Genomic DNA, 72,089 nt, shown 5'->3' on the forward strand with positions numbered 1-72,089 from the left:
AGATTTGCCACATTCATGACCTGCTCGACCCTGGGTGAACCTCTGTACCAATCAGCCAGAAATGGGAAGCAACCAAAGGGGAATATTATAGTGTTTCATTCTTCTCTACTGAAATCCAACAGCTGTTGATGCAGAAACACTTTTTATATTATTGATTCCTTTCATTGATTTTTCTTGAGCACTAAAATAATTGTTCTTGTTGATGTTGCCCAAGTTTGTTTTTGTGGAAAGGCAATTTTCTGATCTCCTTGCTAGACCATAATCCAAGGCTATTGTTAAGCTTTATTAGGGTGAACCAGCGGTTCCTTTAGTCTACAGCTAATCTAGTCCAACTATCCATGCAGTATCTTTTCTTTTCACTGAGATAATTTATGTACTATAAAATTTATTCTCTAAGGTACACAATTCCGTGGTTTTTATTCACAAGCTTATACAACCACCACTACTGTCTCATTCAGTAAAATTTTCACCCTCCCAAAAAGAAATTGAATACCCCATATCATGAAGTATCCCACACGTCTCTTTATTCCTAGCCTCAGGCAACTATTTACCTATTTTCTGTCTAAGCAGATTTGACTGCTTTGGATACTGCATATAATAAGCACAGAATATGTGGGCTTTTATTTCTGGCTTCTTTCATATAGCATATATTAAAGGTTCATCTGTATTGCAGCATATATTGGAAAGTTATCCCTTTCTATGAATATTTCATCACATGTCTAAACCACATCTTGTTTATCCGTTTGTCAGGTGACGGACATATAGGCTGTTTCTACCTTTTGGTTGTTATGAATAATGCTGATACATTAATATACAAGTGTTTATGTGAACTTATGTTTTCAGTTTTGGGGAGGTATATACCTGGAATTGGAAAAGTTGAGTCATGAAAACTTTTCTGGGAGCTCCACCCAATGTCGCATATTTTATAAGGTCTTTCCATTCTGTCTGGTGCCAACACGAGCAATTGTTTACCCGTTCAAGCTTCAGAAATTCTTTGATTTCTTGCATTTCATGTTTTTTTCAGGACTTTGAGTAATTTCTTCCCATACATGTGCAAATATGTACTAAGTCAAAGATATATGGGGACCTGGAAGGGGTACTTATGATTTTATTTTTCTTATAAGAGGTACTTGTGATTTTTTCTTTGTAAACATTTGTTCCTTAAATTAACACACCGCTACTATAAACACTGTCACTCACTGATGCACTAAAAATTGAGTAACAATTTTATTACCTGACTTAATGATATTTCATGACTGTTTGTGTGGCTTACATTTGCTTCAATATTTAACACTACAAATGCTTTGGGTCTTTATTTAGAAGCTTGTTGGTGTGCTTTTGACCAGAAATATGCCATGGGAACTTAACTCTTGTTTATGTCAATTAACATATGGTAAAATTACTTTCATTACACATTGTTCCATTAGTATGACAATTTGAGAACTTTTCAACAATGTAAAGTGATTTACTCTATTTACAATTGTTATGTTCTCTTGCTGAATTGACACTTCATCTATAATGTTCTTGTCTTTTTTTTAAACAGTTTTTGACTTAAAGTCATTTTGTTGAAAATAAGCATAGCTAACCCTGATCTCTTTTAGTTTTTATTTGCATAAAATATGTTTTTCCATTTCTTCACTTTTAGTTTGTGTCTTACTAAAAGTGAGGTGAGTTTCCTATAGGCAGCATTTAATTGAGTCTTATTTTTGTTTATCAATTCAGTACTTCTGTGTTTTATACTGGATAATTTAATCCATTCAAGGTAGTTATTTATAGGTAAAGACTACTACCATATTGTTAGTTGTTTTTTGGTTGTTTTGTAGATATTTTGCTCCTTGTTTTCTCTTGTGTTTCTTCCTTTGTGGTTTGATGGAGTTTAGTAGTAATATGCTTTGAATCTTTTCTATTATTGTTTGTTCTTTTACTAAAGATTTTTGCTTTATAGTTGTGGCTTTTATAGAATATCTTATAATAGTCTATTTCCAGCTGATAACATCTTGACTTTCATAGAATACAAAAACTTGACATTTTACACTGCCCTTCTCCATATTTTGTGTTTTGTTTTCAGAATTTATATCATGTTGTACTGTGTATCCCTTGACGATTTATTTTAGCTATAGTTGTTATTAACAATTTTGTCTTTAAACCTTTTACAAGGGATAAAATTGTCTTAGTCACCATCATTACAGTCCTAGAGTATTCTGGGTGTGTATCTGTTTAACTTATACCATTGATTTTTTCACTTTCATATGTTTCATATTATTAATTCACAACTTTTTGTTTCAGTTTGAATAACTCCCTTTAGCAATTCCTGAAAGACAGGTTTAGTGTTAATGAATTCCCTTAGCTTTTATTTGTCTAAGGAAGTTTCTATTTTTTTCTAATTTCCAAAAGGCTGATTTACTGAACAAAGTATTCTTAATTGTCAAGATTTTTCTTCTTTTTTGCTAAGAACTCCACTGATAGTTGTATTGATGTTTCTTTATAATGTGTTTCTTATCTGCTCTTCTCAGAATTTTTTGTTTTCCATTTTTGATATTTTTATTACTATGTGCCTTGGTGAACTCTTTAGGTTGAATTTGATTGGAAACCTGCTTCCTGTGCACAGATGTTGGCATCTTTTCCCAAATTAGAGAAGTTTTCAGTCATTATTTCTTTAAATACGCTTTCTAGACCTTTTCTATTTCTTCTGAAACTATTATTAGGTGAAGGTTCAGTTTCTTGATATTGTCTTATAATTCCTATAGGGTTTCTTTATTCTTTTTCATTCTTTTGTCTTTTTGTTCCCCTGAATGGATAATTTCAAATATTCTGCCTTCCACCTTCTGCTTGATTAAGTCTGCTATTGAAGCTTTCTGTTGAATTTTTCAGTTCAATTACTATATTCTTCCTCTCTAGGATTTCCATCTGGTTCTTTTTTATAGTTTCTACTTATTTGTCAAACTTTTTGCTTTGTTCATGTATTGTTTTCCAAATTTTATTAACATATGATACTTATATCTTTGTAGTTCACTCAACTTCTTTTTGAGTATTATTCTTATTCCTCAGTCATTTCATAGATTTCCACTTCTTTGGGTTCTATTATTGAAGCTTTATTTCTTTTGGGGGTGTCATGTTCCCTTATTCTTTGTAATCTCTGTGTCCTTGCATTGTTTGTGCATTTTAGAAAACCTCCCTTTCTTGTGGCCTTTACAGGTGTTTTTTTTTTTTTTTTTTTTTTTTTTTTTTTTTTTTTTTGGACAGGGATAGATCTTCACTATTTAATTTAGCTTGTGATTTGGGAAGAGACAGCTGATGACAACTCCAAGCAGGCACAGCTTGTTGTGAGCCCTCTAGTTGCCTGGGATGCTGCCTTTGCTATGATGTTGGGCAGAACTGCTAACTGGGCTTCAGTGTCTGGCGAGACCACTGGCTGTGTTCTGCTGTAAGGCAGAGTGGCTGACTCAATACTGTGATGGCTTCTGGTCAGGCCAAAGGATGTATTCCCTGGCCAGGCAATTCCACTATTTGGGATCTACAGTTGGGCAGGTATGTCAACTGGACTCTAAAGTTGGGCAGAGTTACTGCTTGGGACAGGAAGAACCAGATATTATCATCCCAGGGAATGCATAATTGAAAATTGACTCCCTATCAGGGTAGAGCTGTGGGGTGAGCTTTTGGTTGAGTTGATTGGCTGTTTGAATTCTTAGGTAAAGCAGGCTTAGACTCTACATTTTTTTCAAAGTGCACAGAGGTGAGAATGTCCCTGCCTGGGAGTGGTTGTTGGGAGGGCTTTTTGACTGAATGGAGCCTCTGCTTGGCTTCCTTTGTCAAGCCTGGCCTCCAAGTGACTGAAAGTACGTGTCTCCCTGCCTGCAGGGTCACTGCATAGGCTTTTTGGCTCAGTGAATCTCCTGCTTGACTTGGAAAGTAAAGTAGGTCTAGCCCCTATGCTTTTCTGAAATGGGTAGAGGCAGGCATCCTCCTAAATGGGAGGTGTCATTGGGGTGGGGTCTTAGACTGTATATGGACACTAGCAGTTTTGGGACTCAAGCTTGGTTGAACTCCCCACCATGTTTCTGAAGGCAACCAGCTCAGCTTTGCAAGCAGGCCATGAGGTTGGCTGGTAAACATGATCAGATGCCACCACTGGCAGAAACAGAGAGGTACCACCAAGATCTATGCACTGGTTACTATTACCTCTGTGTCCTTTCTTTTTTCTCCTTGTCCCCAGGCAGTCGAGTCATGCCATTTTCCCTACAATTCCGCATGTGGTGAGATCAGAATGAGATTTCAAAGAAGTATCTTTTAGTGCCAAGAAAGCTGGATGACTACCTCTGGTTTTCTTTTTCCCCTGTAGGGAAAACCATGGGCCCAAGAAAATCCTCTCTGTCTGGTATTGTGCCAACTTGGGGGAGGAAGAGGGGTGGCATTATATGAGTGAGACCATTCTTTCTACCCTATTAATTTAAATTTCCTTCAGTTCTGTAGACCACATAAGTTCTCAGGCCTGTTTCCAAGCATTGAAGTTTTCAGAAGGATGTTCTGGTCTGTTTATAGTTGGTGGTTTAACTTTCTGTTGCTGGGGAAAGTGAAGCCTGAGACTTCATATTCTGCCATCTTTCTGATGTCATCCTATTACTCTCTCAGAAGCATAAGTTTGTAAAGAGATAATGCTTTAATGCATAATATAAATTAAAATACCCTCTGGTTGGTCAGGTTTTCCAGTCTGAAGTTACTCTTGTGGTCTTATCAATGTACTTCCAATTTAGAAACCTGCTTAACACATTATGAGCATTTCATAAGATATTCCTCATAAAAATATGAAAACAATGATAGAATAATATTTGTTGGTCAATTAGGCGAATTAGAAGAAATTTTGGGCTGGCAACTAAAATAGGCAAATTTGATTGTTCCTTTTCAAGATATAAAATGTTAGTTCTTTCTGAATCACACTATCCTCATCCATAAAATGAAAAATAAACATTATATAAGATTATGAAGGCTCAATGTTCTAAAAATTGTTCTGAAAGCATAAATTTATATTTTTACTATTTTAATTTGGTAATATACCCAAATATTATTTTATCAAGCAATTACCATAGTACCAAATGTAGAAATACACTTAGCCACTCTCCCCTACAAAAAGCCTAGAACTTTAAATCCAAACTGATCAATTATTAAAGGGCACAACTTATACAGGATTGAACTAATACTGTTACTTAGTTGATTTTCATGTGATCAATTTTTGGCAGCATTCAAAGTTTTGGAAGGTGCAGGTACAGATTTCTCATTTACATCCCTGGTGGGATCCTTTCACTCTGTGTTGCTTAGTCACCAAATCTTTAATTTTATGTACCTTATATTAGTGTTCTTTGTCTTACAAAAAAACTTATTATTTTACATATTGTGCTTCTACTCTCTTTAATTCAAATAAAAATTGCCGAAGTCTAGTCTTGAAGTTCACGAGTCTTTTTACCTGTCATGCAAAATTAATGAAATAGTTTTGTCTTCACCTCAGAATGTCAATATTTACATACCTTAAGCAGCAGAAATTTCCATGAATACTACAAATAAAAGACTGAAGGAGGGTTCAGACTCTGAGAATCTGAACCAGAAAAGTTAAAAAAAAATTTAATTATAATGTTTAGTTGGACATCCAAGACTACAAAACACTCGTCTAGATTTTTTGCTATTCTTGTTGTTGCCTGCTAATTCTACTACTTCTGCTTTTAGTAACTGTCATAACCTATCCCTGATGCTATAATAAAATATCTTAGGCCGAGTAACTTATAAAGAACAGACATTTTATTTCTTCCAGTTCTGGGGACTGGGAAGTGCAAGATCAAGGGACCAGCAGATTTCACATCAGGTGAGGCTTGCTCTCTGCTTCCAATATGGCACCTCCAGCTGCATCCCCATATGGCAGAAGTCTCAAACACTGTGTCCTCACATGGCAAAAGGGACAGAAGAGCAAAAAGGGCAAAAGGAACTAACAGATTCCCTCATGCCCTTTTACAATGATACTAATTCAATTCACAAGGGCAAAGTCCTCACATCTAATAACCACCTAAATGCCCCACCTCTTAATACTATTGCATTGAGTATTAAGTTTCAACATGAATTTTGGAGAGACACATTCAATCCATAGCTTCATTTAGTTTATTTAGTCTGTTAAATCACTAACATAAAGGTAAACTACTATACGCTAGTGATTTTTAAACTTGTTTCCCAAACTATAAAAATTATGTTGCCATTACTTAAGATTTTGAAGCTCCTAACTGATCGTGTGCTTCTAGAATAATCAGTTTACAGATATTTGGATTAATGAACACATATCCAACAATTTGATCTTTTTTGTTTCATTTTAATCATTTACTGCACTCTTTTTGTCTTTTTTTCAGGGTGTGGGTATGTGTATTTGGTAGTTTTCTTAGTCATAATACAAATACTTGCCACAATGGGTATGAACTGTAAAGTGAGATCTGTGACTACCTTATTAATAGCTTGTGTATTTCATCACATAATGTTGTAGAAATTGAATTGATCTGAAAGCCAGAGAATTGATTCAAGTCTTAGTTCTACCCCTTCCAAGCTGCATGATTTGAATAAGTGACTTATTTCTGAGCTTGCTTCTTTATGTAAAAATCAGGGACCAAAATATGTGTACTAAAAGTGTTATAGAGAGTGAAAAATTATGATAGGTACTATGATTATTATAGAAGCAGACAAGGATGAAGTGCTCAATAAGTAGTTATGAAAATTGTGAACATCTGGAAATGGTACAACACTCTTTCAATAGAACATGTGTTATGGTTTTTGGTTCACTGAATCTGGTCACGACACTGATAAGTCTTGCTTCAGCAGCCCTCTAGAGATCTGGAATAGCACACCATTAACAGAATAAGTGAAGAGTCATTATGTTGGCAGGGTCTTTACATACACACGATACCACTTCACAGGACTTTATATTCTACCTGCTTCTTTCACATCCACTGTAATATGCAGAGACATGGTGTGATTCATAGGGGAGCATCACAGTTCTGGTTAAGACAATCATTTAATAACAAACAACTTGGTAATCCCTTTCTCACCTCTAGAACCCCATATGAATTATTATGGAATTGAAAAAAATGGAGAAAATGTTGAAGACCCAAAAACGTAGTCCTCAAAAAAGCAGCTCCATGAAATATTGGCAGAACCCAACTGACAAGGCTTCATTTTACAGGGAAAGGACAGCAAAAAATAAAAAATAAAAAAGCTAGAAAGCATAATTCATCACTTAGAAGCACTCTGAGAGCTAGAGATTCGTACTATTTGAGAGTACATCTTCATCTATGAAGTCCCTAATTTTAAGGAGTTACTATTCCAAACGAAAAGCTATCATCTTTTGAGGTAATTGTGATTTCCTTGCCATGTGAGCACTGTTGCCAGGAAGATATCCAGACACAGTCATAGCACAACTCAGTTCAGGATCTACATCACACAGAAGGATGTCAGCCAACACCCAGCCCAGATACAGTGCTATCTTCCAATAGAAGAAAATTAAATCTTATAATCCCAAGAGATGGTATTATAAATAACTCAAAAGATTAGGTTCAGGCTATCGAACACCCTTAAGTTGTTATACTCTAAGCTGTGTATATAAATGTGCACTTGTCAAATACTTTAATATTTGGGAATAACTTATGATAAGAAGTGAAATAGTATTGACCTCAAGCATATCTCCCAGGGTCTTAGCTGAATGAATCCCATAAACCATTAATCTTGGAAAAGAGGCCAGGGGTCTTTCTCCTTATATTTCTGTACTGACTTTTCCTCTTGGCCTGGGACATTAATCTAAATACAGTAAGAAGTATTGAGAATTGCATGGAATTTATATTAGGCTACAAGAGGAAGTCTAGGGCAATTCTTATCAACTAAGCCCAACCAATGGGCTGCCCTCAGCGCCTCCTGGGGCCAAGGAAAGAACAAATCACTGTATTCTTTGGAGGGAATCGCTCCTTGGATTTACAAAAAAGTAAAACCTCAAGGGCACATGCGTTCCCCCTGGAAAGAAAATGTTGTTTATCATTCTCCCAAGTGGTTTTTACATCAGTTGAGAGATGTACAAGTTGACAGCATCTCCAATATGGTGTCACAACTGACTGGTAGGTCTCAGGGTTCCCAATTCAGTTCAAATAAGTGAGGCTAGGTTTTGTTTTTGGAGGGACTTCCTGACAGCAGCTGGTTTAGTCTGTGCTGTTTCATCACACCACCAGTTGGGTGACATTTATTTGCTCATACAATTACTGAGTTTAAAGATGCAAAAAAAAAAAAAAAAAAAAAAAAATCCAGAGGTGATCTGCATGACAGATAAAGAAACTGAAGTCATTTCTGCTGTTTCTGATAGCCTTCTCAGTGAACTTAAGGAAAACAGTAATCAAATCATGATCAGAGCGATCTGCTGGGGGACAGCAGACACAGCAATCAGTTATATTTAAGATACTTGCTACAATTTGAAAGAGTGTCACCAGGGCATTTTCCTTGGGGAGGAAAGCTTCGGGGTAGCTCTGAAAGATGAAAGATCATCAATGCCAGCAACAACTTGGCATCATGGGTGTGGGGGAGGGGAGGTTGAGCCTCTTAGATCATTGGAAATATAAAGGAGGGAAGGACTTTGAAGATCTTTTGTCTTTCAGAAGTACCCCTGAAGCTTTCTTCCTCCAACACCAAAAATAAATCAGTGTGCTGTATTCTAATAATTTGTATTAATTTTACAATCCCTTTCTACTTGCACCTTTTGTCCAGAGTGGTAACTAGGAATGAAAACAGGGATAAAAGGACAAATTGTTAGAAGATCCTAAATATAAATACGTCATCAATTAAAAATATGTGCCATAATTTAGTGACATTGGAAAATGTTAAGAATGTAAAATTAATGGAAAAGAAGATCAAAAACAACTTAATCCTAGTTTAGAAAAAAATTCAAAGTCATAAGCAAAAGACTTGAAAATGTAGAAAAATTTAATGTTAATAAGATAATGGGTTAATTTTATTTTGTAACTTTTAAGTCCTGCATTTTTATTCTTTTAACATCAGTGTATATATGCTTTATATATGTTTTCCCAGGGCGGGGGGAACAAAAATGCCATTTAAAAAATCAAATTAGCTCAATGGAAAGTCCTATAACATCCCACAAACAATATGAAAATAAATATATTTTAAGCCCCTTTCCAACTGCATCCATCTTTAATTTAAACCCAACTTTCTCTTCCTTTTATTAAAAACAATTACTCTAAAATTTTGTGACATCATATCCCTTAATAGGCACCTGCCAAGATAAGCTTAGATATACAGGAAATTAAGAGGAGGAAACACCTGTTGAAAGATGAAGAGGAAGGGCAGAAGTAGGCGGGGAAACTTTCAGACTAAGTGATATCGTTTTAACAACTGGAAGGAGAGGTCAGGAAATAGTGTCAGGTGGGAAAAGTCTCAGACCATAGCATAGTTCTCAGGGTCTTTCACCCCATGGGATATATCAAGTCAATGTTGTCTGTGAGAGGCAGCCCTCTTCTACAGGAATGGACACCGCTAGTTCCCTGCCTGCCATGTGCAGTTATTGGTTGGGAACAGTGAGGAAAAATTGTGGCTTTCTTGAAAGCTCAGAGATACCACTATGTTTTCATCAGCAAGATTCTGGGCCACATGTTTGCATGATCTCCACAGTCTAACTACAAGGCTAACCTTCATATCTCTTTTTAAGATGTTCTGAAAATTTTTCTCAAACTGAAATCTCTTCTGAAATTATTCTATTACCTGAATTTCTGTGAACTGCCTTTCCCTTAAAATTATCAAAGAAAAACAAACACGAGTACATGTCTTTAATCTGTGAACTGGGCAATGGAAAAGGGAATTGGGAAACAGACCGGAGGCTCATCCTAGTTTTACCATATTGACTGTATATTAAATAACTCACGTAAACTCTCATCCTGCTTCCTCAAGAAAAGTACTTACTGGGACAATATGGTAGAGACTTTCAAGCACAGTTTCTCAAGGAGCAGAGATTTTCAGGGAAACTCCCTATACGTACAGCTGTGTTTCTGCACAGTGGAAAGCACGTGGGATGTATGCCTGACTTACACTGTGCCAATGAGAATTTTTCTTCCAGAAATTTGAGATTAGGTCATACACATCAGTGTCTAATAACACGTGAACTTGGAAGAAAAGTAAACTTATAATCAAGGTTGTCTATAGTATGGTCAGTTTTCATCGCTTGCCCATCCAATTTTATGCACAAAATGACAGCCGACTGAAATTGAATACAAAAGGCAAAGGCAAGAGATAATTAGAAAGAGGTAGAGAGAGAGAGACTGACATTGAGAATATACGCCATGGTGCCTGACTTTCTTTCCCTTTTCCTGGTATCAGTCCTAGTGTGACTAACTCTACTTCTTCCCTTGGGTGTCAGGGCATATACTTCGCTGTTCTGATAATAAATTCCCTTTTATACATAAGTTAGTTTAAATGGATTTCTGCTGCTTTTTACCGAAAGAGCTTTTAATCAAATAGAGAGTCCTGATTAATAGATGCTTTTCAGAATAAATGCATTTACTTTAACCTTAGCTTTCCTGGAGTCAGCTATTTTCTGAAACCCATTTTTCCATTTTTCTGGAACTTTCATTTAGCTGGCTCTGGTCAGGTTATATTAACTGATTACAACACAGTTAGGAGGCATGAGCAGGACTCTTAGGCACATCTCTCTTGGTATAGTTAAGTTTAAGGCAAAATAAAAGAAAAAATGAAATGTAGACCTGAACATGCATCATTGGCCTATACATGTCAGAAATTTGGCAAAAAGTCATCAACCACAGCCTTCCTTGCTCAATGTTAATGTAATAGTTAGCTGAGGAATTCAACTGATCTAAACAGTACAAAGACATCCTCTATTCAGCAAGGACAATTTAGTTGGATACTGTTCTTAAAGTATAATATTGATTACCAAATACTGTCTTCTTTAATTTTTAGAAAACTCCAATGAAGTCATGATGACTTTTAAGCCATGATGATCATGTAATTATAAAGATCACAATTGGGTCAATGTAATATTATCAATAGAGCAAGACAAACGAAATAATCAACCCAGTGAGTAAACTTGTGTCCTTTATCTATGAAGTTGTGGCTGCTATTCCTGAATTATGAGAAGACAATCTTTCTGCTGTGTTCCCGTAATGGAAATAGCTTTTTGCTGTTTCAATGTGACTAGAAGCATCCTTTGCCAAAGGGATTGTTAGGAGTAGGCTGTGGGTTGCTGAACATGGCAAAACTAACTGGTATACACATGTGAATCCTCTAACGTAATCCAGTTCCTACTGTGTTGTGAATGTCTTCACCTGCACAAAGGTATGGGGAATCCTTCCCTTTTAATAAGCATCTTGGCCACTAAAGAAGTCTGAGCGCACTTATCCAGTTAGAAATAATCTCTCTCATCCCTATATTTGCCGAGCAACTTTTGGTTCCTTTATTATAGCTCTCATCACAGTTTGCTTCATATTTGTTAGTTGTATATTTCTCCTAGATTGCATACTTTAAAAAGTTACTTCTGGCCAGGCATGGTGGCTCACATCTAATCCCAGCACTTTGGGAGGCCGAGGAAGGTGGACTGCCTGAGGTCAGGAGTTTGAGACCAGCCTAACCAACATGGTGAAACCCGGTCTCTACTAAAAATACAAAAATTAGCCAGGCGTGGTGGTGGGTGCCTGTAATCCCAGCTACTTGGGAGGCTGAGACAGGAGAACAGCTTGAACTCGGGAGGCAGAGGTTGCGGTGAGCTGAGACCAGGCCATTGCACTCCAGCCTGGGCAACAAGAGCGAAACTCCATCTCAAAAAAAAAAAAAAAAAAAAAAGAAAAAGAAAAAAGCTACTTCTGAGTCTTATTCATGTTTTACCTCCCACAGGACTTACAAGTACTTATACATTGTAATCAATTTTTAAAGTTTAAAACAGTAAGTTACTAACAATATTGACAGTTTTAAGAGAAGGAATTAAAGCAGTTCGAAATTTGAGGGTCAAGGGTCAGAAGGTTCTAGGTACTTACAGAAATAAAGTTTGGTATAACTTACTGGATATATCTAGATTTTTTAAAATAACTCTTTAGAATCACAAAAACGTTGAAAATATTAGAGCAAAGACTTTACTCACACTGATAAGCAGGTTAAAAGATGCATAATTGGACATGAAATGACTCAAAGTCTCCTCATATTAAACGTAGCTTTAAGTATACTAATTAATGGAATCATTTGATGTGAGAATCTGCTTAGTTCTTCAGACAAGGTGAATTATACCTCAAAGATAATTCTCAAAAGGAGGAATCTGTTTAAATGTCACAGGAGAGGAAGTTATGTCATGGCTTTAATAGCCTTTAATGCTCAGAATCTGATCACAGTAATTATAGCCTGATAATTCAAAGAATGGGGAATATTTGCTTCTTAGAGTTACATTAGACATTTGAAAGATATAAATTCTGTAGAAGACATTGAGTACAGATGTTTGATAATATTAAATATCTTAACATTTACTGAGAGAATAGGCTTAACACAGGGACAAATATTTCTTTTTACCCTTAAATACTTTAAATTACATTTGTTATATTACTATAATAAAAGTTAAAATTATAATTGTAAATATATAGGCTATAGAAAGTTTAGAAAAAGTACATAACAGAAACTATTATTCTCACAATCTAAAAATAACTGTCATTTATGTTTACTGGATTTCCTTCAATATGCTTTCTCTTTATGTGCATAAATTTTACATAATTGATACCACGCAATAATCATTATATAGCCTGCATTTTTGCTTAAAATTTTAATGTGAAACATTTTTCAAAATCCTGAAGAAATTTGCAATATTTCAATGACTGTATGACATTCTATCACATGGATATGCTCTAGCTTTTTAATAATTCTCATTACTTAGCATTTAGGTTTTCTTCCCATTTTTATGACTATATTTTTCATTAAGCATCTTCATAAATTTTGTTTGCATTTATTTATTTCAATGACATTATTAGTTGAAATGATGGTGATTTCAAATGTTCCTAACATAATTTGCCAAATTCCTGTGCAGACAAATTGTCAACATTTATACTCGCCTAAAAAGTCACACAAATCTCAGTTTACTATACGCTTTTTCTGTTTGAAGAAGACATTTGTATTCCAAATTTACTTATGTTTGCTAATGGTACTTTTAAACTTTATGTCATATGTGCTGGAAATGAATAAATAAGAGCCAAGGATATAGTGACTCAGATGTTGCTTTCTTCAGTCAATATTCTGTCCTTATCAGGATCTTCCATTTCATCAATCTTGGAAGTAAAACCAAAAATTGCACCAACCATATGTAGCTTTTTTTCTTGATAAAACACTGAATATTTGGCACGGATTATTATTTTTACCATCTTTGTATTTTCAGCCTAAATAATTTAGTTTGAGAAAGAACCCATTATTTATTCTCAACTGAACAACAGTAATGGTGATGATAGTCTGTAATAAAAAGAAGGTTAACTATCATGCTCTTTTTTGTGTGTGCCAGACCAGTAATACAGTTTTACATTCCCTACTGTATTTAATAACAAGGTGGAAACATAATTTAATTCTTTATTTTAAACCCCCCATTCTTTGGTTCAAGCTTTCATATCTAAAAACTATGTATTTTTCCTGTTAGATCACGCCTAAAAACCTCCAATTATCGGTTGTTAGTGAAACCTTTTGGGGGTGTATGAGAACCATGGGGAAACATGATTTGGAGCTGCTCAATCAGCTAGAAGATTATTAGATAAGGATAAATGGTGGGAAGTCTTGAAAGAAATTTGATGTTGAGACGCTAAAGAAATAATCATAATCCATGTTACTTGGGAACCCTCCTGTCACATTTGCACCTCTATCTATTGTGATATCTATATCTTGTCATCATAAATGTTTGTGCTAGGTTGTTAGCAGTCCCACATAGAATGCCTGAACTTCACATTTTTAATTTTTATCTCTCATGAAATATAAGACTAATCGGTATCTAATTACTTTTTGTGAGTCAACCATGTTAAATCTAGCAAATGCAAATTTAAATAGCTAGCTGGTTAAATCCTTGTTAAACAGAAAGTTACCAGGGATACTGATACAAATCCTGGTGGATAAGTCAGCATCTTTCCTCTTCTTCTTTTCCTCTTCTTCTAGAAATCATATTAAAATTCTCCCAGGGACAATGAGTCAGAAAACTTTATTTTCAGAAAAATTCTGAGACATATTTTATCTATAAATTACAAATGCACGGAAGTGTTGACACTAGACAAAAGCTATGGTGAAGAAATGAAGAGATAATATGCAGGTCAGAGTCCACTCGTGGCAGACTTCAGAAAACCCTAGGGAAAATTACATTTCTTGAAAGTGAGACTCACTTTGGATTGCAAATTTTACCCCCTCATTATAACAATAGATGGAAGGGTATGAGAGCCATGGGAAAACATGATTTGGGATGCTCAATTAGCTAGAAGATAAGGATAAACGGTGGGAAGTTTTAAAAGCAATTTGATGTTGAGACGCTAAAGAAATAATCAAAAGCCATGTTACCTGGAAACCCTCCTGTCAGGGTGAGAAGGACTAAACACAAGCTGTCAGGGATTCAATTTTATTGAGTAAAGTAGAGGAGAGTTTACAAAGACTTTAAAAAAGCCCTCTTTAGAGGATGGTCTGTTTCTCTGGTAGTAAAGAAGGAAAGATCCCTTTGGAGGTGAAGCCTGCAAGACTACAAAAGTGTCCTCCTCTAAGTAGAAACTTCCTGTATATAATTTCCCAGACATACATAATTTATTAAGGATGAGTAATAAAAAACTGTTACAGTACTAACACAAAGACATTTTAAGAAAAAAGTATAGAAAAGAGCATTATAATTTTAAAACAGACAAAATCCTGCAGAAAAAAAAAACATTTCCAGGAGCAGGTAAAAATTATGAGCATGTATCTCACCATGAAATTTTTAAAAGTGTTTTTATAAAAACAACTGCCTGCTTCTATGAAGACAGTCTACACACACTAAAGGAACTCAATTTAGGAGTAAGATGGCAAGACAACAAAATATGAAAAACTATAACTTGGCCGTATGTAAGAAAGGAGTAGAAAAATATAATCATAGAAAGAAAAACAAAACCGAAGGAAACAAGAAGGATAACATATCCTGGAGGAGACATGTATATACGCACATGCACACAAACCTGGAGGATAAAATGAGATAAACTTGGTGGATAAAGTGATACAAGGAGATTAAGTAAAATGGAAATAAAGATTTTTAAAAGGCTAGATAGAAAATGATAAATGCAAAGGACATAACACTTAAAATCAAAACAATGTAATACAAATGTTTTAAGATTTTTTAAGCTTTCCTAAGAAAACACAATGTTGAGTATTCAAATTAAAAGTGAAAACCCTGAAAGCGTATCTTAGTAAAATCAACACAGAACATCTCACATATCCTGGTAAACTTTTTGTATTTATAGGAGGAATATTTTTCTGGTTAATTAGCAGAGAGTTCAAGTCACATTTTAGTGAAAAACATATCAGCCTACCTTCAGATTTCCCTACAGCAATATTAAATGCCAGAATATAATGGGGAGATACTTATCAAAAGGACATGTGAACCAAGGGTTTTATATTCAGCCAAGACAACCTTCAGGTAAGAAGAGAGAAGATAAAGTGTTTTGAATTTGTCCACAAATCAAGGAAAAGTTTTCCTATGAGTTCTTCTTTAAGGAAAGTATTGAAGAACGAACCTCAGAAAAGTAAGAAAGGCTTCAAAAACTACCAGGAAGGATGAGTGGCATGCAGAAATTATATTTAACTTTATGACAAAGAGTAAAATAAATGCAAAGATTAGAATGAAGAGAGTGGAATGAAAGTGTTATATGCCCTGATACCACAGAAATGATAAAACAAATACATATTTTGGAAGGGGTAAAGAAAGTGGGACCTGCAATAAGCTGTTATCTGTCACTTCTGTAGTTGACTTCATGGTCAAGAGGGTATGAATTGGAGCTGAAAACTGTGTAAGTTTACACATAATTTATAGTACCAAGGTGAATATTAAGAAAAGTGATGAGATAATTAAAATGGGTGGATATATGAGAAAGAAAAGCTTGTAAATGTTGTCACCCATTATAATAAAGAAGTAATAACTATAGTCTAAAGACATGTATTGTTAACTGCTTAACAATATATTATAAAAATGTGTCAGCAGATCTCCCAGCACAGCATTTGAGCTCTGCTAAGGGATAGACTGCCTTCTCAAGTGGGTTCCTGACCCTCGTGCCTCATGACTGGTAGACACCTCCCAGTAGGGGTTAACAGACACCTCATACAGGAGAGCTCTGGCTGGCCTCTGGTGGGTGCCCCTCTGGGATGAAGCTTCCAGAGGAAGGAAAAGGCAGCAATCTTGGCTATTCTGCAGCCTCCACTGGTGATACCCAGGCAAACAGGATCTGGAGTGGACCTCCAGCAAACTCCAGCAGACCTGCAGCAGAGGGGCGTATTAGAAGGAAAACTAACAAACAGAAAGGAATAGCATCAACATCAACAAAAAGGACATCCACACAGAAACCCCATCTGAAGGTCGCCAACATTGAAGGTCAAAGGTGGATAAATCCATGAAGATGAGGAAAAACCCACACAAAGAGGCTGAAAATTCTCAAAACCAGAATGCCTCTTCTCTTCCAAAGGATCACAACTCCTCACCAGCTAGGGAACAAAACTGAATGGAGAATGAGTTTGATGAACTGACAGAAGTAGGCTTCCGAAGGTGGGTAATAACAAACTCCTCCAAGCTAAAGGAGCATGTTATAAACCAATGTAAGAAAGCTAAGACCCTTGAAAACGGGTTAGAGGAATTGCTAACTAGAATAACCAGTTTAGAGAAGAACATAAATGACCTGATGGAGCTGAAAAACACAGGACAAGAAGTTTGTGAAGCATACACAAGTATCAATAGCAGAATCCATCAAGCGGAAAAAAGGATATCAGATTCTGAAGATCAACTTAATGAAATAAGGCATGAAGACAAGATTAGAGATAAAAGTAATGAACAAAGCCTACAAAAAATATGAGACTGTATGAAAAGACCAAATCTACATTTGATGAGCGTACCTGAAAGTGATGAGTAGAATGGAATCACGTTGGAAAACACCCTTCAGGATATTATCCAGGAGAACTTGCCCAACGTAGCAAGACAGGCCAACATTCAAATACAGAGACCACCACAAAGATACTCCTCGAGAAGATCAATCCCAAGACACATAATTGTCAGATTCACCAAGGCTGAAATTAAGGAAAAATGTTAAGGGAAGCCAGAGAGAAAGGCTGGGTTACCCACAAAGGGAAGCCCATCAGACTAACAGTGGATCTCTCTGCAGAAACCCTACAAGCCAGAAGATAGTGGGGGCCAATATTCAACATTATTAACGAATTTTCAACCCAGAATTTCATAGCCAGCTAAACTAAGCTTCATAAGCAAAGGAGAAAAAATATCCTTTACAGACAAAAAAAAAAAAAAAAAAAATTGAGAGATTTTGTCACCACCAGGCCTGCCTTACTAGAGCTCCTGGAGGAACCACTAAACATGGAAAGGCACAACCAGTACCAGCCACGGCAAAAACATACCAAATGGTAAAGACCATCAACACTATGAGGAAACTGCATCAACTAATGGGGAAAATAACCAGCTAGAATCATAATGACAGGACCAAATTCAAACATAACAATATTAACCTTAAATATAAATGGGCTAAATGTCCCAATTAAAAGACACATACTGGCAAATTGGATAAAGAGTCAAGACCCTTCAGTGTGTTGTATTCAGGAGACCCATCTCATGTGCAAAGACACATATAGGCTTAAAATAAAAGGATGGAGGAATATTTACCAAACCAATGGAAAGAAAAAAAAAAAGCAGGAGTTACAATCCTAGTCTCTGATAAAACAGACTTTAAACCAACAAAGGTCAAAAGAAACAAAGAAGGGCATTACATAATGGTAAAGGGATCAATTCAACAATAACAGCTAACTATCCTAAATATATATGCACCCAATACAGGGGCACCCAGATTCATAAAGCAAGTTCTTAGAGAACTACAAAGAGATTTGGATTCCTGCACAGTAACAGTGGGAGATTTTGACACCCCACTGTCAATATTAGACAGATCAACAAGAGAGAAAATTAACAAACATATTCAGGACTTGAACTCAGCTCTGGACCAAGTGGACCTATTAGACATCTGTAGAACTCTCCACCCCAAATTAACAGAATATACATTCTTCTCAGCACCACATCACACACATTCTAAAATTGACCACGTGATTGGAGGTAAAACACTCCTCAGCAAATGCAAAAGAAGGAAAATCATAACAACAGTCTCTCCAACCACAGAGCAATCAAATTAGATATCAGGATTAAGAAACTCACTCAAAACCACACAACTACATGGAAGCTGAACAACCTGCTTCTGTATGACTACTGGGTAAATAACAAAATGAAGGCAGAAATAAGGAAGTTCTCTAAAACCAACAAGAACAAAGACACAACGTACCAGAATCTCTGGGACACAGCTAAAGCAGTATTTAGAGGGAAATTTATAGTACTAAATGCCCTCGGGAGTAAGCAGGAAAGATCTAAAATCGACACCCTAACATCACAATTAAATAACTAGAGAAGAAAGAGAAAACAAATTCAAGAACTAGCAGAAGACAAGAAATAACTAAGATCAGAGCAGAACTGAAGTAAAGACATGAAACACCCTTCAAAAAATCAATGAACCCAGGAGTTGCTTCTTTGAAAAGATCAATCAAAATAGACCGCTAGCTAGATTAATAAGGAAGAAAAGAGAGAAGACTCAAATAGACACAATAAAAAAAGATAAAGGGGATATCACCACTGACCCCACAGAAATACAAACTACCATCAGAGAATATTATAAACACCTCTGCTCAAATAAGCTAGAAAACATAGAAGAAATGAATAAATTCCTGGACACATACACCCTCCCAAATCTAAACCAGGAAGAAGTCAAATCCCTGAATAGACCAATTAGAAGCTCTGAAATTAAGGCAGTAATTAATAGCCTACCAACCAAAAAACATCCAAGACCGATGGAGTCACAGCCGAATTTTACCACGGGCACAAAGAGAAGCTGCTACCATTCCTTCTGAAACTATTTCAAACAACATAAAAACAGGGACTTCCTCCCTACTCATTTTATGAGGTCAGCATCATCCTGATACCAAAACCTGGCAGAGACATAACAAAAAAAGAAAGTTTCAGGCCAATATCCCTGATGAACATCAATGTGAAAATCCTTAATAAAATACTTGCAAACCGAATCCAGCAGCAAATCAAAAAGCTTATCCACCACAATCAAGTCAGCTTCATCTCTGAAATGCAAGGCTGGTTCAACACATGCAAATGAATAAACGTAATCCATCACATAAACAGAACCAATCACAAACCCACGATTATCTCAATAGATTCAGAAAAGGGCTTCAATAAAATTCACTATTTTATGCTAGAAACTCTCAATAAACTAGGTATTGATGGAATGTATCTCAAAATAATAAGTGCTATTTATGAAAAAGCTACAGCCAATATCATACTGAATGGGCAAAAGCTGAAAGCATTCCCTTTGAAAACTAGCACAAGACAAGGATGCCCTCTCTCACCACTCCTATTCAAAATAGTACTGGAAGTTCTGGCCAGGGCAATCAGGCAAGACAAAGAAATAAAGGGTATTCAAATAAGAACAGTGTAAGTCAAATCGTCTCTGTTTGCAGATGACATGATTGTATATTTAGAAAGCCCCACAGTCTCAACCCAAAATCTCCTTAAGCTGAGAAGCAGCTTCAGCAAAGTCTCAGGATACAAAATCAATGTGCAAAAGTCACAAGCATTCCTGTACACCAATAATAGAGCCAAATCGTGAGTGAACTCCCATTCACAATTGCTACAAAAAGAATAAAATACCTAGGAATACAACTTACAAGGGATGCGAAAGACCACTTTCAAATAGAACTACAAACCACTGCTGAAGAAATAACAGAGCACACAATGGAAAAGCATTCCATGCTCATGGATAGGAAGAATCAATATTGTGAAAATGGCCATACTGCCCAAAGTAATTTATAGATTCAAAGCTATCCCCATCAAGCTACCATTCACTTTCTTCACAGAATTAGAAAAAAATACTTTACATTTCATATGGAACCAAAAAAGAGCCCACACAGCCAAGACAATTCTAATAAAAGAGAACAAAGCTGGAGGCATCACGCTACCTGACTTCAAACTATACTACAAGGCTACAGTAACCAAAACAGCACGGTACTGGTAACAAAACAGATATACAGACCAATGGAACAGAATAGAGGTCTCAGAAATAGCACCACACATCTACAGCCATCTAATCTTTGACAAATCTGACAAAAACAAGCAATGGGGAAAAGATTCCCTATTTAATAAATGGTGCTGGGAAAACCAGCTAGCCATATGCAGAAAACTGAATCTGGACCCCTTCCTTACACCTTATACAAAAATTAACTCAAGATGGATTAAAGACTTAAACATAAGACCTAAAACCATAAAAACCCTAGAAAAAACTTAGGCAATACCATTCAGGACATAGGCATGGGCAAAGCCTTCATGACTAAAACACCAAAAGCAATGGCAACAAAAGGCAAAATTGACAAATGGGATCTAATTAAACTAAAGAGCTTCTGCACAGCAAAATAAACTATCATTAGAGTGAATAGGCAACGTACAAAATGGGAGAAAATGTTTGCAATCTATCCATCTAATAAAGGGCTAATATCCACGATCCATGAAGAACTTAAATTTACAAGAAAAAAACAACCCCATCAAAAAGTGGGCAAAGGATATGAACTGACACTTCTCAAAAATGGACATTTATGCAGCCAACAAACATGATAAATGGTCATCACTGGTCATTAGAGAAATGCAAATCAAAACCACCATGAGATACCATCTCATGCCAGTTGGAATGGCGATCATTAAAATGTCAGGAAACAACATATGCTGTAGAGGATGTGGAGAAATAGGAATGCTTTTACACTGTTGATGGGAGTGTAAATTAGTTCAACCATTGTGGAAGACAGTATGGCGATTCCCCAAGGATCTAGAACCAGAAATACCATTTGACCCAGCATTCCCATTACTGGCTATATACCCAAAGGATTATAAATCATTCTACTACAAAGACACATGTACACATATGTTTATTGTGGCACTGTTTACAACAGCAAAGACTTGGAACCAACCCAAATGCCCATCAATGATAGATTGGATAAAGAATATGTGTTACATATACACCATGGAATACTATGCAGCCATAAAAAGGATGAGTTCCTGTCCTTTGCAGGAACATGGATGAAGCTGGAAACCATAATTCTCAGCAAACTAACACAAGAACAGAAAACCAAACACCCTATGTTCTCATAAGTGGCAGTTGAACAATCAGAACACATGGACACAGGGAGGGGAATTTCACACAATGGGGCCTGGGCTAGGGGCCTAGGGGAGGGATAGCATTAGGAGAAATACCTAATGTAGATGATGGGTTGATGAGTGCAGCAAACCACCATGGCATGTGTATACCTATGTAACAAAACTGCATATTCTGCACATGTATCCCACAAATTAAAGTATAATAAAAAAAAAGTTTCACATAACTGAAACATCTATTTCTTACTGGCTGCATAACATTTCAGTTTATGAATATCTATGATTCTTTTAAATGAACCTATATTATGTAGGTATTTCCAAAATGTGAATCTTATAAGAAATAGCGCTATGAATTTTTAATGTGTTTTTATGTATTTGTTTGATTACTTTTAAAGTTAAGCTCCTAGTAATAGAATTCTTGGGACAATAGGTTGGCAGATTTTGGAGGCTTTTGAAATATATTGCCAAAGTATCTTTTAGAACAATGAATGGTGATTATTTCTCCTGATCCTTGCCAACAGTAGGTATCATCATTCTTTTATACCTCTACTAAATTTCTGAGCAAAGAGTACTAATTTATGTTTAAATTTTCATTTATTTCATTATAAATAAACATGAATTCACTATATCTTGAACATTTGTATCTATTCTTCTTTAAAAACATCTTATTCATATTCCATTGAGGTTGCACTGTTTTCCTACTGATCTGTAAAAGTTGATTATTAAGACAATAATCCTTTATCATATTTGTTCTAAATATTTCTCCCTTTCAAAATCCTATTTATGGCATTTTTAAAAGCCTTAGGAATTTTGTGTTAAAATCCATTTTCTCATAGCTTTATATTTAGAAAAAAAATTTTAGATCCCAGTTTCATATAAACTTATTTTATTATCTTAAATGCTTTATTTTCTTGTCCCCTTGCCAGAAGCATGGGAAGTTTTTCTCCAGTCTTCACAGTAAGAACTTGTTGAAGCTCCTGGATGTAAAAGTCTTCAGTGTGGGGATTCCTCTAAGACTGAGGTTGCCAGAGTTTTTATCTTATATTTGAAGTAGTACACACTGAAACTCCAGACATTCATCAATAATAGCTGAAGGGTTCCTACCAGCTGCAGCTGTGCGCTTCTGCTTCTAGGCTTCTACTCCAGTTAAGCTGTGATTCTCTGTATCTGCCTATCTGTCTCTCCAGTTCTCAGGACAGCAGTTTGCCCTGTAATCTCAGTATTTCGATAGATCTAACAACTGTTGATTTTCAGGTTTTTCCTCTGTAGAAGTTGGGACTGATGATTTCCAAGTTCTTTACGTGTTGGGATGAAAACTGGAAGTCTAATTTAGTTTTTAAATCACAAAAAACTTTGGAGGACCTTTAAAAAATGAAACATATTAGTAAAGAGCTAGTAGTTTTCCAAATAAGTACACAACTGTTGACAGCATTTATTATTTATTTTCCTCATTTTCTAATTTATAATGAGACATGAGGTAAGCTTCTAAGAGGGAGCTTAAAAATAACTTTGGACAGTTTTTTAAGGTATTATTGTAGCTGTACAAGCACAAGCAATATGGTTTCTTGATAATTATTTATCTAACAAGTCTTCTTACTACATAAGAGGTAAGTAGTAAATGAGAGAGGTAGGAGAGAATTGTCTATTGTTTTGGAGCATTTTAAGCAGATCTTTTAAAATCTGAATGCATTGCTAATGAATATCTTTAAAAGTCAGTTGAATAGTATCCAAGTAATACCTCTTTGTTGTATTTTATCCTTCGTTCCCTCTATCCCCTTCTGCAAGTTCAAAATACCATTTCTGAGTGAATATACACCCGTAATGAATTGAATGGTGTTTTCTTAATTAGGCAGTTCTTTTTGTTGGCTGGAAACTAAAGCTCCAATTAGTACGGAGTCAAAGGAGCAAATTACCTGCATAAGTTCCTGTCACAGAAGCATCGGCTTATGTCTTTTCATGAAAGTCTTTAGAAAGGAAAGTCTTTGGCTTAGCATCAGTCTGTCAAAATTTTATTTCCTGGAATCTAAAGTGAACATTTGATAGTATTTATAGAGCTTTTGGAACTGTAAATAAGAAGGAGTAGAAGTTATTTTTAATACAAAGAGCCACCAATATACAAGATACAAGGAGGAGAAAACAAGGTCTACAAAAATACAATAACATGTATGTCAGTTATGTTCTTTCAAATTGCTGATTTTGATTCTTCAGTCTTCATATCCCCAAACTTTAACATGGTACCAGGAAAAGAAAATCTTTATGCATGTAGATATTCAACCAGTAAACATTTATTATCTATTCAGCACTTTATCAGGCTCAGGGGACAGAGGATGAATTCAGATCCTTTACTCTCAAGGCATGTAGCAGTAGTCAGGGTTATTCTCCAGAGAAACAGAATCAACAGAATTTATTTATGTATTTATAATGAGAATTAGCACACACAATTATGGAAGCTGAGAAGTTCCATGATCTGCTCTAGGCAAGCTGGAAAGCCAGGAAAACTAGTATCATAATTCAGTCCAAGTTTGAATGCCTGAGAATCAGGAAGGAGTCCAAATATCCCAGAGTAGGAGAAGATGGGTGTCCTAGCTCAAACAGAGACAGCACATTCTCCAGTCCTCCATTTTTTTTTTTTTTTTTTTTGAGTTTCAAGTAATTGGATGATGCCCATCCACAGTGGTGAAGGCAATCTTCTTTACATCATCTATTGATTCAAACACTAATCTCTTCTGGAAATACCCTCAAGAACAAACCTAGAAATAGTATTTTACTGGCTATCTGATCATCCCTTACCACAGTCAAATTGACCCATAAAATTATCCATCACAAGGGATTTATAACTAATGGATGAAACAGGTATTTTTTAAAAAGTACAATAAAGGGTTAAAGAGGAGTTTATAGTGGTACATTTAACTTAGTATTTTAGCAATGGAGCTCATTGCTGTAGGCTTATATATAAACTCATGTGTGTTAAGTCTGTGGGTCCATGACCAGGAATAAATTCCATACCTTTATCAACCATTCACATCTGGAAAAATGATGTAAGTTCAGTTGTAGAGGTGAGGTTTTACATTAAGTATAAACAAGGTAATGGTAAAATTTACTCCTGGGATAAGGAAACTCTTCATAGAGAAAGCGATGTTTGAGCTAATTTTGGAAGAAAAGAAGGTGATGATTAGATAACGAGGGAGAGTAGGTGGGACTTACATTTCAGGTGGAATAAATAATGCTGATAAAGTTGCATAAATATGAAAAATATTGATGTGTTGAAAACAAAAACTGTAACCTATACCACACAATTGCAGCATAGAGTTTAAGTGTAAATTTGAAAATATGTCCCTAGCAATTAGATATATAGGCATGTAAATCTTGAAAGAGGTCTTGGCAGGAGATGTGCATTTGAGAATCATCACATTGGAGCTACAGGAAATGATTGAAACTGCTTTAGGAATACGGTGAAGAGCTGGGTGTCAAATGTGGAGATCATTTGCCAAATCAGCATGCAGTTATTGGTTGCCAACATTAAAATTTCAAGAGATTTCACCTAAGAAGTACTGATATCCAACTTCACTTGAAAAACTGATATCCAGCTTCTCTTGAAAAGGGTCTCCATTTCAGGTCCACATCCCAGGAGGGAAATAATTGGCTGGCACTGAATAAAGGTTTGTTCCCTTTTGTTAGGACTTGGAGCCCTTTCTAATTGTACCAGTCTCTGCTGTCACAGTCCCTGAAGACTTGCTTACTTCACATGTTTTTGTACTTGGCTGCTTTGAGGTTTTGACTTCTTGTAAAGCCTTGAAAATATAAATGTCCATGATGTAATTATAGAAAGAGGAGAGGGCAAAAGAGACTGAGAAGGAAATGGGGACAGGAGGGTTGATTTGGTTGTAGCATCAAATGGTTCTGGATAGCAAGAAATGATCAATGTGGGAAAAGGAATGGAAAAGTTTATGGAACAATGCCAGAGCCAATCTGCCCCACTTAAAAATGCTTGCAAGGATTCTCAAGTTTGGTAGCTTAGAATTACACAGGTTGTGCGATTTAATTCAACTATTTTGAAAATGATATTTCTTAGGATAAGTAAAATTTTGTGATGTAGTAAAATATATTTATCAATTTTTTTGAATTTTATGGCTTACTTGTATCTTCTTGAACTATTGGGATGCTTTTATAATTTTAAGTGAAGTGTGAAAAAATTAAGGCAAGCACTTAAAAAATATCATACAGTTTAATATATGAATAGGATAAGTATATGATATAAAAATTGTTCGTTTCTACTATGGACCTAAACCAAGTCTTAATATAATTTAGAACACAAGAATCCTGACCCCTTGATTTTCCTTTGTCATTTGTATTTGATGCTTCTAATAAATGTTTTATTTTAGAACAGTTTTAGGTTTACAGAAAAGTTGCAAAGATAATCCCCAGAGTTTCCATTTACCTCACACCTAATTTCTCTATTAACTCCTCACATTACTATAATACATTTGTTATAACTAATAAACTGATATTGGTAAATTGTTACTGATGAAAGTCCTTAATATTTATAGTCTTATTTATATTATCTATTTCTCCTGTGAGAGCTGGCTGTATGTGCCTTTCAAGAAATTGGTCTATTTCATGTAAATCATCAAATACATGGAAAAATATATTCAAAGTGTTTATATATTATCATTTTAATGTCCTTGTATATTAGTCCATTTTCACACTGCTGATAGAGACATACCTGAGAATGGGCAATTTACATTTAAAAAAAAGAGGTTTAATTGGACTTACAGTTCCATGTGGCTAAGGAAGTCTCAAAATCATGTGGAAGGCAAGGAGCAGCAAGTCACATCTTGAGTGGATGGCAGCAGGCAAAGACAGAGGTTTAGCAGGGAAACCCCTCCTTATGATACCATCAGATCTCATGACACTTATTCACTATCATGAGAACAGCATGGGAAAGACCAGCTCCCATGATTCAATTACCTCCCACTGGGTCCTTCCCACAAGAAGTGGAAATTCAAGACAAGATTTGGGCAGCCAAACCATATCATTCTGCCCCGGCCCCTCCCAAGTCTCATGTCCTCACATTTCAAAACCAGTCATGCCTTCCCAACAGCCCCCCAAAGTCTTAACTCATTTCAGCATTAACTCAAAAGTCCACAGTCCAACATCTCATTTGGGACAAGGCAAGTCCCTTGTCTGCCTATAAGACTGTAAAACCAAAAGCAATTTAGTTACTTCCTAGATACAAGTTAGTTACTTCCTAGTTACTTCCTAGATATTTCCTAGTTACTTCCTAGATATTTCCTAGTTACTTCCTAGATACAATTTAATTGGCTCATGTTTCCACAGGCTATACAGAAGCATAGTACCAGCATCTGCTTGGCTTCTGGGGAGCCAGGCAGGACAGAGCCATATTTCTCTTATTGCTGAAAATAGGTAAGAGAAATATCATTGAATTCTTTCCCCTGTAAGAAATATTAATAATTAACAGCCCTGGGGAAAGAATGCATTCCCAGGGGGGCCTCTAAAATGGCCGCTCTGGGAGTGTCTGCCTTATGCAGTTGTAGATAGGGATGAAACACGCCCTAATCTGCAGCACCCTCAGACTTATTAGGATTAGGAAATTTCTGCCTAAGTAAATTTTAGTCAGACGGGTTGTCTGCTCTCAAACCCTGTTTCCTGATGTTTATCAATGACAATGCATGCACAGCGGGACTGGGAACCTCATTAGTAATTCTAGTTTCACCCTGGCCTTGTGACCTTGCCCTGCCCATTTTCCTTGTGATATTTTGTTGCCCTTGAAGTATGGGGTATCTGTGACCCACAACCTATTTGTACACTCCCTCCCCTTTGAAAATTGCTAATAAAAACCTGCTGGTTTTACAGCTCAGGGGGCATCATAGAACCTGCCAACATGTGATGTCTCCCCTGGACACTCAGCTTTAAAATTTCTCTCTTTTGAAATCTTTCCCTTTATATCTCAGACCAGCCAACACATAGGGAAAATAGAAAAGAACCTATGTTGAAATTTTGGGGGCTGGTTCCCCCAACAGGTATACTAAATTTATTTTGATCAGGGTCAGCATGGCATATCTTTCTTAGGTTTTTAACCTGTTTTACTCTTTAAGCTTAATATGGTGTTCTATAAATGGCATATAGTTGGGTCTGTTTTTTATTCAGTATAATATTCTGTCTTTTAATTTGTTCTTTCAGTAATTCACACAAATTAACATCTACCATGTTTGTTAACTGCTTTCTATTTATTGTATTTGTTCTTAATTTCTCTCTCTTTGATTTTTCTGATTTAGTTAAGCAATAACAAATTATGGGAAATACATTCTAGTTTTCATTTTGACTGATTTTTAAGAACAGAATACTGATGCCAAGAAAGAAATGCCTATAATTTCAATTGCTTAATAAATGCCATGTGGAGTAGATGAAATTTTTATTATGTGGTAATAAAGCATGATAAGTCTGCAAGATAAGCACTATGGTAAACATATTAAAAATATGAGAACACCTATCCTTGAGGGAAAAAAATGTAGATAATCTAGACTTGATCCTATGTATTTATTGTCTGTAGTGTTACAATTATTAGATATCTCTTTTCTTCCACAACAGATGCCACTTGCAGGAAATGTATTATCTATTGGCAATTATAATAATTGTTAGCATTTACTGAATATTTGCTATGGGTAGGTACTCTAATAATAACTTCAATACAAATGTTTTAAATAAGATGGTCATTCAACATTCTTTAAATAAAATATAGAATAAATACATGATGATAATGGATTGAGGGAAAAAGACATTCCATTTTGTAAGTGTATTAAATGTTATATCCATTGAGGGCAGTGATAATATTGATCCTGTTTCCGTAGAACCTAACACAGCTTTTGAATCACAAGTATCTTCTGAATGAATTGGAATTTTATATTTTCAAGGAACAATGTAAAGGATTTAACTGTAAAAATAGAAAGTTATTCTCATGTAAATATTTTAAAAATGTGATCCTGGATATGAAATCTGTGTATATATCTCCCTTACATATATCTTTCTAATAAAGATGAGGAAAAGGAATAAGAAGAAAAATAGATCTTAAAGAAATATTCAATTAATGATTCTAAAATTATAACAGAAACTTAAATGAAGCTTTTTTCATTGGCTTAATTCCAGACAGTGAACGTCATAAGCATGCCAAAGGAAAACATATTGAAGAGTATGCTGGACTAAATGGTGATCAAACTCTCCAAAATTTTGCAGTTCAAATGGTACCACTCTTTGTTCTCAATTGCGCATAAGTGTACAAAAGTACCACTTTTTTTTCCTCATATTCCAAAATACTTTATTTCCATTATCCATTCTTTTACCTGCTATTTTTGTAAATTGGCAGCTTTCAGGAGTTCTAATATAATTCCTCATCCTTATTCTTAATGTCTTCTGGCATCTGCCATATTAGATTTCATAAGAAGAGAAGAAATGTTTCCTTGAACAGTTTAAAAATCTATCCTAAATGTATTGTTGTATATTTTCTTTCACTTTTTTCTCTATTTTTTTTTTCAGCCACAGCTGCAGATTCATCCATATGTCACTTTCTCAAGAATGCAGCCAATTTTCCTGTATCATTGTCTAATTTAGAAGCGTTGTGACTTTTGTTATTTTGAAGTTCTTATACTTCTGAAATCATGTGTTTGGGGACTCCATTTTTGCAATTTCTGTTTTTCATCTCTTTAAAGAAAGCATTGTTTCTAGTTATATAATGAGCCTGAAAACAAGAAAGTGTAATTGGATTTGACCAAAAGAGATACAAAAAAAGGAATCACTGCTGCCTCCTCTAACTGGCTGAATAATACACGTATTTCAGAAATCACTCTGAAATACTTCTGAACCTAAACTGAGTAATTGACTCAAACTATCCTTTGACCTAATTTCTTCTATAAAGTGGAAGGCTCATGGCCATAGATAGATGTGAGTTCAATTCAAACTCCATATCTTAAATTTTACATTTCAAAGAAAGTGATCAACCATATATAAATTTTGCAAAGACTTAGCCTAAAATAGTTTACTAACTTTTCAACAGTATAGTTACATCAAGATTACAGAAGCATTGCAATGTTGTAGATTGGGTGGGGTGGAGGGGTTGATTATGTACGGGGGATTCTTATGAGGGTAATTTTAGATAAGGTTACCAATATGCTCTTAACACCTCTTCCTCATGCCACTCCCATCACAGACATGCAGACACACACACACACACACACACACACACACACACACACACACAGAGAGAGAGAGAGAGAGAGAGAGAGAGAAGATTGGGTTGAGACCAATTTTTCACCTTAAGCCTAGTGAGAGACTATTCAACAGCACCATTCAGAGGTTTGATGTGTGTCCCAAGTGTTTATAAGATACACTAAATTGGTATCTTGCTCCTGCCTAGGAAATCTTCAGCATAAGGAATGAGCTAGCTAGGAACTTCGATGGCAGTATAAAGGAGAGCTACCAATGCACTAGGATTCAGTTTGAAAAACCTAGGGTTGACAGAGCTAATAATGAGTTAAATGACTGGCCTTCTTAGGGCTGAAGAAGGATCAAGCAACCTCTAGAATAGAGCACTACCTTGTAGGAGTACAAAGCTATAGCTACACAGTGGAAAAAGTGAACAAGAGGGATAAAGCAGACCATAGCCCTTTTCTGAGGCAACTGGCTCTAACCAGAGGATGCAGAAATAAGCTTTACCTTCCATCAAATTGGAAGCTTTGATGATTATATGGGAGTAGGCAGTTTTAATTAATAAACGAAACTGTCTTTGAAGCAAATTCACCTGGACTGTCTACTACCTACCAGTGTCCAAATAATCTTGTTGCTGTCCAGGGGCAATGGAAGAACTGCATCCACTGAGATGGTTTAAAGGGACAATAGGAAATAGAAATAAAATTGCTTTTATGTTTAAACTCCGTAAGTCTTGCTTGATTAATTATATTATGTTTATAGCTTTGAGCAAGTTATGGAAACTCTCAATGCCTCATCTGTAAAGTTAACTATTAAAACTTTGTAATGTTGCTACAAAGGTTCAAACATTTTTTTAAAAAGTTTCAAGAATTATTTAAATTATCTAACACTGTGTCTAATTCATAATAACAAATAAATAGTATCTACTATGTTTTTCCTAGCTTACTTGGACATTTCACCTATGATGAAGATATATTTTGCAATACTCACTGGATTTGAATAGAGATACTGCCTTCACACTGCTTGACAACAAATAATGAGTATTTGCTTTTCATAAGGCATTACTAAGTAATTTTTACTAGTTTTTCATCTACCACCCAAAAAAGTCCATATAAAATGATTGGCATTTGTACTATGGTATTTAATGCATTTTGAGAGTTACAGATGTTAAAAAAACTTGCTCAAATCACAGAGCTAGTTAGAAGCAAAGCCATAATTCTAATCCTCTTCTCCATACTACATGACTGAGACATCTTTCCAGTATCTCCAAGCAATTAATAATCATTTTAATAGATGTTCTCTCAAAGTGTCCAACAAAGGATAGAAGAAAGATGCAACTGTTTTCTGAAAAGATACAGCATGAAATAATTTTATTTCATGTGTTATAAGCACCTCTTATGCCTGTGGACGTACTTTTTCAATAAATATGTCAGGGTTCTGAGTCTCCAGCCCCATATGCAGAACTCTGAGTGACCAAAAAAATATGATGTTTCTGCTCTGAAGAGATTTAGTCCCTTCTTTGGAAAAGAAGATGAGATACAACTGGATAACATTTAACTGTAATCAAATGTGGCAGAAGGAGTGAGTGAGTAATAAGGAAGGAAAATGCAAAGAAGTACTTGTCTGAGGTAGAGTTTTAGCAAGAAAGAAAAGTAGAAGGTGAGTTTGAGGTGGGCCTGAGAGAATGAGAGGGCTTCAGAGAGCCTGATCAAAAGCAGCAGGCTCTTACAGAGGAGAAGGAGAGCAAAAGTATCAGACACACTCTGGGTTCAAGTTTGTGATGGGTCAGAGTTTTCCATTCTGAATCTATTTAGATGGAATCCCCATGTAGCTTTATATATAAAAATTATCAGTCTTAGAATTATTGAGATAGTAGAATTATACATGACATCATAAAAAAGTATAAACTTTTAGCTGAATAAAGCTGAGTTGTGTTTTTATTAAAAAACAGAAAAAACTGTACTGACTGTACTGACACAGCACTCAATCATGTTTGGGCTATAACCTAAGATGATAAGTTGAGAGTATTTATTCCACTAAAAAGACAAATTTTATGTTGAAGTGTATTTCAAGTCAAATAATTAGAATATTGAGAATAATACTGCCCATATATTTTTAAATTCACATTTATCTGTAACTAATAAGATTTTCCAAACATAACATTTTTTAAATACAGTGTTTCATTAGTTTTATGCACATTTGTTTTAAGTAAAACCCACAATTTAAAAATGTATAACATCTTCAGGCCTGACTTTTAACAGCCCCTAAATTCTTAGGGCCAGTATATAAATAGGTAAGGAGAATGCTTCTCAAATTTTTAAACAAATCAGAATGGGAGAGAGAAGGAAGATGAAAAAGGGGGACAAAGGAAAAAAGATACTGTAACTGGTAGTAAAACACATGAAGCACACAGTAAGCTCTGTCGAATTGTCAGAAATTTTTCAATGGTTTAACTGCCAATTATCTTCTGTAGTCCATAAAACAATGCATTACAATATTAAAGCTAGCATTTTATTTATTTATGATCATGTCCCTGCTCCACAGAATGACACCTACACATACAATGTTATGAATGTGCAAATAACTTAGTAGAATAAACCTCTAAACTTGTGCTTTAAACCTCTAGCTCCTAAGTGTAATTCTTTTTCATTGACAAGATATCAGTAGCATCAAAATTTAGTGTTGGACAAAAAAAAGGACTCGAAAAGACATGACTTTGAACTTTTCTTGACCTTGCATTAAGTGCTTCCTTGAATTCCTGATCACGTTCCTGGACCAAACTGAGGGTTGGGCTGCTTATTCTCATGGCCCAATAACAAGATGCAGACAAACTGGGAAAGAAGAGAATTTGGTTCTGTAATTAGGTACAGGGAGAAGACTGGGAAAATATCACCAGACCAACACAAAATTACAAAGTTTTCCAGAAATTACTATACCTTCTAAGCTATATGTCTATGTGTAAGTGTGCATTCGTCTAAAGACATAAGTTACTAACTTCTAACCTATAGCTAAGGTCTGAGTCCTGAAGACCTTCCTCTGGAAACTCAGGAAATGATATGGTTTGCCTGTGTACCCATCCAAATCTCAACCTGAATTGTATCTCCCAGAATTCCTACATGTTGCAGGAGGGACCCGGGCAAGGTAACTGAATCATGGGGCCAGTCTTTCTCATGCCGTTCTCATGATAGTTAATAAGTCTCACCAGATCTGATGGGTTTATCAGGTTTCCGCTTTTGCTTCTTCCTCATTTTCTCTTGCTGCCACTAAGTAATAAGTGCCTTTTGCCTCCCACTATGATTCTGAGACCTCCCGAGCCATGTGGAATTCAAAGACATTTAAAAGTCCAATTAAACCTCTTTTTCTTCCGAGTCTCGGGCAAGTCTTTATCAGCAGTACCAAAACGGACTAATATAGTACATTTACTTAATCTAGATGGGTTCAGGGGCGGGGAGTGATTACCCTTATCTTGTCTCCTGCCAAATCATGAAGGTTTGGGGAGTTCCTTTAGAACCCCAGTAAAACTTGTGGAGGTCTGGGGAGTTTCTTCAGACCACCAATAAAACTTGTTTAATCCTAAATGGGTCCTGTTAAGAATTTCTTCATTTTCTTGTCATGCTTTGACACTCAAGAAAGGCCTAGGCAAGACTATTCATGAGCGTTTGTTACATTCAAGCTTTTGTATAAGGGCACCGGTTCTTTCAGCTTTTAATATTTAACCTAACTACTCAGTGCTGAAACGGTTGTCATGGAGGCCTACCTGTTCAGCTGTTAATGAGACCTGGCCTGCCACAATCATGCTTCATTGAAGAACAAATTTTTAAAAGTAAACAAAATAATAGTAACATGTGATAACAAATAACATGACTTATTTACTGAGTATGACTTATTTACTGAGTATGTTGCTAAACAAACTTGGATTTGGAAGCAGGTTCCACCACTTAATTAGCTATGTGTCCCAGGAGTGTTATTATCAAACCTGGGTACACGCCAGTCTCTTGGGAATTTTGTTAAAATGCAGCTTCTAACCCAGCAGGTTTGGGGGTATCTAAGATTCTACACTTCTAACAAGCTCCCAGTGATACTTATGCTGTTAGAACAAGGACCATACATCTAGTTGCAAGGTCCTATAGCACGCCACATAAGATTGCCAAGGCTTACATTCTACTGTGTTCAGAAGATATTATCTCCTTTGAAGGTTCCTGCAAATATGTAAATGTGATGATTAGCATCATTTTCTGGGGTGCAGTAGGTCTTCCATAAATGCCTTTGGTGCAACAGGTAACTTACAGACATCTTACTACCATCTTTAATATGATTTTCCTTGGAGAAAATTTACTTGAATCTAAATTTTCCTTTTGAGGGGTAGTTCTGACAGTTAAGTTAGCAATTCCTGTAAAATATTCCAAGTAATTGTGATTAGGGTATTGCAAATTCTTTGCCAGTATTAAGGGGTTAATTGGCAATGTATAACTTCAAGCATTATTAAAGCACTCACCTTGAGCAATTAATGAAATAACCTTGAGGTAACCAGCTATCACCTAGATAAAATGCTTTATAAGGCTTGAAATAATGACACCACATTGTATCAATACCAAATGTGCATTTCAAAACCAGCAAAACGCAGCTGTCTGTCAGCCTGTCTGAAATCATTCAGCTCCAACCTAAATGTGTTTTTATGCTTTTCACCACAAATTCTAACAGTGACAAATGGAGAAATGGCTTCTTTAACCCAGTGAAACTTTCACCACCTCTAAGAGAGTTCCTCTCTCTCATTTTAAATGTTTCCTAAAACAAGATGTACAATGTCTGTGTCACAGAGGATGTCACAGCTCATTAGTCATCTAATCCTGCACCTCTGAGAAGCCTGGTACCCACATGGGAAGAGAACAGCTCCCTAAGGTGGTGAATTCCAATGCTTTGAAAGGATGTCTTATTGTCTAACTCTACTTAAGGTATTTTCAGCTTTTCCATTTCAAAGTAAATCTTTAACTACTATATTAATAATCATGAAGCCATGTCTCCCTTGAGAAATGAACAAATACACGTTTTGTCATGAGTCTGAATTCATTGGTTCTCCTTTAATATTAATGTCTCTACATTTATTTATTGAGTGTCATTTTAGCACACCTATTTTAAAAACTAAAGAAAGGATATTAAGAATATAATTCATGTATGAAATGTTTAATATTTAACACTACCTCCTAGCTGCTCACAATCTAATATATTAATACAGACACATCAATATGCTAAAGGAAATACCTCACGATGTTAGAAAATGTTATGGACCCAAAGGAGCCATGTCTAGTTAATTACTAAAGAGTAATCTCCATCTGGTAGATTCTGTCTTCCCTGGCTTATTCTCTGATAGGTCTCCAGATAATCTCTGAAACAGTCTCCTTAAGCACGCAAAGGTTTCAGAGGTTATTAGTAGTAATTGTGTTAGAATTTTGTTTAGCAGGATGGAAGCAGCAATGCCATCATTAGTTGATTAGTATGAACAATCTTTGACAATATGTAGCACCAACTATGACTCCAACTGGTGGCAGCTTATTATTCTGACTGCTATTTGATTTGCAGTATTATCAACTACAAAGTGAGCAACATGGACGAGGGAAGAAAAGCAATAATTGAAGGATATTTTTATGAGCATGGGCCAATGGGAGACATGAAGGTTTCATTGTTTAGGAGAATGAATCTGCCTTAAACAATTGAGATTTGGGGGTTATATTTAGAGGCTAGAATTCTATTAAAATAATGCATAAAATTTGCTATCATTCATTCTACCTTTAGGATATATATCACAGGATATATTTTTTTGTTCAAATTAAATAGAAAGTAGGAAAGGCATTATCGTGGGTTTATAGTACTTATCAAGGGACAATTTTTATAGCAAAACAAGATGAGAACACAAGGAAAAGGGAACACTATGAGAAGGAGTAATTGCTAAAAGGATTTTGAAAATTAAGTAATACAGGAGTTGCTAAGAGAGAAAATATATTTTCTAGGTAGACAAATGCTACATTATTGGAATAATCTAAACAGAAACATCTTAAGTTCATAAGGCAAAATTATGAATTACAATGCTGATTTCACCAACAACAAGAGGGCTTTGTTTTGGTTTGGTTTTGAGGCTTTTGGGTTGCTCCAAATGGTATCTTATGATGCTTACGTCGACAAAAAGAGTCAAACTCTGTAAAATACTTCAAGAGATTTATTCTGAGCCAAATATGTGAGACCATGGCCCATGACACAGCCCTCAGGAGGTCCTGAGAATATGTGCCCCAGGCAGTTGGGATGCAGCTTGGGTTCATATATATTATAGGGGAGCATGACACATCAATCAAATACATTTAAGAAATACATTGGTTTGGTTCAGAAAGGCAGGACAACTCAAAGCAGGGGCTTCCAGGCTATAGGTAAATTTAAACATTTTCCAGTTGACAATTGGTTGAGTTTATCTGAAGACCTGGAATCAATGGAAAGGAATGTTCAGGTTAAGATAAAGGATTGTGGAGACCAAGTTTTATTATGTAGAGGAATCTCTCAGATAGCAAACTTCAGAGAGAGAGAGTAGGTTGTAAAATGTTTCTTATCAGACCTAAAAGGGTACCTGGCTCTTAGTTGGCTATCTCCTGGATCTGGACACAAAGAAAGGAAAAGAAAGGGGAAAGGGGATTGTCTACAGGATATGGATTCTTCCCACAAGAGACTTTGCAGGGAAATTTCAAGATATGGCAAGGAAATATATTTTGGGGTTATTTTTTCCTTGTCTCATAATGTGATGCCAGAGTCAGACTGAAAAGTCACTCATGATGTACACAGGGTCAAACAAAACCCATCTGATGAGAATGGTTTGTAGGGCATGACTCTCTAGATCCCTTAAGTAGGAATTTGGGCAAGATAAAAAATCAGAGCTTAGTCCTTAGTTCCGCTTCTTGGCCAAAAAGCATTCCACAGAATGCATATGCAGGCCAACAAAACAGCAACACGTCCCATGGTACTAGGAAGGCTTATTCCTAGAGTTGTCTGATTTGGCCCTCTGGCAGTGTCCCATGGAGCTAGGAAGGCTTATTTCTAGAGTCCTCTGATTTGATGGCCATAGTTTTAAATATTAGTGATTTGCACAACCAGGGGAGGATGTGGTCTGACCTGATGTAATAGCCAATTGTTTAAGGGGTGATATGGAGCCAGGCCTAAGGCTTAGTCTAAAAAAAAAAAAAAAAAAAAAAACCCAGATCAGATCTATTTTCTGAGCTATCATGACCTGAGTTTTTAATTGTGCCTTTATCTGCTGCTGTATCTGGCATAACATTTACAAGGAATGTCTAGGGTTAATATAGTAACAGCATAAATATAATGAAAATTTGGACATCCAAGATTACAGGTAGAATCAGAGGGCAGTCAACAACCCAGTTAGCCAGGAGAAAACCCTGCATGCAACGTCATATTCTTTGATTAAACATACAATATGTTTACCCTCCTTATTAAGGGTTATTTGAACGCTATAATAAATCTTTTTTGAAAATTGTGCAACCAACATTAAATTAGAATAAATTTAATCTCTCATCCAATTTATCTCCATAGCATCTTGAGAAGGGTATAAATTAAATGCAGGAAACACCTGGTCCTCAGTGTTTAAATCATTATAGACTTGCTAACAGTAGACAAATCTATTTTTGCCACCACTTTTGTATTGCACCATATACTAGTATATGGGAGAGAAAAGCTTTTGTCACAGGAGAAGTCACAATTCTACAGTGTCATTTTTTCCCTTGGCAGGACTCCCTATGGCTGAGGGTCTTAAGAATCAAGAAACTTATAGCCAATTAATTGTTTTAGGACATACAGAAATGGATGTGAACAAGCATTTATGACTTCTTAAGATTATTTACGCTAAAAAAAAAAAAGCTGACAATAAAACCAAAAGGTAAAAGTTACAGCACTGACTTATTTTTAATTTTTATGTGTTAAGCTACTGTAAGCTTGGTTTCTGTTACAGACTTACAGCAATTAGCTATACAAAACATAAGCATTATTATGAAAAGTAATTGAAAATATGCATATATGTATAGGTATATTTATCTTGACAACCTATAATTGGGAGTGTTATACCCAGGAGGCTTTGCTACAAGGCATTTTATCCTATTAGTAAATATTTTCCTTTAATTTTATAGTAAGCAGAAAATTTTTATGGTTGGGTGTTGAGGGAAGTCAGGGACCCCGAACAGAGGGACCTGCTGAAGCCATGGCAGAAGAACATAAATTGTAAAGATTTCATGGCCATGTCTTAGTTCCCCAAATTAATACTTTCATAATTTCTTACGCCTGTCTTTACTGCAATCTCTGAACATAAATTGTGAAGATTTCATGGACATTTATCACTTCCCCAATCAATACTCTTATAATTTCCTATGCCTGTCTTTAATCTCTTAATCCTGTCATCTTCGTAAGCTGAGGATGTATGTTGCCTCAGGACCTTGTGATGATTGCACTATCTGCACAAATTGTTTGTAAAGCATGTGGGTTTGAACAATATGAAATCTGGGCGCCCTGAAAAAGAACAAGATAATAGCGATGTTCAGGGAACAAGGGAGATAACCATAAGGTCTGACTGCCTAATGGGCTGGGCAGAACAGAGTCATATTTCTCTTCTTACAGAAAGTGAATAGGAGAAATATCGCTGAATTCTTTTTCTCAGCAAGGAATAGCCCTGAGAAAAGAATGCATTCCCAGAGGAAGGTCTCTAAAATGGCCACTCTGGGAGTGTCTGTGTTATGCAGTTGAAGATTAGGGATGAAATACACCCTGGTCTCCTGCAGCACCCTCAGGCTTGCTAGGATTAGGAAATTCCAGCCTGGCGAATTCTAGTCAGATGGGTTCTCTGCTCTTGAACCCTGTTTCCTGTTAAGATGTTTATCAATGACAATGCGTGCACAGCGGGACATGGAACATCATCAGTAATTCTAATTTTGCTCTGGCCTTGTGACCTTGCCCTGCCCTTCTGTCCTTGTGATCTTTTATTGCCCCTAAAGCATGTGATCTCTGTGACCCACTCCCTATTCATACACCCCTCCCCTTTTGAAATCCCTAATAAAAACTTGGTTTTGCGGCTCAGGTGGGCATCACGGAACCTACCAACATGTGATGTCACCCTCAGAGGCCCAGCTGTAAAATTTCTCACTTTTGTACTCTTTCTCTTTATTTCTCAGACCAGCTGACACTTAAGGAAAATAGAAAAGAACCTACATTGAAATATTGGGGGCTGGTTCCCCTAATAGTTGGGGTGTATGCAAAAATGATACAAAATGGTTTAGAAGGCAACTAAATGTGTTTTATCAGCTGTTTAGGAATTTTATGCACCCCATTCTTGATGTGGAGGTTTTGATCTTGTCCTAATTTTATCCCTCACAACTGGTCCTTACAATCTTATGCACCCACCGTTTCCGCGATAAGTCCCTGGGCCTAGAGGGAGGCAGCTTATATAGTTTTAGCAGCTGAGCATTAGCAGTGAAACAGATCCCGGGCCAGCAGGATGCCAAATGAGGGAGAGTCCTATCTTTGGTCTTCAGAATACCATGATTTTGGTTTCCTTGGAAGTAAAACAAGTAGAGATAAATAACATTTATAGTTTGAGAGTTAAGAGTGTAATTCGTATGTTAGAACAGAAAAAGGAACCTATTCCATCAGGGCACCAACTAAATATGTGAAAGAAATTATAATCTGGTACTTCCTAGAGGATTACTATAGCCAAGATATAATGATTTAATCTTCACTTAAAAAGTTAGGGCTGAAATCTAGTATTAAGTGTCATGCTTTCCCTGAAAAAACATTTTTTAAAACTATTATTGTACTCACGCAGACAACTATACTGTTAGAAAACTACAATCTGAATTTTGGAGAACTCAGGAAGGTAAATTTGCCTACAAAAACATACTTTACCCAAATGACTTAAAAGAAAAAGATTTTCTTGACCCTCCTTTAACCAGAGCAGCAGCTTTTAAAACAAGACATTTGTTTACCTTGCAAATGCCATTTACGAACCAAAGAGCTCATAGGAGCTATTTGGCACTATAGAATTTAGCAGCTTCTTACAATTAGTCCTAGGGAAAAGGGCTCTTGGCTTATTAGGTAGCCAAGATAACATAAGATTTTATGTAAACCACTTGTATTTTATCATGGAACTTTTTGGGAGACATTATTTCTATTAGTATAGGGGTAGCTTCAGTAAATATTCCATAGCAAGGCAGTAAATGCCCCATCAAGTAGAAATTCTCTAGCTCGGTGGTTGTTATTGAGAAGTGCTCACAGTTTTTTCCATCAGCCCCGATAAATGCTCCACACAAAAGGCTCTTCTGTGGAGAATGTACATGAGCAGAGTTACACGTCTTCAGTGTTACAGTAGTACAAAGGGGAAAACATCCCCCAGTTAGATATAGTACACGGTTTCATAAGACATTTAGGTAAAAGGGGTACAACTACCTTACATAAAAGCTTGTTTAAACATCTTACATTTTATCATTCTATTAACCTGCACGTTTTTATGTTCTGGTTCCAGGGAGACTTTTTTTGTTTTTGTTACCCCCAGACCATTTTATCCTTTCTGACGAAAAGGGTTTGGGTTTCCAGCAGGGAGTTGCATCTTTAAGACTTATGAGGGATGGCAGATTGATAAGGCTTCTTAAACAGACCAATGATTCTGTGGGAGGGGTACCATGAAAAAGGGGCCTCCTTAATCCCCAAATTTACCATGACCTGGGTAATAGATATATTAGGTGGGAAGATATCCAAGTTATCATAAAACTAGTCCAACATGGCTTGCATACGAAAGATATTAACTGCTTCATCTGGGGTACTTTACTTGGTATTTTATAGGGAGAGTTAGGCAGTCCCCTTCTTGGGGCAAAACAGACCTTATAATGGCATTATATGGCCCACTAGGCTGACTGCTTTCTCAGGAATAACCCCTGTACATTTAGATCACATATTTGCTTTCTCAGGAATAAGCCCCTGTACATTTGGATCACATATACTTAGTGTTTCTTCAGTAATAAGCTGTGGATCCTGCATTGATTCAAATAAGCTCTTAAATTCTGTAGCATTTAAAATTAATAATTTTGTTCTTAAAGTGGTTATTGTTACAATCCACTATAGTAAAGATTTTTTTAAAAAAATAAACTGAATGATACCAATCTACAAAATGGAACAATTCCTTTACATTACACCCTTTGGTTTTAAATAGTTACTTGGTTTTACCCTTCCTCCATACTGACTATTTTCTTGGTAACCTTATAGGGCTCAGAGTTTTGTTGCCCTGGCTTGATATTTTTTAATTTATTTAGTTTTATCTATATAATTTCCTTCATTATAGAGCAACTCTTAAACTTACATTTTTTTTGAGAATTGACATCCTTGTGTTTATAAAATTTTAACAAAGCATATTTTAACATGTTAGTAATGCAAATTTTCAGTGGGAAAAAACACCTAGGGGTTAAATATGACTTTAAAATTTTTAAATTTCTGGAGAGTTTTGAGATTACATTACTAAATTAGTTTTTACCAAAGATTACCAAGGTTATGTAAATTAAAAGGCATTTGAGCTAGCTTTTACCAATCTGATAAGCACTTACATTTTTTTAAGTTACTTGATTAGAGCTCTTTCATGTAATCTGGAAGTGAAATATCACTTCCACATGACACAAATAAAGATAGAGGTATTACAGGCATGCAGAATAAAAGGCATGTTCAAAAGATACTTCATTTGCCTGTTTTCGAAACAATTCTTCTCCCTTACTTTAGATAATTAGTAAAAGTTACAAGAACCAAGGAAAGGTGAAGGAGAGAGCCATCATTTAAGGCCTTTTCAAAAGAGAAAGAGTGGCACTTTTAAGATATCTATCTGAAGAATGTTAAAGAATGTTAAACAGCATTTAACAATTTAGAAACTTCTTGCATTACAAATAAGTCAATATTTGTAATACAATCTTGTTTTAACCAATTAGTTTTGTAATAGTGCATTTTTTAATATTAAAGACCCACCTCTAGAAAGATTATGATTTCTTTTTGATTATAGCCAACTGAATTATACAACCTCTTTAAAAATTTATTTTACTAACCTTATTATGACTTTCATAGTTCAGTCACAACAAATTTTGGCTGTTTTGTCTTAAATATCCCTTTCTTGTACAATCCCATCATTTTTATTTTAGGACAAAAACTTAAAACATATTCTTATATAAGATTACTTTCCTTTTTTTAAAACGAAAAATACTTCCTTATATCTTGAACTTTCTTTACATCTCTTATTTCCTGATTCCTATACCTTAATTTATACATAACACTTTAATAAACCTTGAATTACACAAAGATATTTTACCTCTAATAAGAGTACTTTTTAAAAAAAGCTTTCCTGTAATTCTTAAATTGGAAATGCCCAGATACTTTATATCAATCATAACATTAGATCCTAAATTATGATGAGTTTGTTTACAAGCATTTATTCTATTACATTTACCTGATTTAGTGGCTACATAGATTATTTATTGATAGCCAATATTTAAACTTATTTTTTTATTAATCATTTTTATAGCTGTGAATTTCAGGTATTTACTTAAGTAATAAAACTTACGGTTAATTTTAAGGGTATTTATACCAATAACTCAGTATTTAGCTGTTTTCATTTAAGCCAACAATATATATATATTTTTATTATACTTTAAGTTCTAGGGTACATGTGCACAACGTGCAGGTTTGTTACATATGTATACTTGTGCCATGTTGGTGTGCTGCACCCATCAACTCGTCAGCACCCATCAACTCGTCATTTATATCAGGTATAACTCCCAGTGCCATCCCTGTCCCCTCCCCACTCCCCATAATAGGCCCCGGTGTGTGATGTTCCCCTTCCAGAGTCCAAGTGATCTCATTGTTCAATTCCCACCTATGAGTGAGAACATGCGATGTTTGGTTTTCTGTTCTTGCGATAGTTTGCTGAGAATGATGGTTTCCAGCTGCATCCATGTCCCTACAAAGGACATGAACTCATCCTTTTTTATGGCTGCATAGTGTATATGTGCCACATTTTCTTAATCCAGTCTGTCACAGATGGACATTTGGGTTGATTCCAAGTCTTTCCTATTGTGAATAGTGCTGCAATAAACATACGTGTGCATGTGTCTTTATAGCAGCATGATTTATAATCCTTTGGGTATATACCCAGTAATGGGATGGCTAGGTCATATGGTATTTCTAGTTCTAGATCCTTGAGGAATTGCCATACTGTTTTCCACAATGGTTGAACCAGTTTACAATCCCACCAATAGTGTAAAAGTGTTCCTATTTCTCCACATCCTCTCCAGCACCTGTTGTTTCCCGACTTTTTAATGACTGCCATTCTAACTGGTGTGAGATGGTATCTCATTGTGGTTTTGATTTGCATTTCTCTGATGGCCAGTGATGATGAGCATTTTTTCATGTGCCTGTTGGCTGTATGCATGTCTTCTTTTGAGAAATGTCTATTCATATCGTTTGCCCACTTTTTGATGGGGTTGTTTTTTTCTCGTAAATTTGTTTGAGTTCTTTGTAGGTTCTGGATATTAGCCCTTTGTCAGATGGGTAGATTGCAAAAATTGTCTCCCATTCTGTAGGTTGCCTGTTCACTCTGATGGTAGTTTCTTTTGCTGTGCAGAAGCTCTGTAGTTTAATTAGATCCCATTTGTCAATTTTGGCTTTTGTTGCCGTTGCTTTTGGTGTTTTAGACATGAAGTCCTTGCCCATGCCTATGTCCTGAATGGTATTACCTAGGTTTTTATCTAGGGTTTGAAGGTTTTAGATCTAACATTTAAGTCTCTAATCCATCTTGAATTGATTTTCGTATAAAGAGTAAGGAAATGATCCAGTTTCAGCTTTCTACTTATAAAGCCAACAATATTTTGTAAATATATATAAGCACAGATTATTTTGTCTTGGGCTGGGTTTCATAGTTTATAACCCTTATGGCAAATTTCATTGTATTTTGCAGAAATAAACTTGGAACTACTTGCTTAATAAATGCAAACAAAATGCTAACAATTTTAAAGACATTGATGTTATTTTACCAATAATTTAAAGCCAGCTTCCAGCTTATTTAGTAAAAATTTTACTTAAGTCACATGAACTTGAAAAAGCATTTTTTTTTAAAGTATTTGATTTAAGTGCTTTTAAAAAGCCAATTAATTCAAGTTCTTTATATATTTTTACTAGTGAAAAGATTGTGTACACACACATAAAGATATAGACATATTAGGCATTGCGATAGAAGCATATCGCACATCTTATAGACTTATAAAGACCTATTTTTTTATCCGCCCCCCCCCCCCCGCATTTTTTAAAAATCTTACCCCAGGCAGGTGTTAGCTAAATAGCGTTATATTTGCATATTAAGGCAACTCAGGTGAAAATCAGATAGCAAAATTTACATTATAAGATACAAAGAGAAAGTCTGGTGTGCTGGAGGGAAATTAAAATGGATTCAATTGCCAACTGAACATAAAATTATAGAAGTCTATTATAAAGGCCTTTAAATATATGCACACACACACATGCACACACAAAGTTCCCATAGCTATTACTTCAGTACTATAACCATGAGATAAATACAACTTTGCCAGCTTGCAAAAAACACTGTTAGATCCAAATGGTGGTTTTGATCTCAGTAAAGAAGTAACAGCAGATTAAAGCAGGCAGAAGAGAAACTAGAACCTAGGTACTCTATAGTTTGCAGGTCGACCCTAGGACTCTTTCCTTAATGTAAGCGTGCACAAAGACCATATTACTTCCATTTGATACAAATCCTAGCAAGAGCAGTTGCCATAAAACCTAGGGAGTGCTGAAAAGGGAGTATTTCTCCTTGTTTTCTCTTTTCTTTCTTTTTTCTTTTTTTGTTAAAAACAGGAACTGAGTTATAGCCTAGGGTTTTTGTGTGGTGGACCGATATACATGCTCCTTATGGGCAGGACTCCACAGTGTGTCACCTCTTGCGTGTCTCAGCTTCTCTCCACAAGTCCATGACCTCTGAGAGGGTTCAAAACGCTGGATTATTAGCTCTTATATGCGTTTCCTGGATGAGCCATTTTTAAAACTGATTTTTTTTTTTTAAGGATTTCCCTGCAGGGCCACTGCATGTTGTGTGTGTGTGGGGTGGGGGGTCAACCCCCCAGACACTCCCATGAGGCCCTGGGCCACCCAAGGGCACCTTTCGGCAAGAAGGAGCAAATGCCCTTCCTCTTCTGAGCTGAAAAACTCAGTCTCTCATATATCTATGAAAACAACAGTTCAGTTCCTCACGCAAATGTGCAGAGACAAATCAAATCAGGATACATTTTAGGAGAAAATGCAATACAGAATTCCCTTTAGAATGCATCTCCCAACTAGAATTAGGATCCTTAAAACAACAACTCCCTAAAAGAAAACCAGCTCAGAATAAATCAAGGACCCTCAAAGCAAAGGGAGGTCCAGGGCTCAGGAGGACTTACCAGTTCCACTGGAGGAGAAGCTTGAACTCGGTGGGGCTTCAATGGGCCCCTGCTAGTATCTTAGCTCTGGTTTCAGACAACTCCTTCCGGGTTCTGAGTCTTCTCTGAGGCCTCATATGTTTATGTGTCAGATTATTATCTATGAAAAGAGTCAAACTCTGTAAAATATTTTAAGAGATTTATTCTGAGCCAAATATGAATGACCATGGCCTGTGACACAGACCTCAGGAGGTCCTGAGAACATGTGCCCCAGGTGGTTGGGGTACAGCTTGGTTTTATATATTTTTAGTGAGGCATGAAACCTCAATCACATACATTTAAGAAATACATTGGTTTGGTTCAGAAAGGTGCAACAACTCAAAAGTGGTGAGGGGAGGAGGGGTGAGGCTTCCAGCTTATAGGCAAATTTAAACATTTTCTGGTTGACAATTGGTTGAGTTTATCTGAAGACCCGGGATCAATAGAAAGGAATGTTCAGGTTAAGATAAAGGAGTGTGGAGACCAAGTTTTATTATGCAGAGGAATCTCTCAGATAGCAGAGTTGAGAGGGAGAGTAGGTTGTAAAATGTTTCTTATGGGATCTAAAAGGGTACCTGACTCTTAGTTGATTATCTCCTGGATCTGGAAAGAGAGGAAGGAAAACAAAGGGGAAAGGGGATTCTCTATGGGATGTGGATTTTTCCCACAAGAGACTTTATGGGGCAATTTCAAGGTATGGCAATGAAATATATTTTGGGGTTACTCTTTCCTTGTCTCATAATGCTATGCCCGAGTCAGACTGAAAAGTAAGTTATGATACATAGGGTCAAATAAAACCCATCTCTTGAGAATGTATGGTTTGTAGGGCATGATTCCCTAGATCCCTTAGGTAGGAATTTGGGCAAGATAAAAAATGGGAGCTTAGTCCTCACTTATAACATTTTTTATTTTTATTTTTATTTTTTTTTGAGGCGGAGTCTCGCTCTGTCGCCCAGGCTGGAGTGCAGTGGCCGGATCTCAGCTCACTGCAAGCTCCGCCTCCCGGGTTTACGCCATTCTCCTGCCTCAGCCTCCCGAGTAGCTGGGACTACAGGCGCCCGCCACCTCGCCCTGCTAGTTTTTTTTTTTGTATTTTTTAGTAGAGACGGGGTTTCACCGTGTTAGCCAGGATGGTCTCGATCTCCTGACCTCGTGATCCGCCCGTCTTGGCCTCCCAAAGTGCTGGGATTACAGGCTTGAGCCACCGCGCCCGGCCTATAACATTTTTTAAGTTACAGAAATAAAAAAAAAAAAAAAAGCAAACATATTTGGAGTCTGTCAAAGAAAATTTGCACCAGACAGGGTTACACAGGCAAGGAAGACCTTATTCAAGACTATTGCAATAGAGGTCAAGGCTACTACATTTTGGAAAGAGATTGAACTCAATTTTATTGAAACACAAGGAGAGAGAAATTTTAAGCACTGGGGTGAGCTGGCAGAAAAGTACTGGAGGCTAAAAAGGGAGGTGGTGGATGTGATTAGGCCACCTGTGTTTCTTAATTGTCCATTACAGAAATTAAGCTCCTGCTTCTCATAGAGACTGAGATAAATACAGAGTCCTTATCTCTTTTGATAATTAAGGGAGGGTTCCTCGGTCGTAGAGCTGGCAAGAGAATGGGACGATATTTATATCTCAAAGGACCAGAGAATGAATGAATGAATGAATGAGGGAGTAATTTATTTATGTTTTGGCTTTTACTGTAAGTTTAGGGTACATGTGCAGGTTTGTTACATTGGTAAACATATGTCACGGGGGGTTGTTGTAGAGATCATCTCATCACCAAGGTATTAAGCCTAGTACCCATTAGTCATTTATAATTGCAAGTTTTCTGAAGTAAATTCTCTAAGCAAAGGGAGGGAGGTCAGGCTGTAATCAGGAAGAAACCTGTGTAAGGAATAATCAAGCTCAGGGGAAATTAAAGGCCATCTTGGTAAAGCCCCACTGTTCAGAAATATCTATTAAACTTTTGGAGAACAGTCATCTAAGACCTGGAACTTTTTTATACATAAATCCACATTGGATATGCAGTGTAAATTGATCTAATTATATCCTAAATGCTATGTTTGCATCTGTTTGTTTTATTTGACAACATACCATGGAAACCTATCTGCTGTAAACATACAAACACAGCACTGTTTAAAATTATTTCACTGTATTCAATCCCATGATGTAACCTAGAAATTCTTAATCTGTTTAATCTTTTTTCTTCCTCTAAACACCAAGAGCATTGTCTGTGTACCTGCTTGTGGCATTTTCTATCAATGATTATGTACCACTGTGGATTTATTATGCCTTTTATTCACTAATTAGCTGTAAGTGCCTAAAAGGAGAAACTTTGTCTATATTTCTCATTGGTCTCCATATTTCCTACCAAATCCATAGGTAAGTTTTGACAAAAATAAATATTATTTATGTTGAATGCATGGCTAATCCAAATAAGAACAAAAATACCAACCAAACTAGTTATAACATTACTTGAAGTTATTCAGTTTCTGAAAGTCTAGTAGGTTCTGGAAAGATTCAAAGAATTTTTTTAGTTGTTTTTCTTCCCCACTTCTTCCTCCCTCCCCCGCTCCCTCCCCGCCAAGCAAACTCAGCTATTTAGACTCTGAAGAATTAAAAAACAAAAACAAAAACACTTTGTGAAGTGGTCAGGATATAGAAGACCCAAATGGGTCAAGTTAGAAAAAATGGGTTTGCAATTTTATTAGCAGTGGTGGAATCCTAGGCCACTCCTAACCTTCCTCCAGGTGTCTTACTGAAATTAAACAACTTTACATGACTTTGATGCCATCCTTCTTGAAAGAAAATGTGCATCCTTTGTCCTTGACTTCAAAATTTTGCAAAAAAGAAACTAAACTAAAAGTACCTACTAGAAAAAAAAAAAAAAAACATATCACATTGCAAATACACTGTTCTTAGCTAAATATTTTATTGCTTTTGAATTTTATATTTTTTCATTCTTGATTTTAATATATTAAGGGATTCAAAGCTTAATCTTTATGACAGGATACTTAATTCACAAGTTGTGCATCTATTTACATGTCTATTTTCAAAGCTAAGTTGAATGCCACATTTGAAGTTCTAAGTTAATTTCCCATGGCTTTGTTGGAACTAAGACCATGTTGACACACCTGCTGAGCCTGATCCTGGCTGTGAGGTGCACTCTATAAAATTCCAGAAGATTTGTAAAGTGCACACACATGAATTCTAATAATAGGATTAAGGGAGAAGGTTTTTCAAGTTGTTTTTTTTAAACAATAGTTGAAATGAACAAACTTCTAAGATTTTTTTTTTTTTTCGAAACAGTTCAAGGTCAATATTATTTTTCTTTCACAAATCTTTATTTTCAACCTATTATTTGTTTTCCAGACCCTAGACATCACAGACTTATACTAGGAAACTTACAAGATATTTTTCTGTGGAACTGGATAAGATAGAGAAAAAACAAAAACTGAGTAACATAGAGAAAAAACAAATCACAGCTGGGTCTTCATCTCTTTCATGGCTATTAATGCTATGAAAAACATTAGTGAAGATCAGAAATAAAACAGGCATCATTTTCCATATTTGTAGAAAATGTATCAGATAGAGCTGTTTCATCAGTCTGAATTTTTAACAGATTGAGGCATACTCACTTGAGCATTTAGTGTAGAAATAACTCTCAGTTTGGTCCTCCAGGATGTCAGGGTCACATAAATGGAATCCAGCCAAGCATTTTTTTCTCACTGGCCACTTTGTCAGTATGAATTCACTCAATAATAATAATGTGAAACTCTCCATTCTGTACAGGAAAGTTATTGTTGTGCTCCCTGGGAAGCAAGGCATACCCGGATTTTATTTTTTCATGAATCTTTGTTATTCCCTGAGAGTCACACTCACCACTACTTTTTCAAACTTTATTGCTTAAATAGAGCATGGAGATTGAAAACTATTTAGAAAATCAATAGCCAAATAAATCAACAAAACTATGTTTGGTTGGGGCACATCGAACCATTTACCAGCTGCAATCAATGCACTATTAGAGGTTTTGGAGGAAAAGGAGAAAAATCGCATCATGCTTTCATAGCTGAGAATTCAGAAAAGTGTAGGAGTGAAGGTGATACATTTTCCAAACAAATAGTCAGTTGGAGTGGGTGAGGTGAGATAGGATATTTCCATAGTACAGCAACCCTCGGGTTTGCTGGAAGACCAAGAAGCTAAAACACAGTAGCTAGAAACCCTCTCTTTTCTAGGCGTAATTAACATACATGATAAGAACTATTTTCCCTAAACATAGTCTTATCTTTCAAAAATTTATAATTAGAGTTCCCAAGATCTAATATTTCAGCAAATACAGAGATTTGAAGAGGTATAAGAAAGATGCTTTTTCTTGAGTTATTTCTTCCCAACACAACACGTTAGCATCTTTACTGATGCTCACTTTTTTAAATGTCCTCCTCAAGATAATAGGGCCATCAAGTTCAGGTTGTGAAATTCAGCCTATCTGGATGTGGTTTCTGGATTGCCAGTTCTAAGGTGTTAAGCAATGTATTTGGTCTTTCTCTTGAGTTTCACAGTGATAAACTTGTGCCAATAATTGTACATAATTTATTTGGTCATGAGATTGACATGCATGTAAGGAACTTATTGTAGGGCCTGGCATACAAAAATATACCCTATAAATGTAAGGAATAATAATAATTGTTATTGCTATGATTAGTTTTTTTTTTTTTTTTTTTTTTTTTAATCAGAGCCCTGAACTGCACTAAACCATTTTTAATGACATCCTTTAGTGGAGATTTCAAATAATCTGGAGAAAATTAAATACAAAATTAATTATTGCCAGAGGTGACTCTGAACCTTAATGTGGTCAGGGATTAAGTGAAATGGGAACAGGGAGAAGCATGTAAGTTGGCCTTCTGGACAGTACTCATTAATTTCTCCCAAGGGACATAAAGATGCATTCTAAAGACAATTGGAAGATAACCTCTTAAAAGTAGCTTCTAACAAGTTTAATAAACTGAAAAAAAAAAAGTGATAGAGTGACAAAGCAATGAGGTAAAGTATATTTGTAAATAAAAAGTGGGATGAGAGATTAATATGCAATCTAGAAAATGTTTAACAGTCGCAATGTTTTAGCGTTCATTCAATAACCTCCCAAGGAGGCTAGAGAGAGCCACAATGGAGTAGGGGTAGTTTGTCTAGTCAGAACCTTCTTCTTGATGAGTATGTTGAATCATCAGAAACTTCTAATTTGATATAAGTTGCATAAAGGATTAATAAGACTTTTTTCTGACACTTCCGTCTGGATCAGGTGGCCTTTCTGTGCATGTCCCTGGTGCTCTGTGTATTCCTATTGCAGTGCTATAACACTGTAATGTTTTTAATCTGTTAGTATTTACTACATAGTGCTTTTTCAAACATTTTCTGAATTTGAATCGGGACTTTCATGAAAATGCAGATTCAGATTCAGGGAATCTGGGCTGGGCCTCAGATTCTGCATTTCAACAAGTTCTTTCCAGGTGATACAGATGCTGCAAGTTGGTGACCACACTTTGGGCAACGAGGCCTGAATAAAAGGCAAAATTCACAAAGGTAGAAGCTGAGGCTATTCTGATTACCCCTGTAGCACTACTGAAGCAGCTACAAGGTCTGGGTAAATCTCCAAGGTTTGTCTCTCTCTCACCAGGAAAATTTAGGACAGGGACACATATGAAGAGTTTAGGAGTAGAGGTTTAATAGACAAAAGAAAGAGAAAGGAAAACAGCTCTCTTTCTAGTGAGACAGAGGGGAATTCAGAAAGGAAAGACCTGCCAGTCGCGGATGCACTAGATCTTATAGTCAGGCTTGAGGAGGTAGTGTCTGATTTACACAGGGCTCACAGATTGGTTCTATCAGATATGACATTCACAAAGCACATAGGGAAGGCTGGTTGCCCCACCCTACTCTTATTAAGCAAGTGAACTTTCCCTAGGCTAGCACCTCTTGTCTGCTCCTTGCTGTACACGTGGCTGGCAGAGAAGGGAAGATAGTGGTGCCATTTTGAACATGACATTTTGGGGCAGCTTTACATTAAAAGGAAAACCTCACTGAGGACTCTCCTACCCCCACTATCTGCCTAGGTGATATCTTCTTAACTCTTCTATCACTGTCACCTAGTAAGGTGGCCGGCATAGAGTACATGCTAAGTATATGGTATATCAATGTAGGAATGAATCATGTAGGACACAATTAATTATCTCTATGTAACCGATCGTTGAAATTGAGGATCAATATTAATTTATGAAGAATTTGGGTTCCATGTTCTGATCATGACTATGTGAGAAAAATCTGTTCTATATTGTTTTTAATGTATGTGAAACCACTCTTTGGTTCTGTCAACAGGATGATGGCTGCTGCCTGGACTCCTTTTCTAGACTCCAGTGGCCATATTTTCTTCTTAACTACACACGAGTGATTTGTAGGTAATCTAATGAAAAGATAGAAGGTGAACAGATGGCATGTGTGTTTCACTTAGATCCATGAATCATAAAGTTAGTTAATTCTGATTCTCCTAAGAGAAGCAAAATCTGTATTTGTTGTAAATGATATTAAGGATCTCAAACATCAATTTTATAATCATCTGTGCCTATTAAAGTTGACCTTATCCAAGACAAAATAATATATTGAAGAATACCATAGAGAAAAACTAAAAAGTAAAAGAACTTTTTGTAAATGAATAATTATGTGTGGTCTAAGCTGTAAAATTTGTAGTACGAGAGTCCACTCCTATGGTTGCACGTCCACTTGTCTTCTTATATTTAGAATCATTTTGCTTCTAATCTCAGTATCATTTTAGAATCACTTCCCCAATTATGTGCTCTTTGCAACTTTTTAATCCTCTGCTTTGAATCCCCAGGCTGCTGAACTATGCCAGAGAATTACACACTATTTGAAGGACATTTGTTAGCTCTATACACATGACTTCACAGAAACCCCTCCATTAACTCAGTGTTGGTACCAAGTAATGTCCCTAACATTGCAAGGAACAAATTTCATCCTCTTGGCTCAAGCCTTAACCTTATCATGCCAACAAAATTGCTTCCTAACTTAAAGAAGTCAATTTATTTTCCTTTCTCTTCTTTAACTTCTCAGTATTTCCCTTCCATATTTCTCTTGCTTTGGTTTTTGAGGTAAAACTATCTTACCCGTTCCTCACCTAAGACTATGTCCTCCATCTGCATCTTTGGTTTCCTGTTCTGCCATCAATTTTGAGACTACAGTTTATCAATTATCTGCTAGCATTTATGTATGCAATTATTAAACTCTGTAACAATACAGAAGCACCTGTTATCATTCTAGCATCCTCAGTATCCTAATAAATAACATAGATAATATGGTAACCTATCATCTTATGCATTATAATAAAGTTTGCCTGCTCGTCCTTCTAAAATAGCCTTCTCATCCTTCCCCTTTACTTTACTTCTAGACATGCCTTCCTGCCAATTTCTCCTCCTGCCCTAATTCTCCTCTGATATGTGTCCATGAAAATTTTCCGTGAAGACCTCCAGCTACATGAAGGAAAACTGATCAAGGGCCCCTGGTGCCATGCTCTGAATTCATAGCCACAGTGGCTCAAACAGCAAGTTTCCCATGAACTGCTTTTAGGCAATGACTAAGTGTAATAGGGATACTAAGACCGGTTCATTCTTGGAAACCATAAGATTTTTTTGATGGCCAGTTTTGACTTGAAGATATCCTGAGGGCTTTGCTGAAATTTAATTTCACTGCAGAGGAGTCTGAGAACTTCCACTCTCCTCCCCTCCCTTTCTTCTTCCCTTGGGTAAGACTTGCATCACTGCCTTGTGACTCTCCCAGTTTTCTCCTGTTCCCTCCTCATTCTCTCTCACAGGCAATTCCTTTGACAGAATCCATGCATATTTCATCATGTCTTGGTATCTACTTCTTGGGAGACCTCAGCTAAAACTCCAATCAAACCTGATCTTTACTCTTTAGTGTTCCAGTGAAGATTATCTCTGTAAGGTCACTAATAACTTATTAAATGCCAAACTGACTCCATCTTTTTGACTACTCTATTCCACTTGCACTTTTAATAAACCATTTATCCATCTTAAAATACTGTCTTCTTTTGGATGGACATGAATTTATCCTCTCTTTAATTATCACAGCATTATTTTCTTAAGACCCATTTTTGCTTTTCCTAACCCCTTAAGCTAAGGAATTCTCCACTATTTCAGTCGTGAGGTATTTTTCTTATCTTTCTCTGCTCTTTCTCTTCTTGGTGCTGCTCTTGCTCATACTTTCAACCACAACTTCCTACCAGAAGAGTCCTAATCCTGTACCATATCCTAAAATTTCCCTATATTTGAGAATATGTTTTTCTTGATTTCAACTTTCACATTCAGAATCTCCCAAACTAAATTGAACTTATGTAAGCACAGTTTCTAAGCCAGCTTTTACTTCTGGCTGGCTTTGTAGCCTCCTAAATTTATTCTGAAATGTAGGGGAGACAGTGGACATTTCAATTTTTTGTTACCATGTTTGAACATCCTTTCTATATTTGGGTAAACTGCACGTATTATGATTCCTGCTTTCAGAGAGAGAAGCTAGAAAACTCATGTCCCCATACAATCCTCTTTGTGGTCATGTGATCTGCACTTTGTGCATCACATGCACTTCTGTAACAGTTGGATTCAAAGGTGAGGAGAGAGCAGACGCAGTTGCATGTATGTAGATATAAAAGACTGAATCTCTCACTTCATGGACTCTGTTCCAGCCAAAGAATTCTCACCACTCATTTAACACACCTGGTCATGCCTCTCTGCATTGCTTAGACCACTTGGCAGTCTCAGTCTCTTAAGCATATCCACCTTCAAATGTATTAGCCAACCCTCTTTATCATCTTTATTAGCCAGACTCTTTATTATCTACTCTTGAAAGTGTCGTCCATGGTTTCCATCATTATTTCTCACTTGCCATGTACTTCTCTGCACTGAAACTGCTCTTATAATGACCACTATTGATATTCTTGATGTTAATCAAATGACAAATTTGTTCCTAATGTTATAAAAACTTTAATTATAATTGGGCATTGTTAATTTTCTCTAATAGTATTCCCTTGGCTTTTGAGACTCTGCATCCTACTAAGTTTCCTTCATGGGTGATTCTTCTTAAGCCAGACTTTTAAATCTTGGTGTCCTTCGGTTTCCTTTTTCATACTGCACATTTTATCTCGGCAGAATCAACCATTTTCACGTTGCTGAATTTCAAAACCATATTTTCTGTCTGGATCTATTTCTGAGCCCCTGACTCTAATATCTAATTGCTACTGGACATCACTTCTGAATTTTTGCCTTGTTACTAAAAACTCATTATCATTTCCCCTTCATTCTTATATTTCTTCCTCTGTTACTCATTCTACCAACTACACTGTTACTCTGCCAAATCATAAGGATTAACATTTTTTCTACCTCAATTGCTACATTTCATAAGTCACCAAATTTTATGTCCTTTATCTCTTGATTCGTCTATTAATTTTGCCATTACTATAACTGTATCTCATATCATTATTTACCTAGATTTCTGTGATACCCTCCTAACTGGCATCACTATTCTTCCTCTCCAACTGGTCAACTGCTCATACTGTGCTCAGAATGACTTTTCTCATATTACTCTGATCATGGACCTTCTTTGCTTAAAGCTTATCCAGTTCCCAAGTGCTTTATAACAAGTTCTAATGTGGAATCCAGGTCCATGAAACCACCTAACTTTCATTCTCACCAAACGTTCTCATACATGTGTTCTAACCATCCTAATTGATTTCCATTTTGGTAGCATACTCTATACTCTCTTGTCTCTGAATTAATGCCTTATATGCCCACTTCTTCCCCTGGATAAATGTTATCTCTTTTGTTGGCATTTTCTCTGGTTCCCCCAGGAAAAATTATAAATTACATGTTACTTTTATATCCCCACAGAACGTCATCTTTCACCCTTAGAGACCACAGAACAATGTGTTTCTGTTTACTTTCTAGTGCTCCTCTACACTGTACAGTATGTGAATTTGACATTAAATGCCCCTCCTAGCTTTCTTATTGCCAGGCATATTATAGGCAATCCGTATTGTGGAATGAATGAACATGTGAACGAATGTTGAATTGAATTATTTCTAATCCCAAATTGACTTTTATACCTTCTTGCTTTGAATCTCCCTAATAATTCTATACTAAGTTTATTATACTTTGCATTCATTATTTGTGAGCTGAACCTACTGTCACTATATCACCTCTGCAAAGTCAGTCACATCCCAGAAGAATGAAATTCCATTGAGCTGTTGCGTCAATTTTTGCAAACAGATCTTTCCCCAATCAATATTAGAATTAATGAAATTCCACAGGGGAGCCAAAAGGTCAGGCACTGATCACACATTACTGATCACAGCATCTGCTGATATTTCTCTAGAATTTAAATCTATAGATGAATACCATCTTCTTGCTATTAATATGCCTGTGAGGATGTGGGGGAAAAAAACTTCACAATCATGGTTGAGAAGCTAAATACAATCGTTTTAGAAACTCAGACATATCAGAATGGAAACAGGATATTTCTGCGGTTATTCTCCTTTTGTATAATGCATATCTGTTTAGGTACATAACAGCTGAAATTTGAAATGTCAGTTTTTATTAATGAAACAGAGAGAGTAGCAGACTTGATGAAGGCTGACCTGATCTGCACATCAAATGACTGGTTAGGTACACAGACAAGAATTTATTCCACAAATGTAATTTATTCTGAAGATTACTGTGGTTCCTCTAAGGTATTATACAAGAATATTGACGTTTTGTTTAAGATAATAAGTTAGTTATTAAGAATCCAAATCTCCGAACTGAATGTAATGCAGACTAGTTAAACTATAGTTTAGAGAACCAGAAATAAATTGGTAATAAAGAGGAAGCAATTATTCTTCTTCGGTATATTGCCCATTCTAATTCCAAATGTTTAACTAGAGATTGTCAGACCAATACTTCCCTTGTCACATACATAGGGTTTAAATGCTACATAACAATTGCTCAAACGGGGCCACTTTAGAAACAAAATTGGAACTGATAGAATTTTTTGCGACAAAATACTGTCTTCATTTTAGAGAAGCACGTGTTTAGAAGTCAGGATGAAAAGCAAAGGGAAAAATATAAAAAGGATCTCTATAGCATATTGGAAAGAGCATAAATAGCATTTATTATATGTATGTATTTCTATCTTGTACTACACTTAGAGCTTCTTAAAAGAAAATAGTGAAATTCCTTTCTACTTACTTCAGTTCCTATTTGCTCAAGGACTGAGTAGTAAATCAATAAACATGAACTCTTATTAAGACTGTATTAACATAACAAAAGAGATGATACAAGACTGGCTAGACATGAGACTAAACAAGAATATAAATTTTAAAGTTTTAAATAATTAGATGAAAATTAGATTGTTCATTTAGTATAGATAAATGTCTCACATTACTTTACTTAATCCAACTCCACATTGAAAACACAGTAATGCAATAAAACAGTGGTAATTAAAAGCAAGATATAAGTTGTCAGAACTTAGTCTCAGCCTTAGCATACCATTGTATGGTCCAGCCTTGGCTTTTATAGTTAAGAGAAATTTGAAATTGAAAATATTCTTTTCCCAGGCAATAGAAACCAAAAAGACTATATTTTGCTTCTTTGTCTCAATTACTGTTTATTAGTTCATCCTTCATGTTTTTCATATATATATATATATATATATGAATTTCTACATCTCTCTATATCTCTATATCGATAGAGATATAGAGATACAGATATATAGAGAGATATGTATCTCCATGTTTTTCATATATATATGAATTTCTACATCTATCTCTATATATCTCTATCGATATAGAAATACAGAAATTAATATAGAAATGTATAGAATTCATATATAGAAATTCACATATATAGAAATGATAGATACATAGATATGAAAGAAAAGAGAAAGGGAGAGAGAGATATGTTGATTAATCATGATTAATCATTCCTGTCTTTTGTGGACCAAATAATCCCAATGCTTTTAACTTTATCGTTGTGAAATTCTGGTAAATGAATGTGACTACACATAAATGAAGACTTTCACCATGGCACCAAATATTTTAAAAATTGCCTGCAGTGCCAGAAACACATTGATCAACTGAAAACAACATATTACCAGTGTAATGATCACACTTTGAAGGCTGGTAACTCCAGTAATGTTTCTGTCACTCTTTTAAACTGCAAAATTATACCATATAGGGTAACAAATTGCATTTCTGTTCTGCCTTAGAAAAATCACTGGATTGCCCTTTTGTCTTGAATCAGAGGGATATTATTGAGCACTTCAAAGTGAATGGCAATCACATCTATTGACTTTGCAACCTCACTGAGTCCTTATTAACTTCTCTAGGAATAGGACCCAGGGTTCTTTATGAATAATAATTGTTATGGGATTTGGAAGACAGAAGAGTTGCTACATGAAAGAGTTTTTTTTAACTAACTTGTATGTATATTGTAATGTATATTTAAAGCTGAGGGTAGGAGGGAGTATTAATAGTTTTCAGCCCATTTCCAAAGAAACTCATAACTTACAAAGAAAACATTAAGAACTAGTTTATTGAGGACACAAAAATGTCCCATGGTCTTTCACACTGCTTTTATCATTTGGAGAAGAAATGGTTCAGGACAGAAAAGTGTACCTGCCGTTTGTTGAGTGCCTAGAATATGCTAGGTTAGGTATTATACATATAATGCCTCTTATTAATATGACAGAATATACAATAAATACTGTTATTCTTATTTATGTTTGCAGAAATGGGGCGCAGATTGATTAGGTAACTTGCCTGATGACAAATAACTTGTAAATTACGGGGCCAAGACTTAAACCCTTATTTTTTCCCCATGAACGTTCATGCTGTTTTCGCTGTGCCATACAGCCAAACTGTAAGACTGGCTATGGCTAGAGCAGGCCAATAAAGTCACTCAACACTTATATTTAGGCCATTCTCCACCGTGTTTTAGGAACTTCCTCTTTAGGTCACTTATAACCAAAAGACACAAACTGCTGCTCATGTGTATCTATTTAATATGTTGAAGAAGCATCTATGTTTTACTTCAAGTAAATCACCTTTTAAGTTTGACCATTGATTTTCTTTAAAGGCAAACAATACCATCAGACTAGTTTCTCTTTTGCAGACAGTGGGTCTTTAGGGGAATAAAGTGCTGGCACTATACATAGACCATATCAAAGGGGACACATAAAAGTGGATATTTTCTTTTTATTACTTGAGAAAAGTGCACAGTGGCAATTAAAGTGCCTGGATCTCTCAGCTCAAATCTATTTACTGTGGCTGATAATGGGCAAAGTAGAAGATGTGCTCTATTCCAAGAGTAGAGAAAGCTTTAAATAGCTTTTTAAGTGAAAACAAATAGTAGGAAAAGGCATGCGAGAGAATTCTTCTTTGGAGGTACAGGAGATGTACAAATCCCATTATTTGCTAATAGGGTTTGTGCTACAGCCTCCCCCTCATCACTTTGAACTGCTTGCAGCTTCCCACGTATGTCTCAGAAGCTGGCCTCCTGGGTGGTTGTCAGCAGGACATCCATCTGTTTCATGGCTTCTCTTTACAGCCTGAAAGATCACATCACATGCTATTGGATATTTCCAGTCGATATTAAGGGAATGCAATAAATATAATTATGATTTATGTTTTAACCTTGTTTTATGCATTAAGTACAGTCTTAAAACTGATTGCAAAGTACTCCTTTGTACAGTGGAGTAAAACATAGCTTTATTTAGGCAATCCACACAATACTGAATTCTGAGCTGCCTGCGATTGCTGCATCCTCTTTACTTGTGTTACTCAGCGTGACCCTGATGGTGGCAATGTGGGATTAGTGAGTGAAGAGAAATGTCTACTAGATGGAGGAAAGGCAGTCTAAAAGATGTGCTCTGTTAACACTGCTTTCACGGGTTTGCGTGGATGGCAGCTCCTTCATTAAGAGGAAATCAGACGATGGCATCTAACTTCAGGTAACCACAACAAATAAATCTGGAAGGAGACATGGGGTATTGGTTATTGTCAGCTTTGTATCTATCTAGTACTCAGTGGTTCTCAGTCTTGGGCACATATTAGAATTACTGGGGGAATTTTTAAAAACTGTTCTTGACTACACCAAGAACAATTCAATCAGAATATCTGGAGATGGAACCCAGGCTTCAGTATCTTTTGTGTTCCCAGAGGATTCTAGTGAGAAGCCAAAACTGAGACCTACTGAGTCAAACCTATTTGTCAACAGCACCAACGTGGACAGTTTCTTATGTGAATCTTAAGATATTCATGTGATTCAGTTTCAGAACAATATTGTATTCAAGAATAAGAAGCCTGACATACTTAAAAAGAAATTTCAATGTTCATGCATATATCCAAAGGTCATTTTGAAAGATTTATATATGTAGTTTCCTTTAAAAATTTACTGAAACATACCTTTCCTCTCCCATATATTCCCTCACACTCTAGATCTTTTCACCAGAGCTTTTGCGTGCTCAACAAAATCAACTTACCCTCAACCCTTCTGCTTTTCTACCTTCCTTCTACCTCTTTCATCTCCATTTCTCACCATTTCCTTCTGTTTAGTGCTTTATTATTTAGATTGACATACCCATCAAAGAGGAATCCTTCCTCCTTAGGGGGAAAGGAGTAGAAAATAGTAGAAACTGGGCTAGTAAGTCTATTGTTCTGGCATTATTTTCCATATCCATGTTGTGCTGTTACAATTGTTTTGTGATTTTTTTTTAACCTAGTATCCATGTAAAAGGTATTTTTCAGGTCTCTATTAGTAGTGCTCTCCTTTAAAATCCTACCTTATCTGAAATTAACATTGACAAATATGTGTTCTTTTCCTCTGTGCATTGTTTTTATTTTAATATCTATAGTCATTACTTCATCTCCATAAGATTTTCTTCAAATATATCTTTATGATAGATTCAGTTCTATTATTCAAGCTTCTAGATTGTTAAAAATAAAAAGTTTTTATGTTTGTTCTCTTTTAGTATCTTTCTTATCTGTTCTCTTCTGTCATTATTTCTTCAATCTTGGGGAATTTTTAAATTATCAAAGATTTCACTTAACTGGTTTTCAGCAGTACCAATTTCCTTTCTAATTCACTTCATAATAGATTTTAATTTTGTTTTGAAATTTGGGTTTTGCTACGGCTTGGTATTCTTATCAACTTTCTTCTTCTGTGCTTTTGTTTTGAACTTGGATTTTTCTTTGTAAATGTCTTTCCTATTTTACAGAAGCCACATCCTCTTGAACTCAACTGAAGACATACGTGATAAAAAATAAATGTATTTTCCTCATCCCTAATTTCAGTATGATTCCTAGAGTACGTTTTCTTTGGAAGTTTTAAAACTGTTTCCTCTTCCTGGAATTAATTTTCACATATCATGTTGTGTTTTGTGCTATATTGCTTCTCCACTTCTGTATGAGCTTCCTAGAGCCACTATAACAAAGTCCCACCAGTTAGGTGACTTGAAACAACAGAAATATACCTATTTTTTTTCTCATGATTCTGAAGGTTAAAAGTAAGAAATCAAGGTATCAGTAAGGCCACGCTCCCTCTGAGACTGAACAGAATACTTCCTTGCCACTTCCTAGCTCCTGGCTGTGACTGGCAATCTTTGGTGTTCTCTGGCTTGTGGGTACATCTCTCATCTCTATTTCTGCTATTATATGATATTCTTTTCATGTGTTTCGGCATCTTCACTTAGTCTTCTTGTAAGAACACAGCCACTCTAGATTAAGGGCTCACAGTACTCCAATAAGACCTCATCTTAAAAAGTTAAATCTGCAATGGCACTATTTACAAATAAGTACATATTCTGCTTGGGCGAGGACTTCAACACTTTTTTTGGAGGGAGACACAATTGAGCCCATAACAATTTAAAAATAAGGAGATATTTATCAGTATATAGTGATAGGGAAATTATCAATATATATCTCTTTGTTAACAGATAGGATAAGGAACATGTGCCCTTGGACTTGATTACGGGTCTCTTAGACTCATTTAAGAAAAAAAAACAACATGAAAGCTCATGTTCTTTCATCTATGCAGCAAATCAGTGCAATTCCATATGGCATAAGCTAATAATAAGAGGAATGCTTACATACATGTCATACCATGTTCTTATTGTCCAAACACCTTGTTTATTAGATGTTTATGTTTAAAGTACTGACAATGGATAATCCCATAGCTAGGTGCTGCCAGGATTTTTCAGATTTCTTCCTGGAGGCAAAGCTGATGAGTACAGCTTATTCCTAGCTCCACTGTTAGCACCTCACAGGTGCTCATACAGTGCATTTCCTCTTGAGTGAGGAACAGTTTTTTTATTGCGTCCCTCTTTTTGAACTATTGGTGTACAGACATGGCTATTAACTCTAGAATAAACTATTTGCACAGTTGTCTCGACCTGCCCATACAACATCTAATATGTTAGCAGTATACCTACTAGCATGCAGTGTGTGCCCTCAATTCCTTATTATATTTGTGTTTATGTGACTTTCAGTCTTTTAATCCATGTAAGGGATATAGAGAAGGGCATATTCAGGCTGGGCATGGTGGTGCACACCTGTATTCCCAGCACTTTGGGAGGCCGAGGCAGGCAGATCACGAGGTCAGAAGTTCGAGACCATCCTGACCAACATGCTGAAACCCTGTCCCTACTAAAAATACAAAAAAAAAAAAATAAAATTAGCCAGGAGTGGTGGTGTGCACCTGTAATCCCAGCTACTGAGGAGGCTGAGGCAGGAGAATCACTTGAACCTGGGAGACAGAACTTGCAGTGAGCAGAGATCATGCCACTGGACTCCAGCCTGGGCGACAGAGGGAGACTCCGTCTCAAAAAAAAAAAAAAAGAAGGGCATATCCAGATATTAATAAAAGCATTTATGAGGTTTTTCTTACTGGGGTGGAAATGTTATTGCTAAACAAATCCCATGAATAATTTGGAATATACAGATATATACACATGTATGTATATGTATGTGTACACATGTATATAATTTACATATATAACACATTACATATTAATATTATACTTAACAAGTTAACAATATTAATATTACATACTAAGTATTACTTTCAGTTACTTAAAAACCTGTACTAACTCTCCTTAATATTTGTATGTATTTTGGAGCATCTAGCTCATGAAAGGGACTAACCTCAGAGCACTAGATTAGAGAAAAGCTTGTACTACTGATAATTAATGAAAGACTTTGATTCACTATGATTGGTATTATAGATGCCATCAGTATTGTCACCTTCCAGTTTCTTTGATATTTCAGAAGATATTCAGGTATGTGGTACTAAAGGGAAAACATTAAACATTTGGTCAGAAAAACCTGGCTTATGACCTGGCTTTGATAGTTTCTAGCTGGGTAAACTTGAGAGGAAATACATTCTCTAAACTGGATTTCTTATTTGGAGAGAAGCTTAGTTGCTACTACTGTCCAGAGTTCTTAAAAATAAAATCAAAATAACATGGAGAATGTGCAAGTTCTTTGTAAAAAGTAGATAAATACAGAAAAATGTGCTTACTCTAATTTTGTAATAATGTTGATAATCAGAAAACCACATTTATTGAGCATTAAAAAGTTTTTGTTACCTACACATAGGCTGTTAGGTTGATTTGCATGAACATCCTTAAAGTATACAACACTTGATCTTAGCCAAAAGGCCGAAGATTAATTCAAGATGGATTAGAGACTTAAATGTTAGACCTAATACCATAAAAACCCTAGAAGAAAATCTAGGTAGTACCATTCAGGACATAGGCATGGGCAAGGACTTCATGTCTAAAACACCAAAAGCAACGGCAGCAAAAGCCAAAATTGACAAATGGGATCTAATTAAACTAAAGAGCTTTTGCACAGCAAAAGAAACTACCATCAGAGTGAACAGGCAACCTACAGAATGGGAGAAAATTTTTGCAACCTACTCATCTGACAAAGGGCTAATATCCAGAATCTACAAAGAACTCAAACAAATATACAAGAAAAAAACAAACAACCCCATCAAAAAGTGGGGAAAGGACATGAACAGACATTTCTCAAAAGAAGACATTCATACAGCCAACAGACACATGAAAAAATGCTCATCATCACTCGCCATCAGAGAAATGCAAATCAAAACCACAATGAGATACCATCTCACACCAGTTAGAATGGCAATCATTAAGAAGTCAGGAAACAACAGGTGCTGGAGAGGATGTGGAGAAATAGGAACACTTTTACACTGTTGGTGGGATTGTAAACTAGTTCAACCATTATGGAAAACAGTATGGCAATTCCTCAAGGATCTAGAACCAGATGTACCATATGACCCAGCCATCCCACTACTGGGTATATACCCAAAGGATTATAAATTATTCTACTACAAAGACACATGCACACGTATGTTTATTGCGGCACTATTCACAATAGCAAAGACTTGGAATCAACCCAAATGTCCATCTGTGACAGACTGGATTAAGAAAATGTGGCACATATACACCATGGAATACTATGCAGCCATAAAAAAGGATGAGTTTGCGTCCTTTGTAGGGACATGGATGCAGCTGGAAACCATCATTCTTAGCAAACTATCACAAGAAGAGAAAACCAAACACCGCATGTTCTCACTCATAGGTGGGAACTGAACAATGAGATCACTTGGACTCGGGAAGGGGAACATCACACACTGGGGCCTATCATGGGGAGGGGGGAGGGATTGCATTGGGGAGTTATACATGATATAAATGATGAATTGATGGGTGCTGACGAGTTGATGGGTGCAGCACACCAACATGGCACAAATATACATATGTAACAAACCTGCACGTTATGCACATGTACCCTAGAACTTAAAGTATAATAAAAAAATGAAAAAAAAAAAAAGAAATAGCTCAAAAAAAAAAAAAAAAGAAAACTACATTCTATTTTTTAAACAATCACAACACAATAAATTGAAAATAGTCCAGGTATCAAAAGATATAATAGAAATGGGGTGTAAAAAAAAGACTATGGGTTTGTCATAGATGGCTCTTACTATTTTGAAGTATGTTCCTGCAATGCCTATTTGGTGAAGGTTTTTATCAGGAAGGAATAGTAGATTTTGTCAAACAGTTTTTATGCTTCTATTGAGATGATCATATAGCTTTGTTTAATTTTTTGTATGTGGTTAATCACAATTATTGATTTGCATATGTTGAACCAACCTTGCATCCCAGGAATAAAGCCCACTTGATCATGGTGAATTATTTTGATGTGCAGCTAGATTGAGTTTGATAGTATGTTTTTGAGGATTTTTGTGTCTATGTTCATCAGGGATGCTGGCCTGTGGTTTTCTTTTTTCATTATGTCTTTGCCAGGTTTCAGTATCTAAATGATACTGGTTTCACAGAATGAGGTATAGAGAAATCCATCTTCCTTGACATTTTTTTGAGAATAGTTTCAGTTGGAAACAACTGTATGTCTGGTAGAATTCAGCTGTTAATCCATCAGGTCCAGGACTTTTTTTGGTTGGTAGGTTTTTCATCATTACTAATTCAATTTTGGAATTCATTATTGATTTTCATTTTCTTTCTTACATCATACCAAACAGGCAAAAGCAAGAAGCATTCTCCCTAAGAACTGGGACAAGACAAGGACTTCTACTCTCATGACTCCTATTCAACATAATTCTAGAAGTCCTAGCCAGAGCAATCAGGCAACAGAAAGAAGTAAGAGTCATCCAAACAGGAAAAGCAGAAGTCAAATTATCTTTCTTCACTGACGATATGATTATGTAGAAAAACCTAAAACACCACCAAAAGGCTCCTAGACCCGATAAAAGACTTCAGTAAGGTTTCAGGATACAAATTCAATGTATGAAAATCAGTAGCATTTCTATACATCAATAACATTCAAGCTGAGAGCCAATTTAAGAATGCAATCTTATTTACAATAGCCACAAAAAATGAAAATACCTAGAAATATATCTAACCAAGGAGATAAAATATCTCTACAAGAAAAACTGTAAAATACTGCTGAAAGAAACCATAGATGACATAAACAAACAGAAAAGCATTCTATGCTCATTGATTGGGAGAGTCATGGATTGGGAGTATCAATAATAAAATGACCATACTGCTCAAAGCAATCTATGGATTCAGTGCTATTCCTGTCAAACTACCAACATCATCTTCCCCAGAATTAGGGAAAAAAAACTATTCTAAAATTTAAATGGAACGACAAAAGAGCCTGAATAGCTAAAGCAATGCTAAGCAAAAGGAACAAAACTGGAGGCATCACATTACCCAACTTCAAACTATACTGCAAGGCTACAGTAACCAAAACAGCATGGTACTGGTACAAAAAAGATACATAGACCAGTGGAATAGAATGGAAAACCCAGAAACAAAGTCCTGCATCTACAACCAACTGATCTTCAACAAAGTTGATAAAAATAAGCAACAGAGAATGGACTCCCTATTCAGTGGTGCTTGGAAAACTGGCTAACCATATGCGGAAGAATGAAACTGTAACCCTATCTCTCACCATATACAAAAATTAACTCAAGATGGGTTAAAGACTTAAATTTATAACCTCAAACTATAAAAATCCTAGAACAAAACCTAGGAAATGCTTTTTTGAACACTGACCCAGGCAAAGATTTTATGACTAAGTCCTCAGAAGCAATTGCAACAAAAACAAAAAATGACAAGTGGAACCTAATTAAACTAAAAAGCTTATGCACAGCAAAAGAAACTATCAACAGAGTAAATAGGCAGCCAGCAGAATAAGAGAAAATATTTTCAAACTATGAATCTGACAAAGGATTAATAACCAAAATATATTAAGGATTTTAAATCAACAAGAAAAAAAGAAATAACCCTCTTTAAATGTTGGCAAAGTATATGAACACTTTACAAAAGAAGACATAGAAGCAGCCAACAAACATATGAAAAAATGCTTATCATTAATCATCAGAGAAATGCAAATGACAACCACAATGCGATACCATCTCACATCAGTCAGAATGGCTATTATTAAAAAGTCAAAAAATAATGGCTATTGTTAAAAGTCAATAATATGTTGGTAAGACTGTGGAGAAAAGGGAATGCTATACATTGTTAGTGGGATGTCATTTAGTTCATCTTCTGTGAAAAAGAGTTTGGTGATTTCTCAGAGAACTAAACATAGAACTCATTCAGCTCAGCAATCCCATTACTGGGTATATAACCAAAGGAAAATAAACTGTTCTGCCATAAAGACACATGAACACATACATTCACTGCAGCACTATTCACAATAGCAAAGACAACCTAGGTGTCCCTCAACAGTTGACTGGATGAAGGAAATGTGGCACACATACAACGTGGAATAATATACATCTATAAAAATAAAAAAATCACGTCCTTTGCAGCAACATGGATGTGATTGGAGGCCATTACCCTAAGCAAATTAACACAAAAACATTAAACTAAACATTGCATGTTCTCACTTGTAAGTTGAAGTTGCCCTGGGTACACATGGACATACAAGTGGGAAAATAGACACTGAGGACTCCAAAAGGAACAAGGGAGGACTAGGGGCCAATTTTCCATGTATTAGTACATGGAAAATTTATGTTGTTAACAAAACAAAATACAAAACAATGGATTTCATCTAGGGTTAAATTTACTTGGGAGTACTTACTAAAAATATAGGCTACCGTCTTCACCATCTCAGAACTACTCAATCAAAAATTCAGGGGACAAGGCCTGGAATTCTGCATTGTTAAAAAATACCAGTGATGGCTCTGATGTGTATAGATAGTTCATAATGAAATCTGATTATGTAATATGACATATACCTTAGAAAATTTAAAAAGTATGCACTTGGATAGTAGTTAATTCATTTTATTCTCTGGTCACCATACTACTTTTCAATTTAAAATACAATCTGATGCGGTCCCATCAACGGTGTAAGAAGGAATCTATCAAATTATTTTTACTCCAGCAAATAGCAAGACGTTTAAAAATTCTTTTAAATCTTTTGTTATTTTAGAAGTGGTATAGAGTTGCTGCTTTGGGGATTATTTTTGTGAATGGTAGTGATTCTGTTAATGTGAGAAAGAGACAGACAGAACTCATGGTAGAGGGATTGTACTGGTGGTGATGATGGGATCATAATAGCTCACTTAAAAACCAAGATCACCTAAATAATTTGTGGAGCTCAGAGCAAAATGAAAACATGGCACTTTTGTTCGAAAGTTATGAAGAATATTAAGACAGCAACAGCACAGCATTAAACCAAGTGTGGGGCCCTTCTAAGTATAGGGTCTTTTGTGACTGCCCAGGTCACACGCTTATTAAGCTGGTTCTGCACTTAATACTGTAAGACCAAGTTGACATTTAGAAAATAATTGTGGTCTCAGCTTTTCATACACTCAGTATCATTTTTTGGAACCAATAGTTCTGAGCAAGATTGCAAATAAGTCTTTATAAAGAATGTTCATTTTTCAAGCACTCTTTCCTCAGGTGACCTAATTAGTGTATATTTTTTCCAAACCTAAAGCATTTCTTGTATGGTGATTTAAATGCATTCCATGGAAATTTCTTTGCTTCTGTAAATAATCTTTTAAAAATATTTTAATGTCTCTATATAGAAAAATATTTATAAAATAATAAATGTATATGAGGGTAAAGCTAAACATACATTTTAGAAATATGTATCTGAGTATCTTTTATCTAAAATATAAAAGCCATTTTAGTCAGTTGCTTTTTTTTAAATCAATTATTCTAGGAAACAAAGAATACTTTTATCTCACAGAATTATTCACCCTTAGAGGTTCAAAGTTTTGAGCCTTGGAACATTTGTAATTTTCTCAAATCCCTCTCACTATCAGATTCCCTCTAGTGGAAGGATAAATTATTATTATTATTTTTTGAGACAGAGTCTTGCACTGTTGCCCCAGCTGGAGTGCAATAGCGTGATCTTGGCTCACCGCAACCTCTGCCTCCCAGGTTCAAGTGATTCCCCTGCCTCAGCCTCCCTGGTAACTGGGATTACAGGTGCCCGCCACCATGCCCAGCTAATTTTTTGTATTTTTAGTAGAGGTGGGGTTTCACTGGGTTGGCCAGGCTGGTCTCAAAACTCTTGATCTCGCGATCTGCCTGCCTCGGCCTTCGAAAGTGCTGGGATCACAGGCATGAGCCACTGTTCCCAGCCAATTATTTCTTTTTTATTGTACTATAATGTTATTGGTGAAGTTTTCTTATTTGAACTCTTTTATGACTGGTAGAAAATCCTGGTGTCTTTTGAGCAATGATGAAGGGGTGTATTCAATGTTAAAGTCCTCTTATAATCCTTCTGAATTTAAATCTTACAAAAAATTACATAATGAAGGCTTGGCTCTCACAAAATACGTACTTTCTCAGCTCCTACCCCCTCCAATGCATGTTCGGTGTTAAGACGAGAAGAACAAGTCTGTTTTTTAACTGTAATGGACACTACTATATCCCTAAGTATTCAAGGAGAATCTTAGCTCATGGACATGTACAATGGAGTCACTTACATCAAGCCTTAAGCTACATCTGTAAATTCTCACTGTTAACAGAATCCCTGTGGTCCTGGGGTTGTGTGTTGCACCTTGTTCTAGCTATTTCTTAAAGATTTAATTCAACAGTAGGGGTATTCTCTGTGTGTTTCTTATTGTTTCTGATTTTGTTTTTCATCAACTGTAGTTATAGTAATAGTAGACAATTTATAAAGCACTAAATTTAAATAACATGAAAACATCCTTACTGTAAACCTATAAAATGATTATCATCTCCACTGCACTGAAGAAGAATACTCACAGAAAACAACATGATCTTCAGTAAGGTGAGAATACTTTTCCTAAACCTGATTCTTCAGCTTCCAAACCCCGTGATTATTATCCACACACCATTGAAGTCCAGCATATAAGTGTGTCATGCTCCATCTTCACCATGAGCTTCCCTCTCCTACCCCTATAGGTGCACTGTTTCGCTAGCTTCATCATAGTTCCTCATCAACATACATTTGCTGCCCCATGAGGAACTGGTTAGTTCACTTTATACATCTTTGATCTGACACTTTTACTGTTTATTCATGCCCATTTACTATTCTTACCTTCTTCAAAGTCTAAGCAAGTTTCACCTCTGGAGATAGTCTCTAAATCCAAACCACATGTAGTTCTGTTAACACATAAGGATATGGTTTATATTATGTGCCAGGGTAGCAGTTACTTGTGTTAGAAGGAAAATGACTAGAGACAGAGAAATCCATCTATGACTTATAAGTTTTGTCATATTTTACTGTGTATATTTGAGTTTTCTCAACTCAATTAGGGAGCTGATAGCTACCACATAGAGTTTTGTGAAGATTAAATAAATTATAGCTAAAACATCAACTATAGTAATGAACTAATGGTAAGTCATTAAAATATTTCCTTTCTATAGTTCTATTTGTACATCAGTTAATTCTATAATCTACATCATACATGCATTCAAATTACCTGTTATGTTCAGTGCTTTAACAATTATTTTGGGTAACTTGTGTTTTTCTAAGAATCTGTCCATTTTATCTAAGTTCTAATGTGTTGGCATAAAGTGGTTCATAACATTCTTTTTAAGTCTTTGAATTTTGGAAAAGTCTATAAAGATGTCTCTTATTTTTGATGGTAATTTGTGCCTTGTCTCTTTTTTTCTGTGGCCAGCCTATTTAAAGGAATAACAATTGTATTAAACTTTTGATAAATCACTTTTGTTTTCAATAATTTTATCTTTTTTCTCTAATTTATTGATTTATGCTCTATCCTTATTTTCTTATTCTGAGTTGGTTTTGCTTTCCTTTTAATAGGTATTCGAGGTGAAAGCTTAGATTATTGATTTTCTGTTTGTCTTTGGCTTTTAGTAGATTGGCTCTAATTTCTCTACGTGTAGTTCCCTTTGTGTTTACCTACCAGATTCTTTCAGGATCTTCAATCAATAGGGTAAAACAACAAATTTTGGAAGTTTTTAGCCATTTTTGTTCAAATAGTTTTTCCAGCACTGTTTTATTACTTTTATAATACTGGGCTGTAACTTTTTGTGTGTATGTTGAGATGCTTATGACAGTATAAGTTTCTGAGGCTCTGTTTATTGTATTTTTTTTTTTTTTTTTTTTTTTTTTTTTAGCTATTTCTTGGATTGGAAACCTATAGTTCTGTCTTCAAACACATTATTTCTTCTGACATCTAAAATCTTTTGTTGACTCTACCTACTAAATTTTTAAATTTTGTATAGTTTTCAAGTTTATAATTTCCACATTATTCTTATAGATTGTATTTTAGTATCTTTTAATTTTTCTGTATTTTACTTATTTCAGTTAGTTTCTATTAGTTTCATTTTATTTCCTGAAAATAGGGTCACACTTTCCTGTTTTTTGCATATTTAGTATTCTGTTGTTTTTGAAAAACAGACACTTTAGAAAATATAGCCATACTAGATTGTGATTTATTTCTCTGACAACTGTTGGGTTTGAGTAACTGCCTAGACTGAAACTTTTGAATCTCTCTCTCCTATGGTGTGTCTCTGCTCATTTTTCTTAATCCTTGTTTTACTTGTTAACCTGGCTTCTTAGAGATTATCCATGCGCATACACAGCTTAATGATCAGTCAATAATTTTGGCAAAGATTATGCTCAACATCTTGGGCCCTCTAAGTCTTCCTAACTCTACCAAGTGATCTTTCTATAGGTTGGAGGACACAGGCAGAATTGCAGACAATTTTCATGTTTCCCTTGTTTTCACTTTTCACTGCACTAGGTTGGTTGGTTCTTGTGCATGCATGGTATTTCAGTCAGTCTGGGGTGTTTGGGAGCTTTACTCATCCTCCTATGCCTTTTTCATCTCTAAATAGTCCCATTAAATCATATCTGGCTGTTGCTCTCCTTCAGTGTCACCACAGCTTTGGTATACCAAAGTTACAAATGTTTACAGTTTGTTCCCCAAAATTAATTTATTTTGTGCTTGGTAAAGTATATGTTCTTTTTATTATAATATCATGGCTCTCATAATATGGAATTTGTTTATTTAATTTTGATTAGTTCATATTTTTAATCTTTGGATATTTTTTGCTTTTATAGCATTTTGGTTTTGTTTGGCTAAATTTAATATGGAAACCACAGGTTTGCATGTATTGTTTTAGGTCATTTATATCATTTTGATGGTCATTGACATGCTCTTACATATGTGATCTCATTTCATGATTTTGTTTGTTGTTAGTTTCTTTTGAAACACCATTTCTGTTATGCTTTTTGATATCTAAACTATTCTCTATTTTGTTGATTGTTTCATCTGGAAAGTAGAATGTAATTTACATTTATGTGTTTATATGACCACTGTAAACTTTATGTACATTAATGCATACCTGTATAATCAAACACATTAACATTTTATTCTATTTAACAGAAGACAAAGAAGTTGTGTGATTTCTGGCAATCTTTATTCTTTTCTACTACTTTTCAACTTCTCACTATTTTAACCCTCATATTTGTCCTGAATTGGGAGAGTGTGTGTGTATGAGTGCGTGTGTTTGCACGTGTTTAAGTGGGTAGTCGGCTTTTATTCAGTCACTCCACTGGTCATATTAGCCATGTTACTTTTCCTTCTATATTCCTTTTAATACTGGTCGATTGATTATATGTCCCTTTTAACTTGTATTAATATTATTACATATTGTTCTTTAAAGGCACAGCCAGTATTTATAGACTAAGGTACTATAATGTAGCCCTCTTTGATATAACTTTCAA

Source organism: Rhinopithecus roxellana, chromosome 5, assembly GCF_007565055.1.
Source record: "Rhinopithecus roxellana isolate Shanxi Qingling chromosome 5, ASM756505v1, whole genome shotgun sequence".
NCBI lineage: Eukaryota > Metazoa > Chordata > Mammalia > Primates > Cercopithecidae > Rhinopithecus > Rhinopithecus roxellana.